General features: G+C 55.1%; 2 protein-coding genes across 2 annotated transcripts; one reads left to right on the forward strand and one right to left on the reverse strand.

Moving 5' to 3' along the window:
* Positions 1–1,776: 1,776 nt before the first annotated feature.
* Positions 1,777–15,161, reverse strand: LOC139242640 (E3 ubiquitin-protein ligase pellino homolog 2-like; the record flags this gene model as incomplete). Its single annotated transcript, XM_070870443.1, has 4 exons — positions 15,094–15,161; positions 5,014–5,172; positions 3,002–3,131; positions 1,777–1,878 (listed from the first exon to the last, which is right to left on the reverse strand). Coding segments are annotated over exons 1-4 (459 nt in total), but the record flags the coding sequence as incomplete, so codon positions are not given.
* Positions 15,162–20,557: 5,396 nt separating this feature from the next.
* On the forward strand, positions 20,558–42,032 carry LOC139242641 (BBSome complex member BBS1-like). Its single transcript, XM_070870444.1, has 9 exons — positions 20,558–20,612; positions 22,933–23,009; positions 24,660–24,694; positions 27,099–27,371; positions 28,646–28,692; positions 29,994–30,032; positions 31,907–31,979; positions 35,298–35,429; positions 41,959–42,032. Exons 1-9 carry the CDS (start codon positions 20,581–20,583, stop codon positions 41,962–41,964), a joined length of 714 nt encoding a protein of 237 aa, XP_070726545.1. The 5' UTR covers positions 20,558–20,580; the 3' UTR covers positions 41,965–42,032.
* The last annotated feature ends 26,795 nt before the right edge of the window (positions 42,033–68,827 follow it).

The following is a 68,827-nucleotide window of genomic DNA, read 5'->3' on the forward strand; positions in this document are numbered from 1 at the left end:
CCCCACCACACACCCCCCCCACACACACACCCCCCCACACACACACCCCCCCCCCCCACACACACACCCCCCCCCACACACACCCCCCCCCACACACACCCCCCCCCACACACACACCCCCCACACACACACACCCCCCACACACACACACCCCCCACACACACACACCCCCCCCCACACACACACACCCCCACACACCCCCCCCCACACACACCCCCCCCCACACACCCCCCCCCCCACACACACACCCCCCCCTACACACACACCCCCCCCCCACACACACACCCCCCCCACACCCCCCCCCACACACCCCCCCCCACACACACACACACCCCCTCCACACACCACCCCCCCACACACACCCCCCCCACCACACCCCCGCCACCACACCCCCCCCCCACACAACCCCCCCCCACACACCCCCCCCCACACACCCCCCCCCACACACACCACCCCCCCACACACCCCCCCCCACCACACCCCCGCCACCACACCCCCCCCCCCACACAACCCCCCCCCCACACACACACACCCCCTCCACACACCCCCCCCACCACACACCCCCCCCCACCACACACCCCCCCCACACACTCCCCCCCCCACACACACACACCCCCCCCACACACACACTCCCCCCCCACACACACTCCCCCCCCACACACACTCCCCCCCCCACACACACCCCCCCCCACACACACCCCCCCCCCACACACACCCTCACACACCCCCCCCACACACCCCCCCCACACACCCCCCCCACACAATCCCCCCCCACACACACACACACAGCCCCATACACACACACACCCCCCCCCCACACACACACAGCTCCCCCAGACACCCCCCACACACACACAGCCCCACACACACACTCCCCCCCCACACACACTCCCCCCCCACACACACCCCCCCCCCCACACACACCCTCCCCCACACACACCCACCCCCACACACACCCCCCACACAATCCCCCCCCCACACACACACACACAGCCCCATACACACACACACCCCCCCCCACACACACACAGCTCCCCCAGACACCCCCCACACACACACAGCCCCACACACACATCCCCCCCCCACACACACACACACACAACCCCCCCCCCACACACACAACCCCCCCCCCCCCACACACACACACACAACCCCCCCCCCACACACACATCCCCCCCCCACACACACACACACACAACCCCCCCCCCCACACACACAACCCCCCCCCCCCCACACACACACACACACACACACACACACACACACAGCCCCCCCCCACACACACAACTGCACACACAACCCCCCCCCACACACACACACACACACACACACACACACACAACCCCCCCCCACACACACACACACACACAACCCCCCCCCACACACACACACACACACAACCCCCCCCCACACACACACACACAAAACCCCCCACACACACACCCCCCCCTCACCGTGAGCAGGGTACAGTCCGCCCGCTCCTGCACTAATCGCCTCCATCATGGCCACCGCCTGTGGCCCCCTCGCCCCGTTTAACCCCTCCGCCCACTGCCCCCTCCCCCGTACCTCCTCCACCCCACCTCACACTCCTCCTCCTCCCTATCCCCATCCTCCCTAACCCCTCCTCCCCATCCCTCTCCATCCTATCCCCCCCTCCTCCCTATCCCCTTCCTCCCTATCCCCCCTCACCCCTCCATCCTATCTCTCTTCTCCCTATCCCCCTCCCCTCTCCCTCCCTCCCTCCCTCGCCCTGCCCCCTGGCCCGGGCCCCAGTACCTGGAACATGTCTGTGTTGCTATCGTGACTGTACTCCACAATGACCGACTGGCTCCGCGACAGGGTGTAGGACACGCTGTGCTGCCCCATGTTACTGAGTGCCTGCAATCAGAGGCCGCAGTTAGCCCGCTGAACCATCATAACACACACACATACATATATATACACCTGGCCCTTGTGTCCGAATCTCAAGGTCGAGGGTTCAAGCCCACGGAGCCTTGAGCCCCATAATCCAGACGGACACTCCCAGTGCTGGGACTGAGGGAACGCCGCACTGTCGGAGGGGCAGTACTGAGGGAGCGCCGCACTGTCGGAGGGGCAGTACTGAGGGAGCGCCGCGCTGTCGGAGGGGCAGTACTGAGGGAGCGCCGCACTGTCGGAGGGGCAGTACTGAGGGAGCGCCGCACTGCACTGTCGGAGGGGCTGTACTGAGGGAGCGCCGTACTGCACTGTCGGAGGGGCAGTACTGAGGGAGCGCCGCACTGCACTGTCGGAGGGGCAGTACTGAGGGAGCGCCGCACTGTGGGAGGGGCGGTACTGAGGGAGCGCCGCACTGTGGGAGGGGCAGTACTGAGGGAGCGCCGCGCTGTCGGAGGGGCAGTACTGAGGGAGCGCCGCACTGTCGGAGGGGCAGTACTGAGGGAGCGCCGCACTGTGGGAGGGGCAGTACTGAGGGAGCGCTGCGCTGTCGGAGGGGCAGTACTGAGGGAGCGCCGCGCTGTCGGAGGGGCAGTACTGAGGGAGTGCCGCGCTGTCGGAGGGGCAGTACTGAGGGAGCACCGCGCTGTCGGAGGGGCAGTACTGAGGGAGCGCCGCACTGTCGGAGGGGCAGTACTGAGGGAGCGCCGCGCTGTCGGAGGGGCAGTACTGAGGGAGCGCCGCGCTGTCGGAGGGGCAGTACTGAGGGAGCGCCGCGCTGTCGGAGGGGCCATTTTTCAGATGAGACATAAAACCAAGGCCTGCTCTCTCAGGTGGATGTAAAAGATCCCGGGGCACTATTTGAAGATGAGCAGGGGGGAACTCTGATGTTTGGCCCATTATTCCCCCAGCCTGCCCTGTTCATGGAATCTTGCTGTGCGCTCATTGGCCTGCTGCGTTTCCGACATCCTACAACAGCGACGGCCCTGCGAGAAATGTGCAGAACTGGGCGTGAAGCACGTTGGGGCGCCCCGGAGCGTGTGGACAGCGCTGGAGATACGGGGGTTAACCAGAGGTTGCACATTACCTTCGAGGCCAGTGGCGTTGACGTAATGTGGATCACATCTGGTTTGACACCGTTGGCACTCGGCCTCTTGTACAGGGCCAGCCGACTCCTGCGTCGGCCTCTGTCACCATTTGCCAGCGATCCATTGTACCTGCAGCGGGGAGAGAATCGCCTCGATTAGAACATCAGAAACAGGAGCAGGAGTCGGCCATTCGACCCCTCGAGCCTGCACCGCCATTTAATACCATCATGGCTGATCCGATCATGGACTCAGCTCCACTTCCCTGCCCGCTCCCTTATCATTTAAGAAACTGTCTATCTCTGTCTTAAATTTATTCAGTGTCCCAGCCTCCACAGCTCTCTGAGGCAGCGAATTCCACAGATTTACAACCCTCTGAGAGAAGAAATTCCTCCTCACCTCTGTTTTAAATGGGCGGCCCCTTATTCGAAGATTATTCCCCCTAGTTCTAGTCTCTCTCCCCTCCCCCCCCCCCATCAGTGGAAACAGCCTCTCTGCATCCAGTCAGGGGCTTGAGTCAAATCCGCAGCCCAGTATCGTGCCTGAAGAGAAGGTTGAGCTGATAGAGCTGTTCAAAACCCTGAAAGATTTTTGGATACAGAGAGTGTTCCTCTTGTGGGGAAGAGCACAACTACAGGCCTTCGATATAATGTCACTTATTCCGGAGATGACGGGGTTGTCTTATGAGGAAAGGTTGAGTAGGTTGGGCCTCTACACATTGGAGTTCAGAAGAATGAGAGGTGATCTTATCGAAACGTCTAAGATTATGAGGGGGCTCGACAAGGTGGATGCAGAGAGGATGTTCCCACTGATGGGGGAGACTAGAACTAGGGGGCATGGTCTTAGAATAAGGGGCCGCCCATTTAAAACAGAGATGAGGAGGAATTTCTTCTCTCAGAGGGGGGTGAATCTGTGGAATTCTCTGCCCCAGAGAGCTGTGGAGGCTGGGCCATTGAATATATTTAAGGTGGAGATAGATATTTGAGCGATAAGGGAGTGACGGGTTATGGGGAGCGGGCGGGGAAGTGGAGCTGAGTCCATGATCGGATCAGCCGCGATCGTATTGAATGGCGGACACAGCCCTGTTTGACCCCGGCCCGGACGTGGATCGGGTCGGTGGTGGATCCGTTGGTCAGGATCACGGCCTGCATGCCGTCGTGGAGCAGGCCGTGATCCTGACCACTTTTAGGGGCAGCCGAAACAGAGGAGGACGCTCCATAGACCCTCGCGGTTGGCGGTGTCAAAGGCCTTTGTGAGGTCAAAGGAGGCCATGTACAAGGGTTGGTGCTTGCTCCCTGCACTTCTCTTGTCGTTGTCGGGAGGTGAAGATCTCGTCCGTTGTGCAACTTTGTGGATGGAATCCGCACTGTGACTCCGGGAGGAGTTCTTCCACCCGAATGGTTAGCACAGCTGGAGGAACCTTACCCTCTTCTTCTGAGGCAGTCCCTCGGAGTCGAGGATGACTTGCTTCCACACTGCCACGAGTTCTCAGGTGACTGATGAGACCAATGTGGGACCCCCGCCCCCCCCTCCTCTGTCACAGGTGGGGCAGACGGTGGTGGGAGGGACGGGTGGGTTGCCGTGCGCTCTCGGCGACGAGACTCGAGGTGTTTGGCGCCTTCCCGGGTGCTCCTCCTCCTCTCCTCCTCCACCTCGAGGGTTCTCGGGCCAGGGATTCCCCCCCAGGTGCCGGTGGGGATGTTGCACTTTTCCGAGAGAGACTTTGAGGGTGCCCGTGAAGCGTTTCCTCAGAGCGGGGTCGGGGGTCGGGGATGGAGCGGGGTCAGGGGGGGGGGCGCAGTGGGGTCAGGGGTCGGGGTGCAGAGCGGGGTTAGAGGCACGGGGGGGGCGGGGTGGCGCGGAGCATGGTCAGGGCGGAGCAGGGTCGGGGGTCGGAGTGGGGTCAGGGTTCAGAGCGGGGTCGGGGGTCAGGGCCCAGGGGTCGGAGAGGCAGAACGGGGTCAGGGGGCGGAGGAGGAGCGGGGTCGGGGGTCGGGGCCCAGGAGAACCTTACCCTAAGACAATGAACTCTCCGTATTTGACGAACTCCTTGCTGGGGAGCGAGTGCTCGGCGAGGCCTGGGCTGGGGTGGAGCTGGGTGGGTCGGGTGAGGTTGTTGTGTAGGTCCAAAGACTGGGCAGTCACGGCGTCTGTGCTTCCCTCCAGCACCATTCTAGCAAAACACAGGAGGCCGAGAGTTAAACACTCGCACACGACATCGCCAACAGCACACCCGAGAAATGGCACCCCTCGAGTTTGCTCATCGGGGGGAGGGATGTTTGTGTTACAAATGGAACGCTTGCTATCTTTGGGCACCCAGTGTCTGCTTCACACCAACCCAGCGCAGTTACAGCACGGGGTTAGATACAGAGTAAAGCTCCCTCTACACTGCCCCATCAAACACTCCCAGGGCAGGTACAGCACAGGGTTAGATACAGAGTAAAGCTCCCTCTACACTGTCCCATCAAACACCAGGGCAGGTACAGCACGGGGTTAGATACAGAGTAAAGCTCCCTCTGCACTGTCCCATCAAACACTCCCAGGGCAGGTACAGCATGGGGTTAGATACAGAGTAAAGCTCCCTCTACACTGTCCCATCAAACACTCCCAGGGCAGGTACAGGGAGTTAGATACAGAGTAAAGCTCCCTCTACACTGTCCCATCAAACACTCCCAGGGCAGGTACAGCACGGGGTTAGATACAGAGTAAAGCTCCCTCTACACTGTCCCATCAAACACTCCCAGGGCAGGTACAGCACGGGGTTAGATACAGAGTAAAGCTCCCTCTACACTGTCCCATCAAACACTCCCAGGGCAGGTACAGCACGGGGTTAGATACAGAGTAAAGCTCCCTCTACACTGTCCCATCAAACACTCCCAGGGCAGGTACAGGGGGTTAGATACAGAGTAAAGCTCCCTCTACACTGTCCCATCAAACACTCCCAGGGCAGGTACAGGGGGTTAGATACAGAGTAAATCTCCTTCTACACTGTCCCCATCAAACACTCCCAGAGCAGGGAGAGCATGGCGGAGTGAGTGTGTGCTGTGATGGTGCAGTGGGAGGGGAGCTTATCTCCAAGCTGAAGGCGTCTGCACAAGGTGATGAATGGACAGAGAGAAACATCGAGAAAAGACTCGGGTGGATGCAATTTGTCTCTTCGAGACAAAGCTGGCCGGGCTGCACTGTCGTCTCGGATTTCAGTGGGAGCCGGTCGCTGAGTGTAAATCAATCGGCCTCGGCGTTTACACACGCCTGAAAAATTTATACTGCTCCGGCTAACGTTACATCGATGCGGGATGGAGCTGTGTCCCAGTTCAAGCTCCCTGCCCAAGGAGATCCAGGACCAGGCCTCAGCCTGTGTCACTGCTGGTGCTGTGGGTCTCTCCCTCCTTCTCGCTCTAGCTTCGCACTCAGTCAAAGGTCGTGGGTTTGAGCAACCACTCCAGAGACTCGAGCAGCTAATCCAGGCCAGCGCTCCCCGGTGCCTGTACTGAGGGAGTGCCGCACTGTTGGAGGGTCGGTACTGAGGGAGTGCCGCACTGTCGGAGGGTCGGTACTGAGGGAGCGCCGCACTGTCGGAGGGGCAGTACTGAGGGAGCGCCGCACTGTCGGAGGGGCAGTACTGAGGGGGCGCCGCACTGTCGGAGGGTCGGTACTGAGGGAGCGCCGCACTGTCGGAGGGGCTGTACTGAGGGAGTGCCGCACTGTCGGAGGGGCTGTACTGAGGGAGTGCCGCACTGTCAGAGGGGCAGTACTGAGGGAGTGCCGCACTGTCGGAGGGGCAGTACTGAGGGAGCGCCGCACTGTCGGAGGGGCAGTACTGAGGGAGTGCCGCACTGTCGGAGGGGCAGTACTGAGGAGCGCCGCACTGTCGAAGGGTCGGTACTGAGGGAGCGCCGCATTGTCGGAGGGGCAGTACTGAGGGAGCGCCGCACTGTCGGAGGGGCAGTACTGAGGGAGCACCGCACTGTCGGGAAGGAGTGCCGCACTGTCGGAGGGGCCGTCTTTCGAATGAGACGTTAAACCGAGGCCCCATCTGCCCTCTCGGGTGGATGTAAAAGATCCCGGGGCCGCAATTGGAAGAAGAGCAGGGGAGTTCTCCCCGGTGTCCTGGGGCCAATATTAACCCATCACTAAAAACAGATTATCTGGGTCATTACCATATTGCTGAGTGTGGGAGCTTGCTGTGCCCAAATTGGCTGCTGCGTTTACCACATTATAATAGTCACTACGCTTCAAAAACTGCTTCATTGGCTGTGAGGCGCTTTGGGACGTCTGGTGGTCGTGAATTGTGTTGGAGAGAGGGGAGTCTTTCTTTAAGGGTGGGCTGTAATTGGTTTCAGCAGACCTGGATTATGGAGAGGGAAAATCAGCTGAGATTACCACCTCTGAAATCGCTGTCCGGTGACCCTCCACGGCAAAGTGCGCGCGAAGGTATCGGGATGGGGCTTGGAGTGTGATGCACACTGCAGTCAAATAGCCCCACTCTCCCAGCTCACGCGCCCAGTTTGGGCAGTGGGGCGAACAAACACCGAACAGCAGCTGGCCTTATCTCCAAGTCGGGTTGGCGTGCACAACTTCATAGAACGACAGAAATTTACGGCACGGAAGGAGGCCATTTCGGCCCATCGTGTCCGCTCCGGCCAACCAAGAGCTACCCAGCCTAATCCCACTTTCCCGCTCTGGGTCCGTAGCCCTGTAGGTTACGGCACTTCAGGTGCACATCCAAGTACTGTTTAAATGTGGTGAGGGTTTCTGCCTCTACCCCCCTTTCAGGCCGTGAGTTCCACCCCAGACCCCCACCACCCTCTGGGTGAAGACATTTCCCCTCAAATCCCCTCTAAACCTCCCCCCAATTACTTTAAATCTCTGCCCCCTGGTTGTTGACCCCTCTGCCCAGGGAAACAGGTCCGTCCTATCCACTCTATCCAGGCCCCTCATCATTTTATACACCTCAATCAGCTCTCCCCTCAGCCTCCTCTGTTCCAAGGTAAACAACCCCAGCCTATCCAATCTTTCCTCATCGCTAAAATTGTCCAGTCCAGGCAACATCCTGGTAAATCTCCTCTGTACCCTCTCTTGTGCAACATCCTGGTAAATCTCCTCTGTACCCTCTCCAGTGCAACATCCTGGTAAATCTCCTCTGTACCTTCTCCAGTGCAACATCCTGGTAAATCTCCTCTGTACCCTCTCTAATGCAACATCCTGGTAAATCTCCTCTGTACCCTCTCCAGTGCAACATCCTGGTAAATCTCCTCTGTACCCTCTCCAGTGCAACATCCTTGTAAATCTCCTCTGTACCTTCTCCAGTGCAACATCCTGGTAAATCTCCTCTGTACCTTCTCCAGTGCAACATCCTGGTAAATCTCCTCTGTACCCTCTCTAGTGCAATCACAGCTTTCCTGTAATGTGGTGACCAGAACTGCACGCAGTACTCCAGCTGTGGCCGAACTAGTGTTTTATACAGGTCAAGCATAACCTCCCTGCTCTTATATTCTATGCCTCAGCTAATAAAGGCAAGTATCCCGTATGCCTTCTTAACCACCTTATCTACCTGGCCTGCTACCTTCAGGGATCTGCACTCCCAGGTCCCTCTGTTCATCTACACTTCTCAGTGTCCTACCATTTAATGTATATTCCCTTGCCTTGTTAGCCCTCCCCAAATGCATTACCTCACACTTCTCTGGACTGAATTCCATTTGCCACTGTTCTACCCACCTGACCAGTACATTGATATCATCCTGCAGTCTACAGCTTTCTTCTTCAATATCAACCACACGGCCTATTTTAGTGTCATCTGCAAACTTCTTAATCATACCCCCAACATTTAAGAGCGAGTCACTGATATATACCACAAAAGGCAAGGGACCCAGCACTGAGCCCTGCGGAACCCCACTGGATATAGCCTTCCAGTCACAAAAACACCCATCAACCTTTGCTTCCTGTCTCCGAGCCAATTTTGGATCCAACTTGCCACTTTGCCCTGGATCCCGTGGGCTTTTACTTTCGTGCCATGCGGGACCTTATCGAAAGCCTTTGCTAAAATCCATATGCACTACATCGTACGGCCTGCCCTCATTGGCCCTCCTCGAAAAGTCCACGGGGGGGGGGGGGGGCGGAGTTGTGAGGCACCACATGGTCGCCCAGCCCTGCCGGGTGATCGCCCTCGGGGCTCGCGTGCAGCACCTCGTGGGGAGGTGGGGGGAGAGAAACCGACAGGAGTTGGCAAGGTAACGCGAGGGGAGAGTGAAGCGGGTGGGCTGCTTGCTTGCTGCCGATCCCCCACAGAGTGAATCACTGCTCCCTGTCACGACGTAATCAGCCTCTTCAAAGCACCCCATCTGCAAGCTCTAACTGGGCGACTTTACACAGAGTGTTACATGAACATCATTCCCTCCCACTCCCGAGCTTTATTTATAACTTCTCGCTCTGTCTCATCATGTTCCGTCCTCCCCCTCCAATCCTGCTAACATTACAGAGAATTACACAGCACACAGACACAGCCCACTGGGCCCTGGCGCTCCGTGCCGGGGTTTATGCCCCACCGCTCCGTGCCGGGGTTTATGCCCCACCGCTCCGTGCCGGGGTTTATGCCCCACCGCTCCGTGCCGGGGTTTATGCCCCACCGCTCCGTGCCGGGGTTTATGCCCCACACCAGCCCCGCCCACCCCTCTCCATCTCCCCCCCATCACCCCATCCTTCTATCCCTCTCTCCCCCGTGTGTTTATCCAGCCTCCCCTTAAATACATCGATACTATTCACCTCAACCCCTCCCTGTGGCAGCGAGTTCCACATTCTCACCGCTCTCTGGGTAAAGACGTTTCTCCTGAATTCCCCATTGGGTTTATCAGTGACTGTCTGATATTGGTGGCCCCCAGTTCTGGTCTCCCCCACAAGGGGAAACATTCTCTACGTCGACCCTACAGACCTCTATCAGCTCACCCCTCAGACTTCTCTTTTCTAGAGCAAAGGGACCCAGTCTGTTAGTCTTTCCTGATCGTTATAACATCTCACTTCTGAGATTATTCTTGTAAAACTTTTTTTTACATCTTCTCCAGTGCCTCGCTATCCTTTTTATATTACGGAGACCAGAACTGTGCACAGTAACTCCCAGTGTGGGATATGGAGACCAGAACTGCGCACAGTAACTCCCAGTGTGGGATATGGAGAGCAGAACTGTGCACAGTAACTCCCAGTGTGGGATATAAGAGACCAGAACTGTGCACAGTAACTCCCAGTGTGGGATATAAGAGACCAGAACTGTGCACAGTAACTCCCAGTGTGGGATATAAGAGACCAGAACTGTGCACAGTAACTCCCAGTGTGGGATATGGAGAGCAGAACTGTGCACAGTAACTCCCAGTGTGGTATATAGAGACCAGAACTGTGCATAGTAACTTCCACTGTGGGATATGGAGACTGGAACTGTGCACAGTAACTCCCAGTGTGGGATATGGAGACCAGAACTGTGCACAGTAACTTCCAGTGTGGGATATGGAGACTGGAACTGTGCACAGTAACTCCCAGTGTGGGATATAGAGACCAGAACTGTGCACAGTAACTTCCAGTGTGGGATATGGAGACCAGAACTGTGCACAGTAACTCTAAGTGAGTATTTTAGTATCAGTCTACACTCCTGTGGATGAGGGTGATATTTCAACTGTGGGTTACCTTGTATTAAATAACAGTATAAATATTAAAATAGAGAGAGATCTCATCTTTAATAGACGAGGAAAGCTCAAAATGCTGTGTTACTGACTATCTGTACTGATGTTAATCCAGCAACCCTCACACTGTCACTCAGTAACCCCTCTCCCCCAGCGCCCTGTGTTACTGACTGTATCTGTACTGATGTTAATCCAGCTCCCTCACACTGTCACTCAGTAACCCCTCTCCCCCAGCGCCCTGTGTTACTGACTATATCTGTACTGATGTTAATCCAGCTCCCTCACACTGTCACTCAGTAACCCCTCTCCCCCAGCGCCCTGTGTTACTGACTGTATCTGTACTGATGTTAATCCAGCTCCCTCACACTGTCACTCAGTAACCCCTCTCCCCCAGCGCCCTGTGTTACTGACTGTATCTCTACTGATGTTAATCCTGCTCCCTCACACTGTCACTCAGTAACCCCTCTCCCCCAGCGCCCTGTGTTACTGACTGTATCTCTACTGATGTTAATCCTGCTCCCTCGCACTGTCATATGCTCCTTTTAAATTCTGACCTAGTTTTCCAACCATTCATGGACAGAGAACAGCAAATCTATCCCTTTTCCCTTTCCTTTCTCGAAACCAATCTTGCTGCAGCTGTCCAAGGAGTCACCCCTTGTGTGGGAGTCTAGGAGAGAGAGTGTCGATGGGGCTGGTCTCCCATGGGAGTCATCACAGACTGGTACAGGTTGTGTTCACTTGACAGCTGTGCAGTTTCTAGCATGCGCCATACAATCAGAGAATGATACCGCACAGGAGGATCCCATTGGGCCATCAAGCCTGTTACACAGGAACAGGAGGATCCCATTCGGCCCCTCGAGCCCGTGCAGTGCCGGCTCTGTGACAGAGCGATCCAATCAGTCCCACTCCCCCCCTGCACTTTCCCCACAGCCCCGGCACATTTCTCCTGTCCCAGTATTGATCCAATTTCCGGTTTGAAAGTCACGATCGAATCTGCTCCCACCGCCCTTTCAGGCAGCGCGTTCCCGATCACAACAACTCGCTGCGTAAAAACATTCTCCTCGTCTCCCCCTCTGGTTCCATCGCCGATTATCGTCAATCCGTCTCCCTCTGGTTACCGGCCCTCCTGCCCCCGGGAACAGTCCCTCCTGATTTACTCCGTCAGAACCCCCCGTGTGATTGTGAACATCTCGATCAAATCTCCCCCTTAACCTTCTCTGCTCCAAGGGGAACAACCCTGGCTTCTCCAGTCTCCCCATGTCACTGAAGTCCCTCATCCCCCCGGGACCGTTCTGGTCACTCTCCCCCTGGACCCTCTCCAAGGCCTCGACATGGAAACATAGAAAATAGGAGCAGGAGTAGGCCATTCGGCCCTTCGAGTCTGCACCGCCATTCAATATGGCTGATCCTCTATCTCAACACCATATTCCCGCTTTCTCCCCCATACCCCTTGATGCCTTTTGTGTCTAGAAATCTATCTATCTCCCTCTTAAATATATTCAGTGACTTGGCCTCCACAGCCTTCTGTGGTAGAGAATTCCACAGGTTCACCACCCTCTGAGTGAGAACATTTCTCCTCATCTCGCTCCTAAATTTCCTACCCCGTATCCTGAGACTGTGACCCCTTGTTCTAGACTTCCCAGCCCCGGGGAAACATCCTCCCTACATCCAGTCTGTCCAACCCCGTCAGAATTTTATACGTTTCTAAAGTACGGAGCCCAGAATTGGACCCAGTTCTCTGACTGGGGCCGAACCAGGGGTTTATAAAGGGTTTAGCAATAACGTCCTTGCTTTTGTACTCTGTGCCTCTATTTATAAAGGCCAGGGTCCCGTGTATGTTTAACAGCCTTCACAACCTGCCTGCCACCTTCAAGGACTTGGGTACGTACAGCCCCGGGTCTCGCTCTTCCTGCACTCCCTTTAAAATTCTACCCTATAGTTCATACTGTCTCTCCTTGCTCTTCCGACCAAAATGTATCACTTCACACTTATTACTAAATTTCATTTGCCGCGTGTCGGCCCATTTCACCAGTCTGTCTGTGTCCTCACTGTTACCGTCCCCCTGCTCACTGTATAACTACAATTCCCAGTTTTGTGTCCCCTCCAAACTATGAAATGACGCCCTGTGTGTCCCCAAGTCATTAATGTATATGGAATCGAGTAGCTGTCCCAACACCGACCCCTGGGGTACACCACTGCACCCAGTCTGAAATAACAACCGTTCACCTGAAATAACAACCGTTCACCGCGGACTTGCCGCTCTCTGTCCCTCAGACAATTTCGGATCCACGCAGCCAGGCTCACTTTTGTCCCATGGGCTTGAACTGTAAGTGGACAGTGACTAGGGGAGGGGGAACCTTGGCTGATTTACCCGCCCCCCCCCCTCACCTTAGCCCAGGGGGTCCACAGAGTGCATCAACTCTCCCATTGCTACTGTCATCTGTGGCTCAGTGGGCAGCACACTGGCCTGAGTCAGAAGGTTGTGGGTTCAACTCCCACTCCAGGGACTTGAGCACAAAAATCTAGGCTGACACTCCCAGTGCAGCACTGTCGGAGGGGCAGTACTGAGGGAGCGCCGTACTGTGCTGTCGGAGGGGGCAGTACTGAGGGAGCGTCGCACTGTTGGAGGGGCAGTACTGAGGGAGCGCCGTACTGCGCTGTCGGAGGGGCAGTACTGTGGGAGTGCCGCACTGTCAGAGGGGCGGTACTGAGGGAGCGGCGCACTTTCAAAGGGGAGGTACTGAGGGAGCAGCGCACTGTCGGAGGGGCGGTACTGAGGGAGCGGCGCACTGTCGGAGGGACAGTACTGAGGGATCGCCGCACTGTCGGAGGGGCAGTACTGAGGGAGCGGCGCACTGTCGGAGGGGCAGTACTGAGGGAGCGGCGCACTGTCGGAGGGGCAGTACTGAGGGATCGCCGCACTGTCGGAGGGGCAGTACTGAGGGAGCGGCGCACTGTCGGAGGGGCAGTACTGAGGGAGCGGCGCACTGTCGGAGGGGCAGTACTGAGGGATCGCCGCACTGTCGGAGGGGCAGTGCTGAGGGATCGCCGCACTGTCGGAGGGGCATTACTGAGGAAGTGCCGCACTGTCGGAGGGGCTGTCTTTCAGATGAGACGTTAAACCCAGGTCCTGTCTGCCCTCTCGGGTGGATGTAAAAGATCCCGGGGCCACTATTGGAAGAAGAGCAGGGGAGTTCTCCCCGGTGTCCTGGGGCCAATATTTATCCCTCGACCAACATCACTAAAACAGATGATCTGGGTCATTATCACATTGCTGTGTGTGAGAGCTTGCTGTGCGCAAATTGGCGTTTCCACATTACAACAGCGACTATCCTTCCCCCCCCACCCCCCCCCAAAAAAAGTACTTCATTGGCTGCAAAGTGCGTTGGGAGGTCCTAAGGCGCTAGAGAAATGCAAGATGTTTCTTTGCAACGCAGCTCAGACAAGGGGCTGGTTTTATCCTGACTGGGAACTGCACTCAATGGGATTTTAGGGGGTGTGGCGGCGGGGAGGTGGTTTGGTCAGAGCAGAGGCTAATTTAGGATTTAAAAAACAGCAATGCTGACAGTCCTGCACTGTGAAATCCTAACAGGTCAGATCAGGGAACCGCTAATAAGTCTGGAAAGATGATTGTTGCAGAGGGCTCGCTTGGTGCGTTCCTTTAAGAGCTGCAGTGTGTATAAATAGCAAAAGGGCATTCATTCACATTGGGAGTGCAATGGATCAGGGTGGGATTGATGCAACAACTCGCCCCGGGTGTGTGTATACCGAGGTTGGAAGGCGGCCTGAACACAAATAACACAGAACTGCGCGAGTTACCAATCTATCCATTGCGTAATTATTACAGAGGCAGTATGTACCACTATGGACAGACAGCAGCACCTTGTACAGCAGCCCCTACCCTGACATTTGCATCATTTTAAACCACAGGGACCTGTGGGTGGGGAGTGTGCAGGCAGCAAGCAAATTAAACAAATATGCATAAACAAATATTCACAAAGCTAAATATATATTCTTTTTTTTAATCCTGTTTCCTTTAAGGCCATGCATTCACCCCTCTCCAAATCTAACCCCCCCCTCCCCCCGACTCTCCAAATGCAAACACACGTGTAAATAAATATACAATTTTAAATAAGCAGCGTCCAAATATTTCTGCATCGTCCCTCGCACAGACAAAAAAACAAGATAGTGTGTGTGTGTGTGTGTGTGTGTCTGTGGAGAGGTGGAAGATAAATAAGCCTGCAGTTCTAATTTAGTACGCAATTGTCTTCAGTTGCACAGGCTTGTAAAATATTTATTCTGCAAAGAATTTAAAAAATAAATAACATTGCAAACATACTACAATGTGCAATTGGTTGCTGTTTACTGGCAAATAATTACATATTTGCTATATAGATATTATTATAGATATAAATAAAGAGCTATACCCTGTGCTGCCGATGTCCACAGGATAGTTATTTGCCTGGTTCTCGAGTGCCTTTGGTTTTAAACCCATCTGCTTTAATAGCCCCGCAGTCTTGAAAGTGGCACATTGTATCTCTGTGTCTCTGGCAATTGCAACCTCCCCAGGATTTCTCCCTGTGATTGACAGGCTGGGCCATCCCCCTGGAACCTGGAGCCTGGCCCCGCCCCCTTCCCTCCCATTGGCCGGCATTCCAAACCCCGCCCTCCCCTGTGACGCGGGCTGCATGGCGAATGGCGTGTGACGTGGCTGCACCCAAGGCCAAAAGCATGGGAGGTGATTGGGAGATGGGGGAGAGCACCAAGGTAGCATGGGCCAAATGGCAAATGGGCCCCAGCCACCGCTCCTACGTTGCTGGGTCCGTTCACCCCCCCCCCCCCTCGGCCCGCCATACCTTGGCAGAGGTGGTGGCCCCCCCAATATAGCACAGAAGTTGACCGTTCAGCCCATGCTTGACCATACAGGCCCTTTCGACAGAGCACCCACACCCCCCCCCCACCCCCATCAATGTAGCACAGAACAAGGTCATTTGGACCATCCTTGCACGTACCAGCGCCTTCGAGAGAGCCACACATTTAGTCCCGTAGAATTATGCCGCACAGAAAGAGGCCAGTCCGCCCGTCAGGCCTGTGCCAGCCCTTCGAGAGAGCTGCCCAATTCAATCCCATGCAATGATACAGCACTGAAGGAGGCCATTCAGCCCACGCTGGACCTTCGACAGAGCTGTCCAATTGGTCCCGCAGAATAATGCTGCACAGGAGGAGGCCATTCGGCCCATCAGACATGTGCTGACTCTTTGACAGAGCTGAACAGAAAGAAAGACTTGCATTTATATAGCGCCTTTCACGACCACTGGACGTCCCACGGCGTCTCACAGCCAATGAAGTACTTTTGGAGTGCGCTCACTGTTGTGATGTGGGAAACGCCAATTTGCGCACAGCAAGATCCCACACACAGCGATGTGATAATGACCCAGATCATCTGTTTTAGTGATGTTGGTTGAGGGATAAATATTGGCCCCAGGACACCGGGGAGAACTCCCCCTGCTCTTCTTCCAATAGTGGCCCCGGGATCGTTTACATCCACCCGAGAGGGCAGACGGGGCCTCGGTTTAAAGTCTCATCCGAAAGACGGCACCTCCGACAGTGCGGCGCTCCCTCAGTACTGCCCCTCCGACAGTGCGACGCTCCCTCAGTACTGCCCCTCCGATAGTGCGGCGCTCCCTCAGTACCGCCCCTCCGACAGTGCGGCGCTCCCTCAGTACAGCCCCTCCGACAGTGCGGCGCTCCCTCAGTGCCGCCCCTCCGACAGTGCGGCGCTCCCTCAGTACCGCCCCTCCGACAGTGCGGCGTTCCCTCAGTACCGCCCCTCCGACAGTGCGGCGCTCTCTCAGTACCGCCCCTCCGACAGTGCGGCGCTCCCTCAGTACCGCCCCTCCGACAGTGCGGCGTTCCCTCAGTACCGCCCCTCCGACAGTGCGGCGCTCTCTCAGTACCGCCGCTCCGACAGTGCGGCGTTCCCTCAGTACCGCCCCTCCGACAGTGCGGCGTTCCCTCAGTACTGCCCCTCCGACAGTGCGGCGCTCCCTCAGTACTGCCCCTCCGACAGTGCGGCGCTCCATCAGTACCGCCCCTCCGACAGTGCGGCGCTCCCTCAGTACTGCCCCTCCGACAGTGCGACGCTCCCTCAGTACTGCCCCTCCGACAGTGCGACGCTCCCTCAGTACTGCCCCTCCGACAGTGCGGCACTCCCTCAGTACTGCCCCTCCGACAGTGCGGCGCTCCCTCAGTACTGCCCCTCCGACAGTGCGGCGCTCTCTCAGTACTGCCCCTCCGACAGTGCGACGCTCCCTCAGTACCGCCCCTCCGACAGTGCGATGCTCCCTCAGTACTTGCCTAGATTTATGTGCTCAAGTCCCTGGAGTGCGACTTGAACTCACAACCTTCTGACTCAGAGGCAAAAGTGATAACCACTTACTCACGAATTACCCATTCAATTAGTCCCATTCAAAGCATGACACTGCACAGAAAATAAGAAATAGGAGCAGGAGTTGGCCATTCGGCCCCTCGAGCCTGCTCCGCCATGCAATGAGATCGCGGCTGACCTTCGACCTCAACCCCACTTTCCCGCCCGATCCCTCGATTCCCTTAATATCCAAAAATCTCTCGATCTGGGCCTTGAAGACTGAGCCTCCCACGGCCCTCTGGGGCAGAGAATTCCAAAGATTCACCCCCCTCTGAGTGAAGAAATTCCTCCTCATCTCAGTCCTAAATGGCCGAGCCCTTATCCTGAGACTGTGAGCCCTGGTTCTAGACTCCCCAGCCCCGGGGGGAAACACCCTCCCTGCATCTACCCTGTCAAGCCCTGTAAGAATGTTATCTGAATGAGGCCATTCGGCCCATCGTGCCTGTGCTGGCTCTTTGAACGAGCGATCCAAATAGTCACAAACACCCTGTTCCTTCCCCGTTATCCTGCAAACTTTGGTACCTCAAGTATTGATCCAATTCCCGGTTTGAAAGTTACGATTGAATCTGCTCCCACCGCCCTTTCAGGCAGCGCGTTCCCGATCACAACACCATTAACAATAATTAAAAATGGATTCTGTTTTGGTTCTTTGTCTGTTTGCCTTCCCCTCCTCTCCTGAAGGTGAGAGGGTCCCACAAGCTCCAGGCAACCCTGTGACAGTTCATCCATTCCTCACTCACTGAGTGTGGCAGTGTGTTGAACTGTCCATGCAGAGGACCGAGCTGTCAGCTGTGGCTCAGTGGGTCGTACTCTTTCTCTCGGGTCTGAGTCAGAAGGTTATGGGTTTGAGTCCCACTCCAGAGACTTGAGCCTCATAATCCAGGCTGACACGCTCTACTAAAGTACTGAGGGAGTGTCGCACTGTCGGAGGGGCAGTACTGAGGGAGCGCCGCACTGTTGGAGGGGCAGTACTGAGGGAGTGCCGCACTGTCGGAGGGGCAGTACTGAGGGAGTGCCGCACTGTCGGAGGGGCGGTACTGAGGGAGTGCCGCACTGTCGGAGGGGCAGTACTGAGGGAGCGCCGCACTGTCGGAGGGGCGGTACTGAGGGAGCGCGGCACTGTTGGAGGGTCAGTACTGAGGGAGCACCACACTGTTGGAGGCCCAGTACTGAGGGAGCACCACACTGTCGGAGGGTCAGTACTGAGGGAGCGCTGTACTGTGCTGTCGGAGGGGCAGTACTGAGGGAGTGCCGCACTGTCGGAGGGGCAGTACTGAGGGAGTGCCGCACTAGCGGCGGGGCAGTACTGAGGGAGCACCGCACTGTCGGAGGGGTAGTACTGAGGGAGCGCCGCACTGTCGGAGGGCCAGTACTGAGGGAGCGCCGCACTGTCGGAGGGCCAGTACTGAGGGAGCACCACACTGTCGGAGGGCCAGTACTGAGGGAGCGCCGTACTGTGCTGTCGGAGGGGCAGTACTAAGGGAGTGCCGCACTGTCGGAGGGGCAGTACTGAGGGAGTGCCGCACTATCGGAGCGGCAGTACTGAGGGAGCACCGCACTGTCGGAGGGGTAGTACTGAGGGATCGCCGCACTGTCGGAGGGCCAGTACTGAGGGAGCGCCGCACTGTCGGAGATGTTATCTTTTGGATGAGATGTAATAGATCCCACGGCCACTATTTGTAAGAAATGCAGGAGGTGGAGGGGATTCTCTCCGGTGAGGGAGTGCAGCGAAGGTTCACCAGACTGATTCCCGGGATGGCGGGACTGACATATGAAGAAAGACTGGATCGACTAGGCTTATAATTCACTGGTGTTTAGAAGAATGAGAGGGGATCTCATAGAAACATATAAAATTCTGACGGGATTGGACAGTTTAGATGCAGGAAGAATGTTCCCGATGTTGGGGAAGTCCAGAACCAGGGGTCCTAGTCTAAGGCTAAGGGGTAAGTCATTTAGGACCGAGATAAGGAGAAACTTCTTCACTCAGAGAATTGTGAACCTGTGGAATTCTCTACCGCAGAGAGTTGTTGAGGCCAGTTCGTTAGATATATTCAAGAGGGAGTTAGATATGGCCCTTATGGCTAAAGGAAATCAAGGGGTATGGAGAGAAAGCAGGAAAGGGGTACTGAGGGAATGATCAGCCATGATTATATTGAATGGTGGTGCAGGCTCGAAGGGCCGAATGGCCTACTCCTGCACCTATTTTCTATGTTTCTATGTCCTGGGGCCAATATTTATCCCTCAACCAACATCATTAAAAACAGATTATCTGATCATTATTACACTGGTGATTGCGGGAGTTTGCTGTGCACAAATTGGCTGCTGTTTGGCGTGTTATGACAGTGAGCGTCCTTTAAATAATTGGGCGTGAAGCCCCTTGGGATGTCCTGAGGTGGTGAAAGGCGCTATATAAATGCAAGCCTTTGCGTTTTCTTTCTGATTCTGTTCCTGCTTTCTCTCCATAAACCTTGATCCCTTTAGTCGTCAGGCCCATATCGAACTCCTTTTTAAATATATCCAACGAACTGACCTCAACAACTTTCTGTGGTAGAGAATTCCACAGGTTCACCACTCTCTGAGTGAAGAACATTTGGGACACAGAAGGATGGTATTGATTGGGAAATCCATTTTAACACAGCTCTGAGTTAATATTTGTCAACATTTACATTGTAAAACACACACACTCACAATAACACAGACACAGACCCTCACACACACACTTAGTAACACACACAGAGACACTGACCTTCACACACTCAGTAACACACAGACACAGACCCTCACACACTCAGTAACACACAGACACAGACCCTCAGTGACACAGACCCTCACACACTCAGTGACACAGACAGACCCTCACACACTCAGTAACACAGACCCTCACACACTCAGTGACAGACCCTCACACACTCAGTAACACAGACCCTCACACACTCAGTGACACACAGAGACACAGACCCTCACACACATAGTAACACACTCACAGACACTGACCCTCACACACACACAGACCCTCAGTGACACAGACCCTCACACACTCAGTGACACAGAGACACAGACCCTCACACACATAGTAACACACTCACAGACACTGACCCTCACACACACACAGACCCTCAGTGACACAGACCCTCACACACTCAGTGACACAGAGACACAGACCCTCACACACATAGTAACACACTCACAGACACTGACCCTCACACACACACAGACCCTCAGTGACAGACCCTCACACACACACAGTAACACTCACAGACACAGACCCTCACACACTCAGTGACACAGACCCTCACACACTCAGTGACACAGACCCTCACACACTCAGTAACACACACACAGGGAGCAGTAAGTTGGGAAATTCTCTGCAGTGAGGGGGAAGGAGATTGCCGCGGACCCGGGGCTGGGCGGAACCTTTGTCGGGGCCGTGGGGGGAGCGCGGGGGCGGCGGGCCGGAAGCCGTTGCCGTGGAGACGGGACCTACAAGATGGCGTCGGCCGCAGCCGAGGGCGGAGAGGGGTGAGTGAGTGAGTGAGGGAACTCCCCCTCAGTCTCACAACAACACAACGCATCACTCTCTTACACCATCCATAACACAATAACATCCACAATAAGGCAACACACACAACCTCTCTCTCTCACACACAACCTCTCACTCTATCTCTCTCTCTCTCACACACAACCTCTCACTCTATCTCTCTCTCTCTCACACACAACCTCTCACTCTATCTCTCTCTCACACACAACCTCTCACTCTATCTCTCTCTCACACAACCTCTCTCTCTCTCTCTCTCTCTCTCACACACAACCTCTCACTCTCTCTCTCTCTCTCACACACAACCTCTCACTCTATCTCTCTCTCACACACAACCTCTCTCTCTCTCTCTCACACACAACCTCTCACTCTATCTCTCTCTCTCTCACACACAACCTCTCACTCTATCTCTCTCTCTCTCACACACAACCTCTCACTCTATCTCTCTCTCTCTCACACACAACCTCTCACTCCATCTCTCTCTCTCTCACACACAACCTCTCACTCTCTCTCTCTCACACACAACCTCTCACTCTATCTCTCTCTCTCTCTCACACACAACCTCTCACTCTATCTCTCTCTCTCACACACAACCTCTCACTCTATCTCTCTCTCTCTCACACACAACCTCTCACTCTATCTCTCTCTCTCACACACAACCTCTCACTCTATCTCTCTCTCTCACACACAACCTCTCACTCTATCTCTCTCTCTCTCTCTCACACACAACCTCTCACTCTCTCTCTCTCTCTCTCACACACAACCTCTCACTCTATCTCTCTCTCTCACACACAACCTCTCACTCTATCTCTCTCTCTCTCACACACAACCTCTCACTCTATCTCTCTCTCTCTCACACACAACCTCTCACTCTCTCTCTCTCACACACAACCTCTCACTCTCTCTCACACACAACCTCTCACTCTATCTCTCTCTCTCTCACACACAACCTCTCACTCTCTCTCTCACACACAACCTCTCACTCTATCTCTCTCTCTCTCACACACAACCTCTCACTCTATCTCTCTCTCTCTCACACACAACCTCTCACTCTATCTCTCTCTCTCTCACACACAACCCCTCACTCTCACACACAACATGGACTCTCCCCCTTCATCTCCATCTCTTCCCTTTTTCTTTCCCTCCTTTTCTCTTCCTCTGTAAATTCCCCTCTCCTGTTTCTTTCTTCCTTCCCCGCCTCGCTTCCCTTTCTTTTGCTTTCCTTTCCCCCCTTCGTACCCCTCCCCCTACCCCTCTCTGAGCAAGGGGCAGGGGAGGAGGCACATCGATAGAGTGGGACAAGAAGAGGAATTGGAGGCGAGCAAAAACATCTGAGCAATAGCTTAAACAAGGAGGAGAGTGAGAGTGGGAGAGGAGAGCTGCAATTAGTGAGAGAGAGGCAGCACGGTACAGAGATTTCTCATTGTTAAACCACAGGTTGTGCCACAGAAACCACGCTTTATACAAACACTGAGAATGGCCAAAGCTGCATGGCCCAGGGAGCCTCATTCTCCCGTGAGGCACGCTGGCCTGTGGAGCATTTGTTTCGTGAGCTCAGTGGGAGGGAACCTGTGGCTCGCTTTTTAGTCTCCCTCTTTTCAATTTGTGTTTATAATGTATTTGCTTCATGGGTTCTTTGCTTAAAAATTCATGGCAACACATTGCTATTAAGAACTAGTTGGTTTATTGGCAAAGATTTAATAATCACACGACACATTACCAGTTCATCCACCAGGCTCACAACCACCTGTCCCATCGTGGATCCCCCGAACCCAACTGGCCGGGGTTTTATTGAGTCTTGTGAACATCACGTGACTGGCTAAGCCCCTCCCAACTCAACAGCTCAACAACTATTTTAAGTAGAATGTAAAATCAAGCGCCCCCTTTTGGCAAGGGCACTAGAACACACAAATTTCAAACTAAACTTGTACGGAAACTAAAATCAAATTAAAATTCTGTTGCCGGGGGTGATGATGCACTCCAGTCCCTCCGGTGCCCACCTCTCGCGGAAGGCCGCGAGCGTACCGGTGGACACCGTGTGCTCCATCTCCAGGGACACTCTGGCTCGGGATGTAACCGCGGAAGAGAGGCAGGCAGTCGGGCTGAACGACTCCGCTCGATCGCCCGCTGCCTGGACCGGCTGATGGCCCCCTTGGCCAGGCCCAGGAGCAGTCCCACGAGGAGGCCTTCAACAGCTCAAACAAACTTGTCAGCACACTCGCAGGTGCATACTTTAACACTGTTAATGTGTTGAACGCGACTTTCATTGCTGGCCAAATAACAGTCTTTTCATTTCATTTCCAGCAGTGAAGCCAATGCAAAGTGGTTGGATGCTTATTACGATCCCTTGGCTAATCTCTACACCTTCTCCTCTTGCGTTGGTAGGTGCACTGCCTGTCTGCTCCCCTCAACAGTCCCATTTACTGACCAGTATCCTAACTCACACCCAGTCCCGTCCACCCTTCACCCCTCCGACCCCTGTGCTCGCCGACCTACATTGGCTTCCGGTCCGGCAACGCCTCGATTTTAAAAATTCTCACCCGTGTGTTCAAATCCGTCCATGGCCCTCGCCACTTCCCTAACTCTCTAACCTCCGGCCCTGCAACCCCGCGGGATCTCTGCGTTCCTCCAATTGATGCGCACCCCTCACTAAGGAGCGGTTATCAGACACATTTTGACACTGAGCCACCTAAAGGGGACAGGCGACCAAAAGCTGGGTCTAAGAGGTCAGTTTTAAGGAGCGTCTTAAAGGAGGAGAGAGAGGCGGAGAGGTTTAGGGAGGGAATTCCAGAGCTTGGGGCCCAGGCAGCTGAAGGCACGGCCGCCAATGGTGGAGCGATGGAATTCGGGGGATGGGCAAGAGGCCAGAATTTCGGTCACAATTTCCCATTATAATTTGCTATGTAAACTGACACCATGTGGTTACAACCTCTGGCCACAAGGTGGCTCTGTTTCTGAAACGCCTGCTCAATCTTGGATCTATATTTTTAAAAAATATTCTATTCATCAAATGACCACGGGTAACACCATAAGAAATTTACTAGGATGAATTAAATATGGCATTTTAGATCATCACTTTCCCCTGTACTGACCTCTACAGGTACATACAAGCATTCCTCCATCAAGTCTTTCACCATGGATTGAGATGCAAATCCCAGGCAATGCAGTAACAGGTTCCCTCTTCCTTTCATGTAAACTAGAGGTGTCCTAACTCGCACTGAGTCCCGCTCACCCATCACCCCCTGTGCTCACTGCCCTGTGTCCTAACTCGCACCCAGTCCCGCTCACCCATCACCCCCTGTGCTCGCTGACCCGTGTCCTAACTTGCACCGAATCCCGCTCACCCATCACCCCCTGTGCTTGCTGACCCGTGTCCTAACTTGCACCGAATCCCGCTCACCCATCACCCCCTATGCTCACTGACTCGTGTCCTAACTCGCACTGAGTCCCGCTCACCCATCACCCCCTGTGCTCACTGCCCCGTGTCCTAACACACACCCAGTCCCACTCACCCATCACCCCCTGTGCTCGCTGCCCCGTGTCCTAACTCACACCCAGTCCCACTCACCCATCACCCCCTGTGCTCGCTGACCTACATTGGCTCCCGGTTAAACAACGCCGCGATTTCAAAATTCTCTTCCTTGTTTAGAAATCCCTCCATGGCCCTCGTCCCTCCCTATCTCTGTAATCTTTCTCAGCCCCACAATCCCCCGAGATGTCTGCGGTTCTCCAGTTCTTCCCTCTTGAACATCCCTGATTATAATCGCTCCACCATCGGTGGCCGTGCCTTTAGCTGCCTGGGCCGCAAGCTCTGGAATACCCTCCCTAAACCTCTCCGCCTCTCCCTCCTCCTTTTAAGACGCTCCTTAAAACTGACCTCTCTGACCCAGCTTTTGGTCGCCTGTCCCAATATCTCCGTATGTGGCTCGGGGTCAGAGTGTGTCTGATTTATTTTGTTACACTGCTGTGAAACGCCTTGGGTCGTTAAAGGCGCTATATAAATACAAGTTACTTTTATTATTATTTTCCAGCTCTCGCAGACCTTCAAGGAGATGGCGAAAATCAGGTAAATGGCAGCTTAGTTTCTGCTTTGAGACCTCTGCAACTCATGTAATCGCCGTTTATTTCTTCCGCCCTTCCCTCCGCCACTTTACTGAATGCCCTTTCAGGAGCTAAACCGAGCTGGCCTTATCATCGAATCACGCAGCACAGAAGTAGGCCCTTTGGCCCATCGTGCCTGTGCCAGCTCTGAGAGAGCGAACCATTTAGTCCCACACCCCGCGATGGATTCCAGCCAATGTGGCTGCCCCCCCACTCCCTGGTTTCTATGCAGACAGCCATAACTGCAGGCCCCGCTCACTCAGTGTGCACAAGCCAATTTGCACTCAGTCTTACTCCTCTGTGCTGTACAGCATCTTTGTTCCATATACAATTGTATTAGAACACAAGAACAGGAGGAGGCTATTCAGCCCCTCGAGCCTGTTCCGGCATTCACTTACATCTTGGCTGACCTGAACCGTAACATCATACATCCACCTGGGTTCTGTGACCCTTAATACCCGTGCCTAACAAAGCTCCCTCTACACTGTCTCATCACACACTCCCAGGGCAGGTACAGCATGGGGTTAGATACAGAGTAAAGGTCCCTCTACACTGTCCCATCAAACACTCCCAGGGCAGGTACAGGGGGTTAGATACAGAGTAAAGCTCCCTCTACACTGTCCCATCAAACACTCCCAGGGCAGGTACAGGGGGTTAGATACAGAGTAAAGCTCCCTCTACACTGTCCCATCAAACACTCCCAGGGCAGGTACAGCACGGGGTTAGATACAGAGTAAAGCTCCCTCTACACTGTCCCATCAAACACTCCCAGGGCAGGTATAGCACGGGGTTAGATACAGAGTAAAGCTCCCGCTACACTGTCCCATCAAACACTCCCAGGGTAGGTACAGCATGGGTTAGATACAGAGTAAAGCTCCCTCTACACTGTCCCATCAAACACTCCCAGGGCAGGTACAGCACGGGGTTAGATACAGAGTAAAGCTCCCTGTACGTCTCCATTCAATCAGGTAAGCACGGGTTAGACACAGTGTGTATCATGAAGCACTTCCTCACACAAAGGGTCGTGAAAATTTGGAACTATCTCCCCAAACAGCTTTTGAGGCCGGGGGGTTAATTGGAACTTTCAAAACTGCGATGGTTAGATTTTTGCTAGGTGAGGATATTAAGGGTTCTGCAACCAAGATGGAGTTAAGATACAGATCAGCTGCGATCTAATCGAATGGCAGAAACAGGCTCGAGGGGCTGAATGGCCTCCTCCTGTTCCTAATGTAACAGGCTCGAGGGGCTGAATGGCCTCCTCCTGTTCCTAATGTAACAGGCTCGAGGGGCTGAATGGCCTCCTCCTGTTCCTAATGTAACAGGCTCGAGGGGCTGAATGGGCCTCCTCTTGTTCCTAATGTAACAGGCTCGAGGGGCTCAATGGCCTCCTCTTGTTCCTAATGTAACAGGCTCGAGGGGCTGAATGGCCTCCTCCTGTTCCTAATGTAACAGGCTCGAGGGGCTGAATGGCCTCCTCCTGTTCCTAATGTAACAGGCTCGAGGGGCTGAATGGCCTCCTCCTGTTCCTAATGTAACAGGCTCGAGGGGCTGAATGGGCCTCCTCCTGTTCCTAATGTAACAGGCTCGAGGGGCTGAATGGGCCTCCTCCTGTTCCTAATGTAACAGGCTCGAGGGGCTGAATGGCCTCCTCCTGTTCCTAATGTAACAGGCTCGAGGGGCTGAATGGCCTCCTCCTGTTCCTAATGTAACAGGCTCGAGGGGCTGAATGGGATCCTCCTGTTCCTAATGTAACAGGCTCGAGGGGCTGAATGGCCTCCTCCTGTTCCTAATGTAACAGGCTCGAGGGGCTGAATGGCCTCCTCCTGTTCCTAATGTAACAGGCTCGAGGGGCTGAATGGGATCCTCCTGTTCCTAATGTAACAGACTCGAGGGGCTGAATGGGCCTCCTCTTGTTCCTAATGTAACAGGCTCGAGGGGCTGAATGGCCTCCTCCTGTTCCTAATGTAACAGGCTCGAGGGGCTGAATGGCCTCCTCCTGTTCCTAATGTAACAGGCTCGAGGGGCTGAATGGCCTCCTCCTGTTCCTAATGTAACAGGCTCGAGGGGCTGAATGGCCTCCTCCTGTTCCTAATGTAACAGGCTCGAGGGGCTGAATGGGATCCTCCTGTTCCTGTGTAACAGGCTCGAGGGGCTGAATGGCCTCCTCCTGTTCCTAATGTAACAGGCTCGAGGGGCTGAATGGTCTCCTGTTCCTAATTTAACAGGCTCGAGGGGCTGAATGGACCTCCTCCTGTTCCTAATGTAACGGGCTGAATGGGATCCTCCTGTTCCTGTGTAACAGACTCGAGGGGCTGAATGGCCTCCTGTTGTTATAACCACACTGCGTTAACCACTCTTTGTTTGTGCAGTTGGTTGTCGGGGACCTGGGTACGGGTCTGTACAACATGAAGCTCAAGGTGTACAAGGGCACCACGATGCTATCTGACAACACGCTGATCGACCTGCCGACCGGAGTGGTCACCTTCCTCATGGACACCAACGAGCCCCGGACCCCCGCCGTGGCAGTGGCCTCCGGTCCGTACATCTACATCTACAAGAACCTCCGGCCCTACTTCAAGTTCACCCTGCCTCCCCTCCAGGTGAACTCGCTGGAACAGGACGTGTGGAACCAGGTCAAGGAGGTACGGACAGCCACGTAATCGCTGACTACTAGTCCTGTCCCCTTTCCGTCAGTCCTGTGTCGAGTCCTGATGGAACGGGCAAGAGACTCCCATCTCCACACCACCTATCCTCACCATCGCACCTCCCACAGCGCCTCACAGCCAACGAAGTACTATTGGAGTGTGGGAATCGCCAATTTGCGCACAGCAAGCTCCCACATACAGCAATGTGATAATGACCCAGATCATCTGTTTTAGTGATGTTGGTCGAGGGATAAATATTGGCACCAGGACACCAGGGAGAACTCCCCTGCTCTTCTTCCAATAGTGGCCCCGGGATCTTTTACATCCACCCGAGAGGGCAGACGGGGCATCGGTTTAACGTCTCATCTGAAAGACGGCACCTCCGACAGTGCGGCGCTCCCTCAGTACTGCCCCTCCGACAGTGCGGCACTCCCTCAGTACTGCCCCTCCGACAGTGCGGCGCTCCCTCAGTACTGCCCCTCCGACAGTGCGACGCTCCCTCAGTACTGCCCCTCCGACAGTGAGGGGCTCCCTCAGTACCGCCCCTCCGACAGTGCGGCGCTCCCTCAGTACTGCCCCTCCGACAGTGAGGGGCTCCCTCAGTACCGCCCCTCCGACACTGCGGCGCTCCCTCAGTACGGTCCCTCCGACAGTGCGGCACTCCCTCAGCACCGCCCCTCCGACAGCACGGCACTCCCTCAGCACCGCCCCTCCGACAGTGCGCCGCTCCCTCAGCACCGCCCCTCCGACAGTGCGGCGCTCCCTCAGCACTGCCCCTCCGACAGTGCGGCACTCCCTCAGTACTGCCCCTCTGACAGTGCAGGTGTATGGGGAAAGAGTGGGGTGTGGGACTAACTGGATTGCTCTTTGCAGGAGCCGGTGCGGACTCAACATGCCGAACAGCCTCATCCTGTGCTCTACTATTCTATCCGAGAGACAGAGACGTAATCCAGTGGCTGTAACTTTGCAGTCGCTGCCAATGTTCCCCTTAATTATTTGGGGGTGGGGGGGTGCAGTCCCTTTAATGGGCTTTGCTGCCCATTCAAAGTTTTGCGCAAAATTTCACCTTTTAAGCAGCTGCGTGGGACCGACAGAAAGCTGCGCAGCTTAGAAAGAAAGAAAGACAGACTTGCATTTCTGTAGCGCCTTTCACGACCACCGGACGTCCCATAGCTCTCTGCAGCCAATGAAGTACTTTTGGGGTGCGGTCACTGTTGTAACGTAGCTCCGCGGGAACGTCTGTCGCTAATTTACTTTACGTTATGTTTCAGGATAAAATCGACCCCTTGACACTCAAGGAGATGCTGGAAAGTCTCCGGTAAGCTGGTCCCGATGACACACATTGTCGCTATGAGGGCGTATCAACACGGGGGAGGGGTCACTGGGTTAGACCAGCCATTCGGATGGGGGAGGAGAGCGGGGGGAATGTATTTGCTTCATGGGCTCTGTGTTTAAGAATTCATGGCAACACGTCGCTATTAAGAAACATAGTTGGTTTATTAGCAAAAGGTTTAGCAATCACACGACACATTACCGGTTCATCCACCAGGCTCACAACCACCTGCCCCATCGTGGATCCCCCGAAACCCAACTGGCCGGGGTTTTATTGAGTCTTGTGAACATCACGTGACTGGCTAAGCCACTCCCAAACCTGAGAGCACACTCGGAGGTGCCTACAGGGGTGTTGGGGGGGAACGGGGTCGGAATGGCAGTCCCTTGAGCCGGAGTTGCCGCAGATTCCCCCTCGTGCACTTGAGGTGCCCCTGTTTCAGAAGCGGTACTGGCGAAGGGTGGGGCCTGGCAAAGGCAGTCTGTGACCCACCCTTCACACGAGGCCGATCCCGGGACACAGCCACCCCACTGAGCGGCCGAACCCGGCCAGCCAGCCTCGGTTTAACAGAAAGGGGTTAGCAGATGGCCTCCGCAGGCCCTTGGGGGAGGGGTGGCTCCTGATCAGAGACCCCCTGCTGAACCTTCACCTGCCCACATGTCCGATATCCTACAGACCCCTCCCCGATCTCTGCGCTCCTCCAATTCTGGCCTCCGGCCCATCCCCCGATTCCCATCGCTCCACCATCGGTGGCCGTGCCTTCAGCTGCCTGGGCCCCAAGCTCTGGAACTCCCTCCCTAAACCTCTCCGCCTCTCTACCCCTCTTCCCCGCTTCTCTACCTCTCTCTCCTCCTTCAAGACGCTCCTTAAAACCGACCTCTTTGACCAAGCTTTTGGTCACCTGCGCTAATTTCTCCTTATGCGGCTCAGAGTCAAATTTACTTGTTTTGTCTTCTAACACTGCTGTGAAGCACCTTGGGACAACTTACTCCGTTAAAGTTGTTGTCTTGCGGACAGAATTGAGCTCAGCTTTCAAGTCCTGCCCCCCTTGGTGGAATAGCTGTTTTGACCGAGCGTCCAGTGGAAGTGCTCACCTGCCTCTCGCGTTCAGACGCTGACTGACTCCCCGCGTACACCGGGTGCTTTCTGCTTTTATTGTCTGGTTGTCCTCCAGCCCCTCTGCTCGGCAGATTCCCTCCCACTGCCCCCCCCCCCCCCCACTGAGTTTTTGGATACACGTGTTCACTTCAGGCACCCCACTCCAACGCCTCTCGCTCTTTATTCCGCAGGGACAAGGCTGAAGTGCCGCTGTCGGCGAGGTCCTTGAGGTAAGGTGACGGTTCACGCGGTTGATTCCGGGGGTGAAGGGGTGGCCTTCATAGAATCAGAGAGAGTTACGGCACGGAAGGGGGCCATTTCGGCCCATCGTGTCCGCTCCGGCCGACCAAGAGCTACCCAGCCTAATCCCACTTTCCCGCTCTGGGTCCGTAGCCCTGTAGGTTACAGCACTTCAGGTGCACATCCAAGTCCTGTTTAAATGTGGTGAGGGTTTCTGCCTCTACCGCCCTTTCAGGCAGTGAGTTCCACCCCAGACCCCCACCACCCTCTGGGTGAAGACATTTCCCCTCAAATCCCCTCTAAACCTCCCCCCAATTACTTTAAATCTATGCCCCCTGGCTGTTGACCCCTCTGCTAAAGGAAACAGGTCCGTCCTATCCACTCTATCCAGGCCCCTCATAATTTTATACACTTCAATAAGGTCTCCACTCAGCCTCTATTCCAAGGATAAACAACCCCAGCCTATCCAATCTTTCCTCATCGCTAAAATTCTCCAGACCTGGCAACTTCCTCATAAATCTCCTCTGTACCCTCTCCAATGCAATCACATATTTCCTGTAATGTGGTGACCAGAACTGCACGCAGTACTCTAACTGTGGCCTAACTAATGAATACAGTTCTAGCATAACTGCCCTTATGAGGAAAGATTGAGTTCAGAAGAATGAGAGGTGACCTTATAAAAACGTATAAGATTCTGAGGGGGCTTGACAGGGTAGATGCAGAAAGGATGTTTCCCCTCGCGGGGGAATCTAGAACTAGGGAGCATAGTTTTAGAATAAGGGGTCGACACATCTGAAGGAGAAATTAAGTCTTGTTGCTATTGACCGCCTCTGTGCCTCAGTGAACAGCTCCCTCTCTCTCTCTCTCTCTCGCCTCACAGTCAGAAGGTTGTGGGTTCTAGCCCCACTCCAGAGACTCGAGCACCATAGGTCCAGGCCGACACTCCCCAGTGCGGTACTGAGCGAGCGCCGCACTGTCGGAGGGGCGGTACTGAGGGAGCGGCGCGGTACTGAGGGAGCGCCGCACTGTCGGAGGGGCGGTACTGAGGGAGCGCCGCACTGTCGGAGGGGCGGTATTGAGGGAGCGCTGCACTGTCGGAGGGGCAGTGCTGAGGGAGCGCCGCACTGTCGGAGGGGCAGTGCTGAGGGAGCGCCGCACTGTCGGAGGGGTAGTACTGAGAGGGGGTAGTACTGAGAGAGCGCCGTACTGCGCTGTCGGAGGGGCAGTATTGAGGGGGGGGGGCAGTACTGAGGGAGCACCGCACTGTCGGAGGGGTAGTACTGAGGGAGCGCCGCACTGTCGGAGGGGCAGTACTGAGGGAGCGCCGCACTGTCGGAGGGGCAGTACTGAGGGAGTGCCGCACTGTCGGAGGTGCCGTCTTTCAGATGAGACGTTAAACCGAGGCCCCGTCTGCCCTCTCGGGTGGATGTAAAAGATCCCGGGGCCACTATTGGAAGAAGAGCAGGGGAGTTCTCCCCGGTGTCCTGGGGCCAATATTTATCCCTCGACCAACATCACTAAAACAGATGATCTGGGTCATTATCACATTGCTGTGTGTGGGAGCTTGCTGTGCGCAAATTGGCTTTAAAAAGTACTTAATTGGCTGTGGAACAGTTTGGAACGTTCTGAGGTGGGGAAAGGCGCCGTATAAATGCAAGTCTTTTGTTTTGAGTCGCTTGCCAACTCAAAACAAAACTACCCCCACCATCTGGTCGCAAGAGACTTCTTTATTTTTGTGTAGAGATTTCATTAAAACCCTCTGTAGCTGTAGCGGGAATGTTGTTTCGGGAACAATCCACGTCGGTGAGGTTTGCTGAGGGGCAGGGCAGTGGGAATCCTCACCGTCTCCTCCCTTCTCACTCAGGTACCTGATGCTGGAGCCTCCCGAGATGGACGGGTTCGTCAATCTGCACAAACAGCAGCCCATCAAACGGCAGGTATGGTCCGTGCAACCTTCGCTGTCCCGGTACCATCCCCACCGCCCTGTGGGACATGTGGTGGTGGGGCGGGGGCTGGTGGTGGTGTGGTCAGAAGGTGGGTCGGGGTGGGGTGAGGGATAGGGGGAGTGGGTGGGGTGAGGGATAGGGGGACACAGTGGGGTGAGGGATAGGGGGAGACAGTGGGGTGAGGGATGGGGGAAACAGTGGGGTGAGGGATAGGGGGAGACTGGGGTGAGGGATAGGGAGAGAAGGTGGGGTTGGGGGATATGGGAGGAGGTGGGGTTGGGGGGCATGGGAAGGAGGTGGGGTTGGGGGATATGGGAGGAGGTGGGTGGGGTTGGGGGATATGGGGAGGAGGTGGGTGGGGTTGGGAGGAGGTGGGGTTGGGGGATATGGGAGGAGGTGGTTGGGGGATTATGGGGAGGAGGTGGGGCTGGGGGATATGGGAGAAGGTGGGGTTGGGGGAAATGGGGAGGAGGTGGGGTTGGGGGATATGGGGAGAAGGTGGGTGGGGTTGGGGGATATGGGATGAGGTGGGTGGGGTTGGGGGATATGGGGAGGAGGTGGGTGGGGTTGGGGGATATGGGGAGGAGGTGGGGTTGGGGGATATGGGAAGGAGGTGGGTGGGGTTGGGGGATATGGGGAGGAGGTGGGTGGGGTTGGGGGATATGGGGAGGAGGTGGGTGGGGTTGGGGGATATGGGGAGGAGGTGGGTGGGGTTGGGGGATATGGGGAGGAGGTGGGTGGGGTTGGGGGATATGGGGAGGAGGTGGGTGGGGTTGGGGGATATGGGAGGAGGTGGGGTTGGGGGATATGGGAGGAGGTGGGGTTGGGGGAAATGGGGAGGAGGTGGGTGGGGTTGGGGGATATAGGGAGGAGGTGGGTGGGGTTGGGGAATATGGAAGGAGGTGGTTGGGGGATATGGGAGGAGGTGGGTGGGGTTGGGGGATATGGGAGGAGGTGGGTGGGGTTGGGGGATATGGGAGGAGGTGGGGTTGGGGGATATGGGAGGAGGTGGAGTTGGGGGATATGGGAGGAGCTGGGGTTGAGGGATATGGGGAGGAGGTGGGTGGGGTTTGGGGATATGGGGAAGAGGTGGGTGGGGTTGGGGGATATGGGAGGAGGTGGGGTTGGGGGATATGGGGAGGAGGTGGGTGGGGTTGGGGGATATGGGGAGGAGGTGGGTGGGGTTGGGGGATATGGGGAGGAGGTGGGTGGGGTTGGGGGATATGGGGAGGAGGTGGGTGGGGTTGGGGAATATGGAAGGAGGTGGGTGGGGTTGGGGGATATGGGAGGAGGTGGGTGCGGTTGGGGGATATGGGAGGAGGTGGGATTGGGGGATATGGGGAGGAGGTGGGTGGGATTGGGGGATATGGGGAGAAGGTGGGGTTGGGGGATATGGGGAGAAGGTGGGTGAGGTTGGGGGATATGGGGAGAAAGTGGGTGAGGTTGGGGGATATGGGAGGAAGTGGGGTTGGGGGGTATGGGGAGAAGGTGGGTGTGGTTGGGGGATATGGGGAGAAGGTGGGTGGGGTTGGGGATATGGGAGGAGGTGGGGTTGGGGATATGGGGAGAAGGTGGGGTTGGGGGATATGGGGAGGAGGTGGGTGGGGTTGGGGGATATGGGGAGAAGGTGGGTGGGATTGGGGGATATGGGGAGGAGGTGGGTGGGGTTGGGGGATATGGGGAGGAGGTGGGTGGGATTGGGGGATATGGGGAGGAGGTGGGTGGGGTTGGGGGATATGGGGAGAAAATGGGGTTGGCGATATGGGAGGAGGTGGGGTTGGGGATATGGGAGGAGGTGGGTGGGGTTGGGGGATATGGGGAGGAGGTGGGTGGGGTTGGGGGATATGGGAGGAGGTGGGTGGGATTATGGGATATGGGAGGAGGTGGGTGGGGTTGGGGGATATGGGGAGAAGGTGGGGTTGGGGGATATGGGGAGAAGGTGGGGTTGGGGGATATGGGGAGAAGGTGGGTGGGGTTGGGGGATATGGGGAGAAGGTGGGGTTGGGGGATATGGGGAGAAGGTGGGTGGGGTTGGGGGATATGGGGAGAAGGTGGGTGAGGTTGGGGGATATGGGGAGGAGGTGGGTGGGGTTGGGGGATATGGGGAGAAGGTGGGTGAGGTTGGGGGATATGGGGAGGAGGTGGGTGGGGTTGGGGGATATGGGGAGAAGGTGGGTGGGGTTGGGGGATATGGGGAGGAGGTGGGTGGGGTTGGGGATATGGGAGGAGGTGGGGTTGGGGGATATGGGGAGGAGGTGGGTGGGGTTGGGGGATATGGGGAGAAGGTGGGTGAGGTTGGGGGATATGGGGAGGAGGTGGGTGGGGTTGGGGGATATGGGGAGAAGGTGGCTGGGGTTGGGGATATGGGAGGAGGTTGCAGATTTCTGAGTTTCCAAGCTGGGGCTCGACTCGTGTTTTACACAGGTTGAGCATCATTTCCCTCTCGAAGGGATACAGACAGACTCCGGGAGTGTACAGTACAGTGCCAGATGGAGTATAATATGGGGAAATGTGAGGTTATTCACTTTGCTAGGAAGAATAGAAAAACAGAATATTTTTTTAAATGGTGAGAAATGTTTAAACATTGGTGTTCAGAGAGATTTGAGGATCCTTGTGCAAAAAACACAGAAAGCTAGCTTGCAGGTACGGCAAGCAATACGGAAGGCAAATGGCCTGTTGTCCTTTATTGCAAGGGGGTTGATGTATATGATTAAGGAAGTCCTGCTACAACTGTATAGGGCCTTGGTGAGACCACACCTGGAGTACTGTGCACAGTTCTGGTCTCCTTCCCTAAGGGAGAATATACTTGCCTTGGAGGCTGTTCAGAGAAGGTTCACCAGACTGATTCCTGGGATGGGGGGGATTGTCCTATGAGGAGAGATTGAGCAGACTGGACCGATATTCTCTGGAGTTTAGAAGAATGAGAGGGGATCCCATTGAAACACACACAATACTTACAGGGCTTGACAGGGTAGATGCAGGGAGGGTGTTTCCCCCCGGGCTGGGGAGTCTAGAACCAGGGCTCACAGTCTCAGGATAAGGGGTCGGCCATTTAGGACGGAGATGAGGAGGGATTTCTTCACTCAGAGGGGGGTGAATCTTTGGAATTCTCTGCCCCAGAGGGCCGTGGGAGGCTCAGTCTTCGAGGCCGAGATCGGGAGATTTTTGGATATTAAGGGAATCGAGGGATCGGGCGGGAAAGTGGAGTTGAGGTCGATGGTCGGCCGTGATATTGAATGGCGGAGCAGGCCCGAGGGGCTGTAGGCTGACTGCTGCTCCTGATTCTGATGTTCTTGTGTTCGATTGCAGACGGTGATAACCTGCATAGCCACGCTGAAGAAGAACATGGCCGACGAGGATGCGGTGGGCTGCCTGGTGATTGGCACCGAGAGCATGGAGGTCTGCATCCTGGACCCCGAGGCCTTTACCATCCAGGCCAAGGTAGCCCACCAGTGTTTGCCGATTGTCCAGCTAGGCGCCAGGATCGTGGGCTTGTCTTCCTTGGAACAGAGGACATCATCTTCGCTTTCTCTGCTCTAAGGAGAGCAACCAGTACCGCCCCTCCGACAGTGCGGCGCTCCCTCAGTACCGCCCCTCCGACAGTGCGGCTCTCCCTCAGTACTGCCCCTCCGACAGTGCGGCTCTCCCTCAGTACTGCCCCTCCGACAGTGCGGCGCTCCCTCAGTACTGCCCCTCCGACAGTGCGGCGCTCCCTCATGTACTGCCCCTCCGACAGTGCGGCGCTCCTCAGTACTGCCCCTCCGACAGTGCGGCACTCCCTCAGTACTGCCCCTCCGACAGTGCGGCTCTCCCTCAGTACTGCCCCTCCGACAGTGCGACGCTCCCTCAGTACTGCCCCTCCGACAGTGCGACGCTCCCTCAGTACTGCCCCTCCGACAGTGCGGCACTCCCTCAGTACTGCCCCTCCGACAGTGCGGCGCTCCCTCAGTACTGCCCCTCCGACAGTGCGGCGCTCTCTCAGTACTGCCCCTCCGACAGTGCGACGCTCCCTCAGTACCGCCCCTCCGACAGTGCGATGCTCCCTCAGTACTTGCCTAGATTTATGTGCTCAAGTCCCTGGAGTGCGACTTGAACTCACAACCTTCTGACTCAGAGGCAAAAGTGATAACCACTTACTCACGAATTACCCATTCAATTAGTCCCATTCAAAGCATGACACTGCACAGAAAATAAGAAATAGGAGCAGGAGTTGGCCATTCGGCCCCTCGAGCCTGCTCCGCCATGCAATGAGATCGCGGCTGACCTTCGACCTCAACCCCACTTTCCCGCCCGATCCCTCGATTCCCTTAATATCCAAAAATCTCTCGATCTGGGCCTTGAAGACTGAGCCTCCCACGGCCCTCTGGGGCAGAGAATTCCAAAGATTCACCCCCCTCTGAGTGAAGAAATTCCTCCTCATCTCAGTCCTAAATGGCCGAGCCCTTATCCTGAGACTGTGAGCCCTGGTTCTAGACTCCCCAGCCCCGGGGGGAAACACCCTCCCTGCATCTACCCTGTCAAGCCCTGTAAGAATGTTATCTGAATGAGGCCATTCGGCCCATCGTGCCTGTGCTGGCTCTTTGAACGAGCGATCCAAATAGTCACAAACACCCTGTTCCTTCCCCGTTATCCTGCAAACTTTGGTACCTCAAGTATTGATCCAATTCCCGGTTTGAAAGTTACGATTGAATCTGCTCCCACCGCCCTTTCAGGCAGCGCGTTCCCGATCACAACACCATTAACAATAATTAAAAATGGATTCTGTTTTGGTTCTTTGTCTGTTTGCCTTCCCCTCCTCTCCTGAAGGTGAGAGGGTCCCACAAGCTCCAGGCAACCCTGTGACAGTTCATCCATTCCTCACTCACTGAGTGTGGCAGTGTGTTGAACTGTCCATGCAGAGGACCGAGCTGTCAGCTGTGGCTCAGTGGGTCGTACTCTTTCTCTCGGGTCTGAGTCAGAAGGTTATGGGTTTGAGTCCCACTCCAGAGACTTGAGCCTCATAATCCAGGCTGACACGCTCTACTAAAGTACTGAGGGAGTGTCGCACTGTCGGAGGGGCAGTACTGAGGGAGCGCCGCACTGTTGGAGGGGCAGTACTGAGGGAGTGCCGCACTGTCGGAGGGGCAGTACTGAGGGAGTGCCGCACTGTCGGAGGGGCGGTACTGAGGGAGTGCCGCACTGTCGGAGGGGCAGTACTGAGGGAGCGCCGCACTGTCGGAGGGGCGGTACTGAGGGAGCGCGGCACTGTTGGAGGGTCAGTACTGAGGGAGCACCACACTGTTGGAGGCCCAGTACTGAGGGAGCACCACACTGTCGGAGGGTCAGTACTGAGGGAGCGCTGTACTGTGCTGTCGGAGGGGCAGTACTGAGGGAGTGCCGCACTGTCGGAGGGGCAGTACTGAGGGAGTGCCGCACTAGCGGCGGGGCAGTACTGAGGGAGCACCGCACTGTCGGAGGGGTAGTACTGAGGGAGCGCCGCACTGTCGGAGGGCCAGTACTGAGGGAGCGCCGCACTGTCGGAGGGCCAGTACTGAGGGAGCACCACACTGTCGGAGGGCCAGTACTGAGGGAGCGCCGTACTGTGCTGTCGGAGGGGCAGTACTAAGGGAGTGCCGCACTGTCGGAGGGGCAGTACTGAGGGAGTGCCGCACTATCGGAGCGGCAGTACTGAGGGAGCACCGCACTGTCGGAGGGGTAGTACTGAGGGATCGCCGCACTGTCGGAGGGCCAGTACTGAGGGAGCGCCGCACTGTCGGAGATGTTATCTTTTGGATGAGATGTAATAGATCCCACGGCCACTATTTGTAAGAAATGCAGGAGGTGGAGGGGATTCTCTCCGGTGAGGGAGTGCAGCGAAGGTTCACCAGACTGATTCCCGGGATGGCGGGACTGACATATGAAGAAAGACTGGATCGACTAGGCTTATAATTCACTGGTGTTTAGAAGAATGAGAGGGGATCTCATAGAAACATATAAAATTCTGACGGGATTGGACAGTTTAGATGCAGGAAGAATGTTCCCGATGTTGGGGAAGTCCAGAACCAGGGGTCCTAGTCTAAGGCTAAGGGGTAAGTCATTTAGGACCGAGATAAGGAGAAACTTCTTCACTCAGAGAATTGTGAACCTGTGGAATTCTCTACCGCAGAGAGTTGTTGAGGCCAGTTCGTTAGATATATTCAAGAGGGAGTTAGATATGGCCCTTATGGCTAAAGGAAATCAAGGGGTATGGAGAGAAAGCAGGAAAGGGGTACTGAGGGAATGATCAGCCATGATTATATTGAATGGTGGTGCAGGCTCGAAGGGCCGAATGGCCTACTCCTGCACCTATTTTCTATGTTTCTATGTCCTGGGGCCAATATTTATCCCTCAACCAACATCATTAAAAACAGATTATCTGATCATTATTACACTGGTGATTGCGGGAGTTTGCTGTGCACAAATTGGCTGCTGTTTGGCGTGTTATGACAGTGAGCGTCCTTTAAATAATTGGGCGTGAAGCCCCTTGGGATGTCCTGAGGTGGTGAAAGGCGCTATATAAATGCAAGCCTTTGCGTTTTCTTTCTGATTCTGTTCCTGCTTTCTCTCCATAAACCTTGATCCCTTTAGTCGTCAGGCCCATATCGAACTCCTTTTTAAATATATCCAACGAACTGACCTCAACAACTTTCTGTGGTAGAGAATTCCACAGGTTCACCACTCTCTGAGTGAAGAACATTTGGGACACAGAAGGATGGTATTGATTGGGAAATCCATTTTAACACAGCTCTGAGTTAATATTTGTCAACATTTACATTGTAAAACACACACACTCACAATAACACAGACACAGACCCTCACACACACACTTAGTAACACACACAGAGACACTGACCTTCACACACTCAGTAACACACAGACACAGACCCTCACACACTCAGTAACACACAGACACAGACCCTCAGTGACACAGACCCTCACACACTCAGTGACACAGACAGACCCTCACACACTCAGTAACACAGACCCTCACACACTCAGTGACAGACCCTCACACACTCAGTAACACAGACCCTCACACACTCAGTGACACACAGAGACACAGACCCTCACACACATAGTAACACACTCACAGACACTGACCCTCACACACACACAGACCCTCAGTGACACAGACCCTCACACACTCAGTGACACAGAGACACAGACCCTCACACACATAGTAACACACTCACAGACACTGACCCTCACACACACACAGACCCTCAGTGACACAGACCCTCACACACTCAGTGACACAGAGACACAGACCCTCACACACATAGTAACACACTCACAGACACTGACCCTCACACACACACAGACCCTCAGTGACAGACCCTCACACACACACAGTAACACTCACAGACACAGACCCTCACACACTCAGTGACACAGACCCTCACACACTCAGTGACACAGACCCTCACACACTCAGTAACACACACACAGGGAGCAGTAAGTTGGGAAATTCTCTGCAGTGAGGGGGAAGGAGATTGCCGCGGACCCGGGGCTGGGCGGAACCTTTGTCGGGGCCGTGGGGGGAGCGCGGGGGCGGCGGGCCGGAAGCCGTTGCCGTGGAGACGGGACCTACAAGATGGCGTCGGCCGCAGCCGAGGGCGGAGAGGGGTGAGTGAGTGAGTGAGGGAACTCCCCCTCAGTCTCACAACAACACAACGCATCACTCTCTTACACCATCCATAACACAATAACATCCACAATAAGGCAACACACACAACCTCTCTCTCTCACACACAACCTCTCACTCTATCTCTCTCTCTCTCACACACAACCTCTCACTCTATCTCTCTCTCACACACAACCTCTCACTCTATCTCTCTCTCACACAACCTCTCTCTCTCTCTCTCTCTCTCTCACACACAACCTCTCACTCTCTCTCTCTCTCTCTCTCTCTCACACACAACCTCTCACTCTCTCTCTCTCTCTCACACACAACCTCTCACTCTATCTCTCTCTCACACACAACCTCTCTCTCTCTCTCTCACACACAACCTCTCACTCTATCTCTCTCTCTCTCACACACAACCTCTCACTCTATCTCTCTCTCTCTCACACACAACCTCTCACTCTATCTCTCTCTCTCTCACACACAACCTCTCACTCCATCTCTCTCTCTCTCACACACAACCTCTCACTCTCTCTCTCTCACACACAACCTCTCACTCTATCTCTCTCTCTCTCTCACACACAACCTCTCACTCTATCTCTCTCTCTCACACACAACCTCTCACTCTATCTCTCTCTCTCTCACACACAACCTCTCACTCTATCTCTCTCTCTCACACACAACCTCTCACTCTATCTCTCTCTCTCACACACAACCTCTCACTCTATCTCTCTCTCTCTCTCTCACACACAACCTCTCACTCTCTCTCTCTCTCTCTCACACACAACCTCTCACTCTATCTCTCTCTCTCACACACAACCTCTCACTCTATCTCTCTCTCTCTCACACACAACCTCTCACTCTATCTCTCTCTCTCTCACACACAACCTCTCACTCTCTCTCTCTCACACACAACCTCTCACTCTCTCTCACACACAACCTCTCACTCTATCTCTCTCTCTCTCACACACAACCTCTCACTCTCTCTCTCACACACAACCTCTCACTCTATCTCTCTCTCTCTCACACACAACCTCTCACTCTATCTCTCTCTCTCTCACACACAACCTCTCACTCTATCTCTCTCTCTCTCACACACAACCCCTCACTCTCACACACAACATGGACTCTCCCCCTTCATCTCCATCTCTTCCCTTTTTCTTTCCCTCCTTTTCTCTTCCTCTGTAAATTCCCCTCTCCTGTTTCTTTCTTCCTTCCCCGCCTCGCTTCCCTTTCTTTTGCTTTCCTTTCCCCCCTTCGTACCCCTCCCCCTACCCCTCTCTGAGCAAGGGGCAGGGGAGGAGGCACATCGATAGAGTGGGACAAGAAGAGGAATTGGAGGCGAGCAAAAACATCTGAGCAATAGCTTAAACAAGGAGGAGAGTGAGAGTGGGAGAGGAGAGCTGCAATTAGTGAGAGAGAGGCAGCACGGTACAGAGATTTCTCATTGTTAAACCACAGGTTGTGCCACAGAAACCACGCTTTATACAAACACTGAGAATGGCCAAAGCTGCATGGCCCAGGGAGCCTCATTCTCCCGTGAGGCACGCTGGCCTGTGGAGCATTTGTTTCGTGAGCTCAGTGGGAGGGAACCTGTGGCTCGCTTTTTAGTCTCCCTCTTTTCAATTTGTGTTTATAATGTATTTGCTTCATGGGTTCTTTGCTTAAAAATTCATGGCAACACATTGCTATTAAGAACTAGTTGGTTTATTGGCAAAGATTTAATAATCACACGACACATTACCAGTTCATCCACCAGGCTCACAACCACCTGTCCCATCGTGGATCCCCCGAACCCAACTGGCCGGGGTTTTATTGAGTCTTGTGAACATCACGTGACTGGCTAAGCCCCTCCCAACTCAACAGCTCAACAACTATTTTAAGTAGAATGTAAAATCAAGCGCCCCCTTTTGGCAAGGGCACTAGAACACACAAATTTCAAACTAAACTTGTACGGAAACTAAAATCAAATTAAAATTCTGTTGCCGGGGGTGATGATGCACTCCAGTCCCTCCGGTGCCCACCTCTCGCGGAAGGCCGCGAGCGTACCGGTGGACACCGTGTGCTCCATCTCCAGGGACACTCTGGCTCGGGATGTAACCGCGGAAGAGAGGCAGGCAGTCGGGCTGAACGACTCCGCTCGATCGCCCGCTGCCTGGACCGGCTGATGGCCCCCTTGGCCAGGCCCAGGAGCAGTCCCACGAGGAGGCCTTCAACAGCTCAAACAAACTTGTCAGCACACTCGCAGGTGCATACTTTAACACTGTTAATGTGTTGAACGCGACTTTCATTGCTGGCCAAATAACAGTCTTTTCATTTCATTTCCAGCAGTGAAGCCAATGCAAAGTGGTTGGATGCTTATTACGATCCCTTGGCTAATCTCTACACCTTCTCCTCTTGCGTTGGTAGGTGCACTGCCTGTCTGCTCCCCTCAACAGTCCCATTTACTGACCAGTATCCTAACTCACACCCAGTCCCGTCCACCCTTCACCCCTCCGACCCCTGTGCTCGCCGACCTACATTGGCTTCCGGTCCGGCAACGCCTCGATTTTAAAAATTCTCACCCGTGTGTTCAAATCCGTCCATGGCCCTCGCCACTTCCCTAACTCTCTAACCTCCGGCCCTGCAACCCCGCGGGATCTCTGCGTTCCTCCAATTGATGCGCACCCCTCACTAAGGAGCGGTTATCAGACACATTTTGACACTGAGCCACCTAAAGGGGACAGGCGACCAAAAGCTGGGTCTAAGAGGTCAGTTTTAAGGAGCGTCTTAAAGGAGGAGAGAGAGGCGGAGAGGTTTAGGGAGGGAATTCCAGAGCTTGGGGCCCAGGCAGCTGAAGGCACGGCCGCCAATGGTGGAGCGATGGAATTCGGGGGATGGGCAAGAGGCCAGAATTTCGGTCACAATTTCCCATTATAATTTGCTATGTAAACTGACACCATGTGGTTACACCCTCTGGCCACAAGGTGGCTCTGTTTCTGAAACGCCTGCTCAATCTTGGATCTATATTTTAAAAAAATATTCTATTCATCAAATGACCACGGGTAACACCATAAGAAATTTACTAGGATGAATTAAATATGGCATTTTAGATCATCACTTTCCCCTGTACTGACCTCTACAGGTACATACAAGCATTCCTCCATCAAGTGTTTCACCATGGATTGAGATGCAAATCCCAGGCAATGCAGTAACAGGTTCCCTCTTCCTTTCATGTAAACTAGAGGTGTCCTAACTCGCACTGAGTCCCGCTCACCCATCACCCCCTGTGCTCACTGCCCTGTGTCCTAACTCGCACCCAGTCCCGCTCACCCATCACCCCCTGTGCTCGCTGACCCGTGTCCTAACTTGCACCGAATCCCGCTCACCCATCACCCCCTGTGCTTGCTGACCCGTGTCCTAACTTGCACCGAATCCCGCTCACCCATCACCCCCTATGCTCACTGACTCGTGTCCTAACTCGCACTGAGTCCCGCTCACCCATCACCCCCTGTGCTCACTGCCCCGTGTCCTAACACACACCCAGTCCCACTCACCCATCACCCCCTGTGCTCGCTGCCCCGTGTCCTAACTCACACCCAGTCCCACTCACCCATCACCCCCTGTGCTCGCTGACCTACATTGGCTCCCGGTTAAACAACGCCGCGATTTCAAAATTCTCTTCCTTGTTTAGAAATCCCTCCATGGCCCTCGTCCCTCCCTATCTCTGTAATCTTTCTCAGCCCCACAATCCCCCGAGATGTCTGCGGTTCTCCAGTTCTTCCCTCTTGAACATCCCTGATTATAATCGCTCCACCATCGGTGGCCGTGCCTTCAGCTGCCTGGGCCCCAAGCTCTGGAACTCCCTCCCTAAACCTCTCCGCCTCTCCCTCCTCCTTTTAAGACGCTCCTTAAAACTGACCTCTCTGACCCAGCTTTTGGTCGCCTGTCCCAATATCTCCGTATGTGGCTCGGGGTCAGAGTGTGTCTGATTTATTTTGTTACACTGCTGTGAAACGCCTTGGGTCGTTAAAGGCGCTATATAAATACAAGTTACTTTTATTATTATTTTCCAGCTCTCGCAGACCTTCAAGGAGATGGCGAAAATCAGGTAAATGGCAGCTTAGTTTCTGCTTTGAGACCTCTGCAACTCATGTAATCGCCGTTTATTTCTTCCGCCCTTCCCTCCGCCACTTTACTGAATGCCCTTTCAGGAGCTAAACCGAGCTGGCCTTATCATCGAATCACGCAGCACAGAAGTAGGCCCTTTGGCCCATCGTGCCTGTGCCAGCTCTGAGAGAGCGAACCATTTAGTCCCACACCCCGCGATGGATTCCAGCCAATGTGGCTGCCCCCCCACTCCCTGGTTTCTATGCAGACAGCCATAACTGCAGGCCCCGCTCACTCAGTGTGCACAAGCCAATTTGCACTCAGTCTTACTCCTCTGTGCTGTACAGCATCTTTGTTCCATATACAATTGTATTAGAACACAAGAACAGGAGGAGGCCATTCAGCCCCTCGAGCCTGTTCCGGCATTCACTTACATCTTGGCTGACCTGAACCGTAACATCATACATCCACCTGGGTTCTGTGACCCTTAATACCCGTGCCTAACAAAGCTCCCTCGACACTGTCTCATCACACACTCCCAGGGCAGGTACAGCATGGGGTTAGATACAGAGTAAAGGTCCCTCTACACTGTCCCATCAAACACTCCCAGGGCAGGTACAGGGGGTTAGATACAGAGTAAAGCTCCCTCTACACTGTCCCATCAAACACTCCCAGGGCAGGTACAGGGGGTTAGATACAGAGTAAAGCTCCCTCTACACTGTCCCATCAAACACTCCCAGGGCAGGTACAGCACGGGGTTAGATACAGAGTAAAGCTCCCTCTACACTGTCCCATCAAACACTCCCAGGGCAGGTATAGCACGGGGTTAGATACAGAGTAAAGCTCCCGCTACACTGTCCCATCAAACACTCCCAGGGTAGGTACAGCATGGGTTAGATACAGAGTAAAGCTCCCTCTACACTGTCCCATCAAACACTCCCAGGGCAGGTACAGCACGGGGTTAGATACAGAGTAAAGCTCCCTGTACGTCTCCATTCAATCAGGTAAGCACGGGTTAGACACAGTGTGTATCATGAAGCACTTCCTCACACAAAGGGTCGTGAAAATTTGGAACTATCTCCCCAAACAGCTTTTGAGGCCGGGGGGTTAATTGGAACTTTCAAAACTGCGATGGTTAGATTTTTGCTAGGTGAGGATATTAAGGGTTCTGCAACCAAGATGGAGTTAAGATACAGATCAGCTGCGATCTAATCGAATGGCAGAAACAGGCTCGAGGGGCTGAATGGCCTCCTCCTGTTCCTAATGTAACAGGCTCGAGGGGCTGAATGGCCTCCTCCTGTTCCTAATGTAACAGGCTCGAGGGGCTGAATGGCCTCCTCCTGTTCCTAATGTAACAGGCTCGAGGGGCTGAATGGGATCCTCCTGTTCCTAATGTAACAGGCTCGAGGGGCTGAATGGGCCTCCTCTTGTTCCTAATGTAACAGGCTCGAGGGGCTGAATGGCCTCCTCCTGTTCCTAATGTAACAGGCTCGAGGGGCTGAATGGGCCTCCTCCTGTTCCTAACGTAACAGGCTCGAGGGGCTGAATGGCCTCCTCCTGTTCCTAATGTAACAGGCTCGAGGGGCTGAATGGCCTCCTCCTGTTCCTAATGTAACAGGCTCGAGGGGCTGAATGGGATCCTCCTGTTCCTAATGTAACAGGCTCGAGGGGCTGAATGGGCCTCCTCTTGTTCCTAATGTAACAGGCTCGAGGGGCTGAATGGCCTCCTCCTGTTCCTAATGTAACAGGCTCGAGGGGCTGAATGGCCTCCTCCTGTTCCTAATGTAACAGGCTCGAGGGGCTGAATGGCCTCCTCCTGTTCCTAATGTAACAGGCTCGAGGGGCTGAATGGGATCCTCCTGTTCCTAATGTAACAGGCTCGAGGGGCTGAATGGGATCCTCCTGTTCCTAATGTAACAGGCTCGAGGGGCTGAATGGGATCCTCCTGTTCCTGTGTAACAGGCTCGAGGGGCTGAATGGCCTCCTCCTGTTCCTAATGTAACAGGCTCGAGGGGCTGAATGGCCACCTCCTGTTCCTAATGTAACAGGCTCGAGGGGCTGAATGGGATCCTCCTGTTCCTGTGTAACAGGCTCGAGGGGCTGAATGGCCTCCTGTTGTTATAACCACACTGCGTTAACCACTCTTTGTTTGTGCAGTTGGTTGTCGGGGACCTGGGTACGGGTCTGTACAACATGAAGCTCAAGGTGTACAAGGGCACCACGATGCTATCTGACAACACGCTGATCGACCTGCCGACCGGAGTGGTCACCTTCCTCATGGACACCAACGAGCCCCGGACCCCCGCCGTGGCAGTGGCCTCCGGTCCGTACATCTACATCTACAAGAACCTCCGGCCCTACTTCAAGTTCACCCTGCCTCCCCTCCAGGTGAACTCGCTGGAACAGGACGTGTGGAACCAGGTCAAGGAGGTACGGACAGCCACGTAATCGCTGACTACTAGTCCTGTCCCCTTTCCGTCAGTCCTGTGTCGAGTCCCGATGGAACGGGCAAGAGACTCCCATCTCCACACCACCTATCCTCACCACCGCACCTCCCACAGCGCCTCACAGCCAACGAAGTACTATTGGAGTGTGGGAATCGCCAATTTGCGCACAGCAAGCTCCCACATACAGCAATGTGATAATGACCCAGATCATCTGTTTTAGTGATGTTGGTCGAGGGATAAATATTGGCACCAGGACACCGGTGAGAACTCCCCTGCTCTTCTTCCAATAGTGGCCCCGGGATCTTTTACATCCACCCGAGAGGGCAGACGGAGCATCGGTTTAACGTCTCATCTGAAAGACGGCACCTCCGACAGTGCGGCGCTCCCTCAGTACTGCCCCTCCGACAGTGCGGCACTCCCTCAGTACTGCCCCTCCGACAGTGCGGCGCTCCCTCAGTACTGCCCCTCCGACATTGCGGCACTCCCTCAGCACCGCCCCTCCGACAGTGCGGCGCTCCCTCAGTACTGCCCCTCCGACAGTGCGGCACTCCCTCAGCACCGCCCCTCCGACAGTGCGGCGCTCCCTCAGCACCGCCCCTCCGACAGTGCGGCGCTCCCTCAGCACCGCCCCTCCGACAGTGCGGCGCTCAACATGCCGAACAGCCTCATCCTGTGCTCTACTATTCTATCCGAGAGACAGAGACGTAATCCAGTGGCTGTAACTTTGCAGTCGCTGCCAATGTTCCCCTTAATTATTTGGGGGTGGGGTGGGGGGGGTGCAGTCCCTTTAATGGGCTTTGCTGCCCATTCAAAGTTTTGCGCAAAATTTCACCTTTTAAGCAGCTGCGTGGGACCGACAGAAAGCTGCGCAGCTTAGAAAGAAAGAAAGACAGACTTGCATTTCTGTAGCGCCTTTCACGACCACCGGACGTCCCATAGCTCTCTGCAGCCAATGAAGTACTTTTGGGGTGCGGTCACTGTTGTAACGTAGCTCCGCGGGAACGTCTGTCGCTAATTTACTTTACGTTATGTTTCAGGATAAAATCGACCCCTTGACACTCAAGGAGATGCTGGAAAGTCTCCGGTAAGCTGGTCCCGATGACACACATTGTCGCTATGAGGGCGTATCAACACGGGGGAGGGGTCACTGGGTTAGACCAGCCATTCGGATGGGGGAGGAGAGCGGGGGGAATGTATTTGCTTCATGGGCTCTGTGTTTAAGAATTCATGGCAACACGTCGCTATTAAGAAACATAGTTGGTTTATTAGCAAAAGGTTTAGCAATCACACGACACATTACCGGTTCATCCACCAGGCTCACAACCACCTGCCCCATCGTGGATCCCCCGAAACCCAACTGGCCGGGGTTTTATTGAGTCTTGTGAACATCACGTGACTGGCTAAGCCACTCCCAAACCTGAGAGCACACTCGGAGGTGCCTACAGGGGTGTTGGGGGAGAACGGGGTCGGAATGGCAGTCCATTGAGCCGGAGTTGCCGCAGATTCCCCCTCGTGCACTTGAGGTGCCCCTGTTTCAGAAGCGGTACTGGCGAAGGGTGGGGCCTGGCAAAGGCAGTCTGTGACCCACCCTTCACACGAGGCCGATCCCGGGACACAGCCACCCCACTGAGCGGCCGAACCCGGCCAGCCAGCCTCGGTTTAACAGAAAGGGGTTAGCAGATGGCCTCCGCAGGCCCTTGGGGGAGGGGTGGCTCCTGATCAGAGACCCCCTGCTGAACCTTCACCTGCCCACATGTCCGATATCCGACAGACCCCTCCCCGATCTCTGCGCTCCTCCAATTCTGGCCTCCGGCCCATCCCCCGATTCCCATCGCTCCACCATCGGTGGCCGTGCCTTCAGCTGCCTGGGCCCCAAGCTCTGGAACTCCCTCCCTAAACCTCTCCGCCTCTCTACCCCTCTTCCCCGCTTCTCTACCTCTCTCTCCTCCTTCAAGACGCTCCTTAAAACCGACCTCTTTGACCAAGCTTTTGGTCACCTGCGCTAATTTCTCCTTATGCGGCTCAGAGTCAAATTTACTTGTTTTGTCTTCTAACACTGCTGTGAAGCACCTTGGGACAATTTACTCCGTTAAAGTTGTTGTCTTGCGGACAGAATTGAGCTCAGCTTTCAAGTCCTGCCCCCCTTGGTGGAATAGCTGTTTTGACCGAGCGTCCAGTGGAAGTGCTCACCTGCCTCTCGCGTTCAGACGCTGACTGACTCCCCGCGTACACCGGGTGCTTTCTGCTTTTATTGTCTGGTTGTCCTCCAGCCCCTCTGCTCAGCAGATTCCCTCCCACTGCCCCCCCCCCCCCCACTGAGTTTTTGGGTACACGTGTTCACTTCAGGCACCCCACTCCAACGCCTCTCGCTCTTTATTCCGCAGGGACAAGGCTGAAGTGCCGCTGTCGGCGAGGTCCTTGAGGTAAGGTGACGGTTCACGCGGTTGATTCCGGGGGTGAAGGGGTGGCCTTCATAGAATCAGAGAGAGTTACGGCACGGAAGGGGGCCATTTCGGCCCATCGTGTCCGCTCCGGCCGACCAAGAGCTACCCCGGCCTAATCCCACTTTCCCGCTCTGGGTCCGTAGCCCTGTAGGTTACAGCACTTCAGGTGCACATCCAAGTCCTGTTTAAATGTGGTGAGGGTTTCTGCCTCTACCGCCCTTTCAGGCAGTGAGTTCCGCCCCAGACCCCCACCACCCTCTGGGTGAAGACATTTCCCCTCAAATCCCCTCTAAACCTCCCCCCAATTACTTTAAATCTATGCCCCCTGGCTGTTGACCCCTCTGCTAAAGGAAACAGGTCCGTCCTATCCACTCTATCCAGGCCCCTCATAATTTTATACACTTCAATAAGGTCTCCACTCAGCCTCTATTCCAAGGATAAACAACCCCAGCCTATCCAATCTTTCCTCATCGCTAAAATTCTCCAGACCTGGCAACTTCCTCGTAAATCTCCTCTGTACCCTCTCCAATGCAATCACATATTTCCTGTAATGTGGTGACCAGAACTGCACGCAGTACTCTAACTGTGGCCTAACTAATGAATACAGTTCTAGCATAACTGCCCTTATGAGGAAAGATTGAGTTCAGAAGAATGAGAGGTGACCTTATAAAAACGTATAAGATTCTGAGGGGGCTTGACAGGGTAGATGCAGAGAGGATGTTTCCCCTCGCGGGGGAATCTAGAACTAGGGAGCATAGTTTTAGAATAAGGGGTCGACACATCTGAAGGAGAAATTAAGTCTTGTTGCTATTGACCGCCTCTGTGCCTCAGTGAACAGCTCCCTCTCTCTCTCTCTCTCGCCTCACAGTCAGAAGGTCGTGGGTTCTAGCCCCACTCCAGAGTCTCGAGCACCATAGGTCCAGGCCGACACTCCCCAGTGCGGTACTGAGCGAGCGCCGCACTGTCGGAGGGGCGGTACTGAGGGAGCGGCGCGGTACTCAGGGAGCGCCGCACTGTCGGAGGGGCGGTACTGAGGGAGCGCCGCACTGTCGGAGGGGTGGTACTGAGCGAGTGTCGGAGGGGCAGTACTGAGGGAGTGCCGCACTGTCGGAGGGGCGGTACTGAGGGAGCGCCGTACTGTCGGAGGGGCGGTATTGAGGGAGCGCTGCACTGTCGGAGGGGCAGTGCTGAGGGAGCGCCGCACTGTCGGAGGGGCAGTGCTGAGGGAGCGCCGCACTGTCGGAGGGGTAGTACTGAGAGGGGGTAGTACTGAGAGAGCGCCGTACTGCGCTGTCGGAGGGGCAGTATTGAGGGGGGGGGGGCAGTACTGAGGGAGCACCGCACTGTCGGAGGAGTAGTACTGAGGGAGCGCCGCACTGTCGGAGGGGCAGTACTGAGGGAGCGCCGCACTGTCGGAGGGGCAGTACTGAGGGAGTGCCGCACTGTCGGAGGTGCCGTCTTTCAGATGAGACGTTAAACCGAGGCCCCGTCTGCCCTCTCGGGTGGATGTAAAAGATCCCGGGGCCACTATTGGAAGAAGAGCAGGGGGAGTTCTCCCCGGTGTCCTGGGGCCAATATTTATCCCTCGACCAACATCACTAAAACAGATGATCTGGGTCATTATCACATTGCTGTGTGTGGGAGCTTGCTGTGCGCAAATTGGCTTTAAAAAGTACTTAATTGGCTGTGGAACAGTTTGGAACGTTCTGAGGTGGGGAAAGGCGCCGTATAAATGCAAGTCTTTTGTTTTGAGTCGCTTGCCAACTCAAAACAAAACTACCCCCACCATCTGGTCGCAAGAGACTTCTTTATTTTTGTGTAGAGATTTCATTAAAACCCTCTGTAGCTGTAGCGGGAATGTTGTTTCGGGAACAATCCACGTCGGTGAGGTTTGCTGAGGGGCAGGGCAGTGGGAATCCTCACCGTCTCCTCCCTTCTCACTCAGGTACCTGATGCTGGAGCCTCCCGAGATGGACGGGTTCGTCAATCTGCACAAACAGCAGCCCATCAAACGGCAGGTATGGTCCGTGCAACCTTCGCTGTCCCGGTACCATCCCCACCGCCCTGTGGGACATGTGGTGGTGGGGCGGGGGCTGGTGGTGGTGTGGTCAGAAGGTGGGTCGTGGTGGGGTGAGGGATAGGGGGAGACAGTGGGGTGAGGGATAGGGGGAGACAGTGGGGTGAGGGATAGGGGGACACAGTGGGGTGAGGGATAGGGGGAGACAGTGGGGTGAGGGATAGGGGGACACAGTGGGGTGAGGGATGGGGGAAACAGTGGGGTGAGGGATAGGGGGAGACTGGGGTGAGGGATAGGGAGAGAAGGTGGGGTTGGGGGATATGGGAGGAGGTGGGGTTGGGGGGCATGGGGAGGAGGTGGGGTTGGGGGATATGGGAGGAGGTGGGGTTGGGGGATATGGGAGGAGGTGGGGTTGGGGGATATGGGAGGAGGTGGGGTTGGGGGATATGGGAGGAGGTGGGGTTGGGGGATATGGGAGGAGGTGGGGTTGGGGGATATGGGAGGAGGTGGGGTTGGGGGATATGGGAGGAGGTGGGGTTGGGGGATATGGGAGGAGGTGGGGTTGGGGGATATGGGAGGAGGTGGGGTTGGGGGATATGGGAGGAGGTGGGGTTGGGGGATATGGGAGGAGGTGGTGTTGGGGGATATGGGAGGAGGTGGGTGGGGTTGGGGGATTATGGGGAGGAGGTGGGGCTGGGGGATATGGGAGGAGGTGGGGTTGGGGGATATGGGAGGAGGTGGGGTTGGGGGATATGGGAGGAGGTGGGGTTGGGGGATATGGGAGGAGGTGGGGTTGGGGGATATGGGAGGAGGTGGGGTTGGGGGATATGGGAGGAGGTGGTGTTGGGGGATATGGGAGGAGGTGGGTGGGGTTGGGGGATTATGGGGAGGAGGTGGGGCTGGGGGATATGGGAGAAGGTGGGGTTGGGGGAAATGGGGAGGAGGTGGGGTTGGGGGATATGGGGAGAAGGTGGGTGGGGTTGGGGGATATGGGATGAGGTGGGGTTGGGGGAAATGGGGAGGAGGAGGTGGGGTTGGGGGAAATGGGGAGGAGGAGGTGGGGTTGGGGGAAATGAGGAGGAGGTGGGGTTGGGGGAAATGGGGAGGAGGTGGGTGGGGTTGGGGGATATGGGAGGAGGTGGGGTTGGGGGATATGGGGAGGAGATGGGTGGCGTTGGGGGATATGGGGAGGAGGTGGGTGGGTTGGGGGATATGGGGAGGAGGTGGGTGGGGTTGGGGGATATAGGGAGGAGGTGGTGGGGCAGGGGGATATGGGAGGAGGTGGGGTTGGGGGATATGGGGAGGAGGTAGTTGGGGAAATGGGGAGGAGGTGGGTGGGGTTGGGGGAAATGGGGAGGAGGTGGGTGGGGTTGGGGGATATGGGAGGAGCTGGGGTTGGGGGATATGGGGAGGAGGTGGGTGGGGTTTGGGGATATGGGGAAGAGGTGGGTGGGGTTGGGGGATATGGGAGGAGGTGGGGTTGGGGGATATGGGGAGGAGGTGGGTGGGGTTGGGGGATATGGGGAGGAGGTGGGTGGGGTTGGGGAATATGGGAGGAGGTGGGTGGGGTTGGGGGATATGGGAGGAGGTGGGTGCGGTTGGGGGATATGGGAGGAGGTGGGATTGGGGGATATGGGGAGAAGGTGGGGTTGGGGATATGGGGAGAAGGTGGGGTTGGGGGATATGGGGAGAAGGTGGGGTTGGGGGATATGGGGAGGAGGTGGTTGGGGGATATGGGAGGAGGTGGGGTTGGGGATATGGGGAGAAGGTGGGGTTGGGGGATATGGGGAGGAGGTGGGTGGGGTTGGGGATATGGGAGGAGGTGGGGTTGGGGGATATGGGGAGAAGGTGGGTGTGGTTGGGGATATGGGAGGAGATGGAGTTGGGGGATATGGGGAGAAAATGGGGTTGGCGATATGGGAGGAGGTGGGGTTGGGGATATGGGAGAAGGTGGGTGGGGTTGGGGGATATGGGGAGGAAGTGGGTGGGGTTGGGGGATATGGGGAGGAGGTGGGTGGGATTGGGGGATATGGGAGGAGGTGGGTGGGGTTGGGGGATATGGGGAGAAGGTGGGTGGGGTGGTGGGGTTGGGGGATATGGGGAGAAGGTGGGTGGGGTGGTGGGGTTGGGGGATATGGGGAGAAGGGGGGTGGGGTTGGGGGCTATGGGGAGGAGGTGGTTGGGGGATATGGGGAGGTGGGTGGGGTTGGGGATATGGGAGGAGGTGGGGTTGGGGGATATGGGGAGAAGGTGGGTGGGGTTGGGGGATATGGGGAGAAGGTGGGTGGGGTTGGGGGATATGGGAGAAGGTGGGTGGGGTTGGGGGATATGGGAGGAGGAGGTGGGTGGGGTTGGGGATATGGGAGGAGGTGGGTGGGGTTGGGGGATATGGGGAGAAGGTGGGGTTGGGGGATATGGGGAGAAGGTGGGGTTGGGGATATGGGGAGAAGGTGGGTGGGGTTGGGGGATATGGGGAGAAGGTGGGTGGGGTTGGGGGATATGGGGAGAAGGTGGGGTTGGGGGATATGGGGAGAAGGTGGGGTTGGGGGATATGGGGAGAAGGTGGGTGGGGTTGGGGGATATGGGGAGAAGGTGGGTGAGGTTGGGGGATATGGGGAGGAGGTGGGTGGGGTTGGGGGATATGGGGAGGAGGTGGGTGAGGTTGGGGGATATGGGGAGGAGGTGGGTGGGGTTGGGGGATATGGGGAGGAGGTGGGTGGGGTTGGGGATATGGGAGGAGGTGGGGTTGGGGGATATGGGGAGGAGGTGGGTGGGGTTGGGGGATATGGGGAGAAGGTGGGTGAGGTTGGGGGATATGGGGAGAAGGTGGGTGGGGTTGGGGGATATGGGGAGAAGGTGGGTGGGGTTGGGGGATATGGGGAGAAGGTGGGGTTGGGGGATATGGGGAGGAGGTGGGTGAGGTTGGGGGATATGGGGAGGAGGTGGGTGGGGTTGGGGATATGGGAGGAGGTTGCAGATTTCTGAGTTTCCAAGCTGGGGCTCGACTCGTGTTTTACACAGGTTGAGCATCATTTCCCTCTCGAAGGGATACAGACAGACTCCGGGAGTGTACAGTACAGTGCCAGATGGAGTATAATATGGGGAAATGTGAGGTTATTCACTTTGCTAGGAAGAATAGAAAAACAGAATATTTTTTTAAATGGTGAGAAATGTTTAAACATTGGTGTTCAGAGAGATTTGAGGATCCTTGTGCAAAAAACACAGAAAGCTAGCTTGCAGGTACGGCAAGCAATACGGAAGGCAAATGGCCTGTTGTCCTTTATTGCAAGGGGGTTGATGTATATGATTAAGGAAGTCCTGCTACAACTGTATAGGGCCTTGGTGAGACCACACCTGGAGTACTGTGCACAGTTCTGGTCTCCTTCCCTAAGGGAGAATATACTTGCCTTGGAGGCTGTTCAGAGAAGGTTCACCAGACTGATTCCTGGGATGGGGGCATTGTCCTATGAGGAGAGATTGAGCAGACTGGGCCGATATTCTCTGGAGTTTAGAAGAATGAGAGGGGATCCCATTGAAAAACACACAATACTTACAGGGCTTGACAGGGTAGATGCAGGGAGGGTGTTTCCCCCCGGGCTGGGGAGTCTAGAACCAGGGCTCACAGTCTCAGGATAAGGGGTCGGCCATTTAGGACGGAGATGAGGAGGGATTTCTTCACTCAGAGGGGGGTGAATCTTTGGAATTCTCTGCCCCAGAGGGCCGTGGAGGCTCAGTCTTCGAGGCCGAGATCGGGAGATTTTTGGATATTAAGGGAATCGAGGGATCGGGCGGGAAAGTGGAGTTGAGGTCGATGGTCGGCCGTGATATTGAATGGCGGAGCAGGCCCGAGGGGCTGTAGGCTGACTGCTGCTCCTGATTCTGATGTTCTTGTGTTCGATTGCAGACGGTGATAACCTGCATGGCCACGCTGAAGAAGAACATGGCCGACGAGGATGCGGTGGGCTGCCTGGTGATTGGCACCGAGAGCATGGAGGTCTGCATCCTGGACCCCGAGGCCTTTACCATCCAGGCCAAGGTAGCCCACCAGTGTTTGCCGATTGTCCAGCTAGGCGCCAGGATCGTGGGCTTGTCTTTCTTGGAACAGAGGACATCATCTTCGCTTTCTCTGCTCTAAGGAGAGCAACCAGTACCGCCCCTCCGACAGTGCGGCGCTCCCTCAGTACCGCCCCTCCGACAGTGCGGCACTCCCTCAGTACCGCCCCTCCGACAGTGCGGCGCTCCCTCAGTACTGCCCCTCCGACAGTGCGGCGCTCCTCAGTACTGCCCCTCCGACAGTGCGGCACTCCCTCAGTACTGCCCCTCCGACAGTGCGGCTCTCCCTCAGTACTGCCCCTCCGACAGTGCGGCGCTCCCTCAGTACTGCCCCTCCGACAGTGCGGCGCTCCCTCAGTACTGCCCCTCCGACAGTGCGGGGCTCCCTCAGTACTGCCCCTCCGACAGTGTGGCGCTCCCTCAGTACTGCCCCTCCGACAGTGCGGCGCTCCCTCAGTACCGCCCCTTCGACAGTGCGGCGCTCCCTCAGTACCGCCCCTCCGACAGTGTGGCGCTCCCTCAGTACTGCCCCTCCGACAGTGCGGCGCTCCCTCAGTACCGCCCCTTCGACAGTGCGGCACTCCCTCAGTACCGCCCCTCCGACAGAGCGGCACTCCCTCAGTACCGTCCCTCCGACAGTGCGGCGCTCCCTCAGTACTGCCTCTCCGACAGCACTGCGCTCCCTCAGTACTGCCCCTCCGACAGTGCGGCACTCCCTCAGTACCGCCCCTCTGACAGCACTGCGCTCCCTCAGTACTGCCCCTCCGACAGTGCAGCACTCCCTCAGTACTGCCCCTCCGACAGTACGGCGCTCACTCAGTACTGCCCCTCCGACAGTGCAGCACTCCCTCAGTACTGCCCCTCCGACAGTGCAGCACTCCCTCAGTACTGCCCCTCCGACAGTACGGCGCTCACTCAGTACTGCCCCTCCGACAGTGCGGCACTCCCTCAGTACTGCCCCTCCGACAGTGCGGCGCTCCCTCAGTACCGCCCCTCCGACAGTGCGGCGCTCCCTCAGTACCGCCCCTCCGACAGTGCGGCGCTCCCTCAGTACTGCCCCTCCGACAGTGCGGGGCTCCCTCAGTACTGCCCCTCCGACAGTGCGGCGCTCCCTCAGTACCGCCCCTCCGACAGTGCGGCGCTCCCTCAGTACTGCCCCTCCGACAGTGCGGCGCTCCCTCAGTACTGCCCCTCCAACAGCGCGGCGCTCCCTCAGTACCGCCCCTCCGACAGTGCGGCGCTCCCTCAGTACCGCCCCTCCGACAGTGCGGCGCTCCCTCAGTACCGCCCCTCCGACAGTGCGGCGCTCCCTCAGTACAGCCCCTCCCTCCGACAGCGCTGCCCACTGAGCCATGGCTGCTGAAACAGCTAAGGGTCGAGATTACGGTGAAATGCCCAATCTAAATATCCTCCAGCGGTGAACGATCTGTGACCCTGTCAGCCGGGGCTCAGTGGGTGTCACCCTCTCGCCCTTTGAGTCAGAAGGTCGTGGGTTCAAGCCCCACCCCAGAGCCTGGGCTGCCCGTATCCTAACCCGCCCCAAGTCCCGATCTGGCCAACCCTGTGCTCGCTGACCAGAGCTGTGACCCAGCGGCACTGAGGGAACAATTATTGGACTGGATATTCGGTTCTGCTGATTTTGGGGCGGTGACGTTTGCGCCCGGGAACAGTTTGCGGCTCAGTCGGCAAAATTCATCAGCTGGGCCCTGAGTGTTGAGCGGAGCGCTAAGGGAGAGGTCCCACACCTCTCTCGGGGCGCCAGCAAGCGGAAATCCCGATCGAAACAGCCAGCCGCGTAGCGCTCTGAGAGGCGCCTGGGGGCGAGAAACAAAACGCCCCAAAACATTCCCAATACAGACCTCACGCCACCACAACATAAATCGCCATAAAACAAACCCCAAAAAGCAATGGCGCTGACCTGAGGTGGACATGACCTACCTCACTGTGGCAGCGACAGCTCGGAACGGCAGCTCCGACAGACGGTCCCGGCTGGGAGCTGGCCGCCCGCCCGGAAGTGCTTACCGCCTTCGGGGCGCTAACAGGGGCAGCCGAAGGAGGATAATCCAGCCCCAACACGTCCCAGTCGGACTGGCTGGGGCAACCCGGAGGTGCTGGTACTCCAAATGCGCCTGCAGCTCGTGCCCGTCCGCGGGTTTGGGAGGGGCTATCGAGAGCAAGATGCCCCCAACGCGAGCCAGCAGGCCGTGCGGACCCTTTGTCAGCGCAGTCCCACAGTCAACAATTTACATTTCTATAGCGCCTTTACCGTCCCACGGCGATTCACCGGAGCGTACAACAGACATAATTTGACACCGGGCCACATGAGATATTGGGACGGGCAACCAAAAGCTGGGTCAGAGAGGTGGGGGCGTCTTAAAGGAGGAGAGAGAGGCGGAGAGGTTTAGGGAGGGAGTTCCAGAGCTTGGGGCCCAGGCAGCTGAAGGCACGGCCACCGATGGTGGAGCGATTATAATCAGGGATGGTCAAGACGGAAGAACTTGAGAAGCGCAGACATCTCGGGGGGGCTGTGAGACTGAAAAAGATTACAGAGATAGGGAGGGGTGAGGGGCTGGAGGGGGTTACAGAGATAGGGAGGGGTGCAGGGGCTGGAGGAGGTTACAGAGATAGGGAGGGGTGTAGGGGCTGGAGGAGGTTACAGAGATAGGGAGGGGTGCAGGGGCTGGAGGAGGTTACAGAGATAGGGAGGGGTGTAGGGGCTGGAGGAGGTTACAGAGATAGGGAGGGGTGTAGGGGCTGGAGGGGGTTACAGAGATAGGGAGGGGTGCAGGGGCTGGAGGAGGTTACAGAGATAGGGAGGGGTGTAGTGGCTGGAGGAGGTTACAGAGATAGGGAGGGGTGCAGGGGTTGGAGGGGGTTACAGAGATAGGGAGGGCTGGAGAGGGTTACAGAGATAGGGAGGGGTGTAGGGGCTGGAGGGGGTTACAGAGATAGGGAGGAGGGATTTGAACACGAGGATGGAGAATTGTGAAATCGAGGCGTTGCCGGACCGGGAGCCAATGTAGATCAGCGACCACAGGGGGTGATGGGTGAGTGGGACTGGGGGCGAGTTAGGACACGGGGCAATGAGCACAGGGGGTGATGGGTGAGTGGGACTCGGTGCGAGTTAGGACACGGGGCAATGAGCACAGGGGCTGATGGGTGAGCGGGACTGGGGGGGAGTTAGGACACGAGGCAGTGAGCACAGGGGGTGATGGGTGAGCGGGACTGGGGGCGAGTTAGGACACGGGGGTGGAGTGGGGTTTGGGATGAGCTGAAGTTTATGGCGGTGGAAGATGGCAGGACGGTCAGGAGCGCTTGGGAATAATCATTTCTCCTTGTCAATGATTCTGTCTCCCTTTGCCAGATGAGCCTAACCAGCGTCCCTGTGTTCATGGATGTCACCGGCCAGTTTGACGTGGAGTTCAGGATTACCGTCGCCTGCCGGAATGGAAATATCTACTTTATCCGCAGGTAGGCTGGAAGATTCCCGCTGGGAGCTGGGGAACGCTGCTAGCTCTGAACTGGTGCACAAGAGGCAATTTAGGATGTGAGATTGTCTTTTATTCTCTGTTCTGCCCCAACATCTGCTGCCACCGGGTAAAAGGTTCTTCCAAGGCAATGGATCCAATCCTAACTCGCACCGAGTCCCACTCACCCATCACCCCCTGTGCTCGCTGCCCCGTGTCCTAACTCACACCCAGTCCCGCTCACCCATCACCCCCTGTGCTCGCTGCCCCGTGTCCTAACTTGCACCCAGTCCCACTCACCCATCACCCCCTGTGCTCACTTCCCCGTGTCCTAACTCGCACCGAGTCCCACTCACCCATCACCCGCTGTGCTCACTGCCCCGTGTCCTAACTCGCACCCAGTCCCGCTCACCCATCACCCCCTGTGCTCGCTGCCCCGTGTCCTAACTTGCACCCAGTCCCACTCACCCATCACTCCCTGTGCTCATTCCCCCCCCGTGTCCTAACTCGCACCCAGTCCCACTCACCCATCACCCCCTGTGCTCACTGCCCCGTGTCCTAACTCGCACCCAGTCCCGCTCACCCATCATTCCCTGTGCTCGCTGCCCCGTGTCCTAACTCGCACCCAGTCCCACTCACCCATCACCCCCTGTGCTCACTGCCCCGTGTCTTAACTCGCACCCAGTCCCGCTCAACCATCACCCCCTGTGCTTGCTGCCCCGTGTCCTAACTCGCACCGAGTCCCGCTCACCCATCACCCCTGTGCTCACTGCCCCGTGTCCTAACTCGCACCGAGTCCCGCTCACCCATCACCCCCTGTGCTCGCTGCCCCGTGTCCTAACTCGCACCGAGTCCCGCTCACCCATCATCCCCTGTGCTCACTGCCCCGTGTCCTAACTCGCAACGAGTCCCGCTCACCCATCACCACCTGTGTCCTAACTCGCAACGAGTCCCGCTCACCCATCATGCCCTGTGCTCATTCCCCCCCGTGTCCTAACTCGCAACGAGTCCCACTCACCCATCACCCCCTGTGCTCGCTCCCCGTGTCCTAACTCGCACCCAGTCCCGCTCACCCATCATCCCCTGTGCTCACTGCCCCGTGTCCTAACTTGCAACGAGTCCCGCTCACCCATCATCCCCTGTGCTCACTGCCCTGTGTCCTAACTCGCAACGAGTCCCGCTCACCCATCACCACCTGTGTCCTAACTCGCAACGAGTCCCGCTCACCCATCATGCCCTGTGCTCATTCCCCCCCGTGTCCTAACTCGCAACGAGTCCCACTCACCCATCACCCCCTGTGCTCGCTCCCCGTGTCCTAACTCGCACCGAGTCCCGCTCACCCATCATCCCCTGTGCTCACTGCCCCGTGTCCTAACTCGCAACGAGTCCCGCTCACCCATCACCACCTGTGTCCTAACTCGCAACGAGTCCCGCTCACCCATCATGCCCTGTGCTCATTCCCCCCCGTGTCCTAACTCGCACCAAGTCCCGCTCACCCATCACCCCCTGTGCTCGCTGACCTACATCGGCTCCCGGTCCGGCAACGCTTCGATTTTAAAATTCTCCATCTTTGTGTTCAAATCCCTCCTCGTCCCCTCCTCCCTATCTCTGTAACCCCCTCCAGCCCTACACCCCTCCCTATCTCTGTAACCTCCTCCAGCCCATAAACCCCTACCTATCTCTGTAACCTCCTCCAGCCCGTACACCCCTCCCTATCTCTGTAACCCCCTCCAGCCCTACACCCCTCCCTATCTCTGTAACCTCCTCCAGCCCATAAACCCCTACCTATCTCTGTAACCTCCTCCAGCCCCGACATCCCTCCCTATCTCTGTAACCTCCTCCAGCCCCACACCCCTCCCTATCTCTTTAACCTCCTCCAGCCCCACACCCCTCCCTATCTCTTTAACCTCCTCCAGCCCCGACACCCCTCCCTATCTCAGTGTTAAGTCCTAGTTCGGGTGGTCAGCTGCATTCGACAATAATCGAGTCAGATACCTTCAATCTTTACGTCTTTATTGAAGCAGCTTTGGACCTGTTACCAAACTGCCAGCACAGAGTCTACAGATTCCGGGGCAGGCAGACAAAAGGTCTGCCTATCCTCACAGACGCATCCCTTTTAGTCTTACAAACTAGAGGAGGTATGGCCTGCTTCATCAATCACAGTGTGTTACTCGGGCTTCATGAATTGACAGCCTGTTTATCTTTAGAACACTTTATGCTTTTATGAGCAGAATAGCCCAGCTTAATCACGCTAAGCTATGTGCACCTTATCAAGTCATGGCCATAAACCCTGGTTTATCAGTGATGGTCACACAAGCTACTTTGTCCACTACTTTCTCACGGGAAACCAAGTCTGTCTGTTCTTTTCTTATTGATTCCTAGAACCATTTTATTAACCCTTTCATGATTCTTCCACATACATTCACATTCCCCCCTTTTATCATTTCATAATAAATTCTCATTCATAAATGTTTACTCTCAATTTTGTGCACGGCCCGGTACTCCCTGCCTCAACGTGCTGGCCAGTCACTCGGTTTCAGGAGTCCCGGTTGCTTAGATCAAATTGTGCCCCATGTTATTGCTAAGATCAATTTTATTCCGACCAGTATGTGTGAAATTATACGAATCCAAGGATGGATGTTCACATTTATTCCCCAATCCCAGACCTTTCTCCACCTTCTCTGACTTTGTAAGTCTACATCGATATCTTCTTCCAGTACTTTGATTTTAGTTTGCAGTTGGTGGTAGAGCTTTATGGATTGACCCACCCTGAGCCTCAACTCTCGTAATACTTCGGTTAGGTGTGGGATGGGTGATATGCGCTTGCCCGATCGTGACAGGTCGTAGTGGCGTAAAGCAAAAGTTTGGCTGTGGGCCTGTACCATTCCAACACTGTGGGTACCCATCCTTCCCAGACCCTGTGGTGTTTAGGCAGGTGGCTGGGGTGCCTCAGCCATCGGAATATGTGAAGGTAATGTTTTCGGCGGGCGGGGTATCATTGTATCCTCGTATGTAAAGAGTGGGATCCATAACCGGGGTTGGGGTAAACAATTCAGTGACCGACATAACAGGGTAGCATACAACCAACTCTGGCGCGAATAAGATCTTATAGACCTCAGGAATATATTATGATCGTTCCCCAGTTGCCCTTGCATGTTCCTTTTCCTCCTTTGTCCTGTTACTGATTCCAGGGATTGGTCCTTTGAATCAACTAAGTCATCTTCAGGTTGGTCAGGGCAAACAAAGTCCATCTCGCATTCCCTGAACCGGCATGGCAAATTCCATCGGTCTTTGCCCTGTAGAGTCACCTGTCGATCAACCTGTGAGAGTATACCCGTACGGGATTTTATTTTAGTCATGGTCCATGATTCGAGATCGTCTGGTGTCCTGGTTCCACATTGTACGATATCTCCCGTACAGAGGCGGAGAATTTGCTCTCGTGAGCCGTCGGTTGGGCAGCTGAGCAGTCGTCCCCCTGTTTTTGTTCCTGTTATCAGCAGGATCACGACTCCTAGCAGCAGGGTTCCGTGCATTCTTTCAATCCTGAAAGACAAAAGGGGCTTGCAAACCGTCATGTTACTATCATGGCCACCAAGGCCTCATGTTATGCCTAAATACCTAAAAGCAGGACAAGATTAATTAAAATTATGGCTTAAAATTCCGGCTAAACGGTTACGGAACGACGGGAACGAACGTATTATTATTCCACGTCTATCTCCACTCCCCCCTTTTGATTCCCGCCGGTAATCGATTTGCAACAATGCATGTGCACCCGCGCGTCTCTACCTTCCACCTTTACAGCGGTGGGGGTGGTGAGTAAGACCTGAAATGGACCATCCCATCGGGGCTGGAGATGACGTCGCGTCCAATTTTTGATGAGGACGAAGGATCCGGGCTCGATCGGGGATGATCCGTGAGAGGAGGGACGGTCATCATAAGCGGCGCGAACCTGTGAATGAGAGGCTCGCAGTGCCTTAGTTAGGGCTAACACATAGGTGGTCGTCTCCTCAGTCATGTGATGAAAGTGAGCGGCAACTGGAGAATGGTGGTCCCAAGGGGTGCGAGGAGGTTTGCCGTACACGATCTCGGCCGGGGTGAGACGCGTCGTCCCTGCGGGGGTGGAGCGAATCTGAAAAAGAGCTACAGGTAACAATTTTAACCAAGTCGACCCTGTTTGAGAGGTCAGTTTAGCTAACTTGGTTTTAAGAGTCTGGTTGGTTCGCTCGACCAGACCCACCGTCTGGGGGCGATAGGCACAATGGAGTTGTTGATGTATCCCTAACTGTTGCCACAATTCCTTGTTTACAGCTGCAATGAAATGGGGTCCGTTATCTGAACTAAGACGACCGGGAACCCCGAAGCGAGGGATCATTTCCTTCAGCAATATCTTAACAACAGTACAGGCTCTATTATCCGTAGTAGGATAAGCTTCAATCCATTTACTAAAAACATCAACAATAACCAACACATATTTATAACACTGACAGCGTGGCAATTCTATATAGTCCATCTGCAAAGTCTCGAAGGGTCCGGCTGGCAAGGGTGTTTTACCTAATAAACATGGTGCCCCCCCTTCCAGGATTATGGCGTTGGCAGGTAGGACAACGAGAAATAATATTCTGCGCAAACATTTGGAGACTAGGATGCCACCATGTCTGGAGGAACAGGTCACTAGTGGCTTTTGCTCCACAATGCGTGGCGTAATGAACACATTCAATTACCCAAAGGGCCAATTCATCGGACATACAAATTTGACCAGCAGGTGTGATCCACAACCCGGAGGCAGTATCATATTTACAATCAAGATCGTTCCAAAGTTGTTTTTGTACAGCAGGAGCGTCCTCCTGTTGGCGAAGTACCTCTTTGATGGTTGGCATTGGCTTTTCAGGGGCCGACAAGCTCGGTTTAGAGCTGGACGTCTGCCTCATCATTCGGGGCACAACAATCTGCTGACTCCTTGCAGCACAGTTAGCCGCCTCGTCAGCACGGCGGTTTCCGATGTCGATTGGAGAGGAACCGGCAGTATGAGCGGAACATTTAATAACAGCGATTTGTCGAGGGAGCAGAAGAGCAAGTAATAGGTCAGACACAAGCACTTGGTTCGAGATTGGCGTGCCGGTTGAAGTTAGGAATCCTCGGTTTTTCCAGAGCTGGCCGAAGTCGTGGACAACCCCAAAGGCGTAACGGGAGCCAGTGTAGATATTGACTCGGAGATCCTCTCCTAAAATACACGCACGGGTGAGGGCAAAAAGTTCTGTTTGCTGAGCGGAAAGGGGGACCTGGAAGGCTCCAGACTCGAGAGTCGTTCCTTCTTGACTGACAACAGCATAACCGGAAATGCAGGTTCCTTCCTTGCTGATGGAGGAACTGCCATCAGTGAACATAACGAGGTCAGGGTTTAACAGAGGGGTATCTGAAAGGTCGGAGCGAGGGCTCGTGTCCTCGAGGACTGAGTGCAGACAGTCATGATCCGGCTTCTCAATAACAAGAGGTGGACTTTCAATGAAAGTTGCCGGGTTTAGCGTGGTACAGTGTCTGAAGGTGAGGTGTGGATTATTAAGGAGGTAGATCTCGTATCTGTTCTGTCGGGCTGAGGTCAAGTGCTGAGTTTGAAGTTAGCCGAGCAAGGCTACAACGGCATGGGAGCTATAGACCACAATCTCTTGCTACAGAGTCATATTCTATATCCTACCACTGCGATCGTGGGATAGAGTGATGTGGTATGAGGTCCCGACTAAGTCTAGAGTCCACCATTGTGGCGTATGTAGAACATAACATTGGCGAAGGACTGATTGATTCTGAATGGTCACTCCCTCGGCATCGCATCTTAAAGCCAGTCTAAGGGCACACATAAGGTCCCTTCCCAAGAGATTACAATCTAATCCAGTTGTAATAATAAATTGATGTTTAACGGTGAGTTCCTGAAATTCGACATTAACGGGTTCCGATACCGGATATTCTTTCGTCCTTCCCTCGAACCCGGAGAGACGTTGTTTTTGGTTAGAATGGGGCAGACCCAAGGAGGATTGAACGGAGGAAATTGACGCCCCGGTGTCAACGAGAAAGGGGTACCAGGTGTTAAGGAGTTTTAATTGGATGAGGGGTTCGGGAATATCCAGATTGGTTCCCACAACGAGGCTTCTCAGTCACATCTTGTAGGGGTTGGATCCAGAGAAGTCACTGTAGGCACCGGATCCTCCTCCTTCCTCCTCCTCTCAAACCCCCTCGTCCTCTTTCCCCCCCATGGTCCCCTCATTGGTGGGCCTCCGTTGCGGCTTCCGCCAGCAGTAGGACAATCTCGCCTAACGTGTCCATAATAGGTAGCTCCTGTCCTCTGACTTTGTTGAGCTAGTCCTCCTCGTCCTTGGTAATAGGCGGGGGGGAGCATATGGGGGTCCGTAACTGGGGGCTCTTGGCCCGTTAGGGTGGGTCAGGTATCCTTGTCCGTGTACGTCCACCCATCCAGGTGAATAAAACTGAGGTTCCATTTGGTATGCCATCTGAGGTTTGAGGTCTGTCCTTAACAACATATTCTGTCTTTACTTTAGTCAGCAGTGAATCTTTTAGCTCAACCATTGGACCGTCCTTCCAAAAAGCTTTTACCGCTCGAGACATTGCCTGAGTTGTGGCGTCACACCAGTCAAGATTATTGGTCCTTCTTGCAGTAGCAACTGTTCCAGGAAGGCAGTTCATTAACATAGAACAAAACTGAGGAGAGGGTTGTCCCCTAGAAAACGCCTGGTCTCCTGACTGGGTTCCATATACTTCCTTAAATCTCTCTTTAAAAAAAAATTCCTCGACTGTCTCGCCCTTCTTTGGTTTCATGTCCAAGACTTTGGTAATATCGACAGGTTTTCGCAGAACTACGTGTACAGCATCGAGAAGCATCGTCTCTCTGTTCTCGTTATTCGCGTGCACTGCTTCTAAGGCATCGTGTGTTTGATGTCCTAAGGCTTCCTTAAATCTAGTCCATTCAGGACCAGTAAGTACCTGTTGTACCAGAGACCAAAGGTCCCTTGAGTCTGCTTGATAGACTCTAATGGTTCGTGACAAAAATTCAATGAACCATTGAGGACAGGTATCTTTATTCGGGGCGCTGGTTAATATGGACATTAAGGTAACCACACTTGTATCATAGCAGGTGGTGGCACCTTCGGGCCCCCTCCTCCTCGGGCGCTGCTGGTGCCAACGCGCGAGGGTTAGGGACAGTTCTGACGGGCAGCTGTTTCGGCGCGCGTTTCTTCAGGGGTCTTGGTGTCTCCCTGTCATTGTCCCCTTCAACATCGTCAACCCATCCCGACTCTGAATCTGTCCCAGTATCTGACCCTGACACTATCACATCATCCTCATCCGTAGGGGTTGATTTCCCCTTTTTCCCATTACCACTACATCGTTGATTTCTTTCAAGCCGTTGTAATTTCCTTATTTCCTGTTCAAGTTGACGCCGTCTTTGAGCATGGCTTCTAGTCCCCTCTGCAACGGATCGACAGAAAACCTCATCATCAGACTTACTTCCCCGACACTGTCGTTCTATATTAGACACATTGTCTAAACTGGGATAAATGTTGCAGCAGTTGCGCCCGGTGTTGGGACATTAGGACCGGGGTAAGGGGGTGGTAGAACTCCGTTCATCTGTAAATTTGGCACCGGCACATTTACTGCCACAGCCGCGTCAGCCAAGGCATTAACATCGGGTTGTGCCATCGGACGAGACGGGGGAGCCCCTGGAGTCATATTCCAATTATCCCATTCATCGTCATCATCAGCCCCTTGCATACCAAGACCAGCCATTGAACTCCGTAGTTCAGTTCAAGATTCCTTGTTTGTTCTATTTCTCTTTTCCTGTGCACATTCCTTTCTTTAAATTTCCAATGACTTAGGGATTCCCGCATCGGTTAATTTAATTCCTGCCTTGAGAGCATTCTCCTGCCAACTCGCCAGAATATTCTTATCTTTTTCATCCTGACAATGTTGGCGCCAAATTTCAATCAATTTCTTACTCTTTTTCCCGATTCCCCCTGTTCCAAATTAATTCTTGGGCGCGTTTAATTGTTTCTAAATCACTTGAACCCCCTAATGGCCATATGTCTGAACCTAATTTCTGATTCAAACCTCCCGACAATTGTCTGAGTTGCTCGTTTTTATCTGGGTGTTTATCACACAACCTCTGCAAAACACTACTTGAGCCTGTCGTTGTATCAAGTATATTACCCATGATATAACTTATCTTAACCTAGGTCTTCAACGTTTTGACGGACTCATTAAGTGAGACAATTTCAAATCAGTTCTTCCTTTTCTCTTTATTCCTTTTCTCTTTATTCCTTTTCTCTTTATTTCTTACTGTTTTAACGTTTGACGGACTACTTATGGTAGACAATTTCCAGATCAACCTACTCCTTCGCCATTTTAACGGATCACCATGGTGGACAATTCCAAATCTATCTTTTCCTGGGGTAATCTGACAACTGACCACGGGCGATCCCGTCAACAATTAATTGAACAGTGGTGAAAGATCCGCGACAAGAACTTACGACAGGAGGAAAACAAAGTGGCAATTTAACTAAATATATTCACTTTGGGGCCCATTTCCTCTGCCGCGTCCCATCTGTAGGATATCAATGATTCAGCCACTTCTAATCGAGAGTTTTTGGGATCCCACTTCTGACACCAAATGTTAAGTCAGCTGCATTCGACAATAATCGAGTCAGATACCTTCAATCTTTACGTCTTTATTGAAGCAGCTTCGGACCTGTTACCAAACTGCCAGCACAGAGTCTACAGATTCCGGGGCAGGCAGACAAAAGGTCTGCCTATCCTCACAGACGCATCCCTTTTATTCTTACAAACTAGAGGAGGTATGGCCCGCTTCATCAATCACAGTGCGTTACTCGGGCTTCATGAATTGACAGCCTGTTTATCTTTAGAACACTTTATGCTTTTACGAGCGGAATAGCCCAGCTTAATCACGCTAAGCAAATGTGCACCTTATCAAGTCATGGCCATCAACCCTGGTTTATCAGTGATGGTCACACAAGCTACTTTGTCCACTACTTTCTCACGGGAAACCAAGTCTGTTCTTATTTTCTTATTGATTCCTAGAACCATTTTATTAACCCTTTCATGATTCTTCCACATACATTCACATCAGTAACCTCCTCCAGCCCTACACCCCTCCCTATCTCTGTAACCCCCTCCAGCCCTACACCCCTCCCTATCTCTGTAACCCCCTCCAGCCCTACACCCCTCCCTATCTCTGTAACCCCCTCCAGCCCCTACACCCCTCCCTATCTCTGTAACCTCCTCCAGCCCTACACCCCTCCCTATCTCTGTAACCCCCTCCAGCCCTACACCCCTCCCTATCTCTGTAACCCCCTCCAGCCCTACACCCCTCCCTATCTCTGTAACCCCCTCCAGCCCCTACACCCCTTCCTATCTCTGTAACCTCCGACAACCCTTCGAGATCTCTGCGCTCCTCCAATTCTGGCCCCTTGCCCATCCCCCGATTTCCATCGCTCCACCATCGGTGGCCATGCCTTCAGCTGCCTGGGCCCCAAGCTCTGGAACTCCCTCCCTAAACCTCTCCGCCTCTCTCTCATCCTTTAAGATGCTCCTTAAAACCGACCTCTCTGACCCAGCTTTTGGTCACCTGTCCCAATATCGAATTGTGTGGCTCGGTGTCAAATCTTGTTTGATGCCACTCCTGTTCAGTGCCTTGGAATGTTTTGCGACGTTAAAGGCGCTATTTAAGTGCAAGGTGTTGATGCTTTTACAGAGACTCGAAACGGCCCAAGCACTGCATCGAGCTGAACTCGCATCCCGTGGGCCTGGTGCGAGTCAACAAGAATATAGTCGTTGGCTGCGGGAAGGAGACACTGCACTCGTACACTCAGAAGGTATGGCTTCGGCTCTCAATGGCAGAGCCACATTTTGGGGTATTTTACGCAAGGGGAATAGTTGACACTGTGGAGGACCGCCATCTTTGTAAAGGAAGGTGGGAACGGTTCGGCGAGCCGCCATCTTGATTGAGCGAGCTGCATTGCGCAGGGGCGACCATCTTGGTACAGGACCAACGAGCGGGCGGGGCTTCAGTGTCCGTTCCCAACCCGGTCTCAAATGCCCTCGGAGAGAAAAATCAGTGCCGTCTGATTTCAAGAACTGTAGCCACGTAAATTGCGGTCTTTCTGCCGCTCTGCAGCATCCGCTCCCAGTGTTCGTGCGAGTGAGGGAACAGGAGGAGGCCATTCAGCCCCTCGAGCCCGTTAGATTCATCGAAGTGTACACCACAGAGGGGGAGGCCATTTGGCCCATCGAGCCAAGGGGGGCGGGTGCATGACAGTACGCAGCCGGGAGTGAGGGTGTGTTTTAAACTTGTGTCGATAGGGCAGAGGGAAGGGAGTGAGCCGAGGTTGTTGGGCGGGGGTCAGAGGTTCCTTTTGTGGTATCCTCAAGAGGGTGCAGTGCAGGGGGGGGGGGGGGGGGGGGGGGGGGGGCATGATTTTTGGTGGTATACTAAGCCTGCCAATGGGCTTGCTGTGCACAACTTGGCTGCCGCGTTTCCCAATTTGCCACAGCGACCTGACTTTGTAAAGTGCTTGGTGGGCGTCCTGCGGTTGCAAAGACCTCACCTGACGAGAGTTCTCTCGGCCTCCCCGCCTACAGGGCAAGAAGCTATGGACCGTG

The sequence above is a fragment of the Pristiophorus japonicus genome, unplaced genomic scaffold (genome assembly GCF_044704955.1).
Source record: "Pristiophorus japonicus isolate sPriJap1 unplaced genomic scaffold, sPriJap1.hap1 HAP1_SCAFFOLD_1402, whole genome shotgun sequence".
NCBI classification, from domain to species: domain Eukaryota; kingdom Metazoa; phylum Chordata; class Chondrichthyes; family Pristiophoridae; genus Pristiophorus; species Pristiophorus japonicus.

Excerpts from the sequence above, each read along its gene's own strand:
- LOC139242641 (XM_070870444.1), top strand. The coding sequence starts at position 20,581 with ATGGCGTCGGCCGCAGCCGAGGGCGGAGAGGG. Across the intron at positions 24,695-27,098 it reads AAGGAGATGGCGAAAATCAG|TTGGTTGTCGGGGACCTGGG; the intron begins GTAAATGGCAGC and ends TTGTTTGTGCAG. Across the intron at positions 28,693-29,993 it reads GAGATGCTGGAAAGTCTCCG|GGACAAGGCTGAAGTGCCGC; the intron begins GTAAGCTGGTCC and ends TTTATTCCGCAG.